We start from the raw sequence: 72,089 nt of genomic DNA, 5'->3' as shown, positions 1-72,089 counted from the left end.
GAATGACACAGAGAAGAAAGTGTTGCACTCCAAAACTTTCAAGGCTTGTATAAATTTCTTTTAGACAAATATTTCTACCCTCCCAATAACAATTGGCGATTACAACAGGTATGCGAAATATTGTCTTCAGGATACAATGAAAGCCCTGCAACGAAAACTGAATTCAAGGTTTGTACCCCTTGATTCAATCAAGAACACACAAAGAGATTTCTGATTTCTGATGATGCTTTTTGAAACAGAGAAAACAGATTGATTTTTCTTATATGTTAAACGAAACTGGGAGAAGCTATTTATAAAGGGTTTTGCACCTGTTGGGAATAGGTTTTTTATTCGCCAACAGGTTTCTATTCACGAAACGTCAGGTTCCTTCATCAACAGACATCAATGGTGTCTTTTGGATTCGAAATTTTCGAACAGGCTTTTATCGGCCAAATAAAACCTTCAGTTCAAAAAATTCTTCCGGGGGCGTTGCCCCCTTGAAACCCCCTTTGGTTAGCGGCGTTGAAAATATTCCAACATTCTCCCCCTATTTTCAAAAACCATAAAACAAAGTTAAAACTTTTAAATCAGAGTGACTGCATCACCGAAGTGACTGCCTACGTACCCGAGTGGGATCAAGCCAACGTAGTTCAAGCACAATTGAGACTAAGCATCATCGTTGAAATCAACACATAAATGATAGGTATTTTTTGGATTTGAACCTTCACTTAGTGTAAGAAACTCAAAGCCTTATCGAGGTTCTATGGTGAAACCAGTCTTGAACCAAGTACCCCTTATGATAAAACCGGAGTCTCCACACATATTGATTTCATAAAATCATGTGTTCTGTAGCCAAGCACGTTAATGGCCATGTGCTTATATCCTTGTTCATGAGTCTTCTTTAGAGAACGGTCTTCTTCTCTTAGGAAACGGCCTTATTTCCATACTCATATAGGTAAGTCTCGAAGGTGTTTCTGCGATACACCTTTTACTAATCATAGACTCATTAAGGATTTACATCCATCCTATTTTCTTGCAGAAACCAGCACTAATAAGAAATGGGAAGTTTTTATATTGTGCTCCATAATCTACTTCCATAACTTGTTGGTACCACATTGAACCTTGTTTATCCTTTTCAAAACATAGGTTGGGTTTCTGCTATGGGAGATCAAACTTCCTTCACAGACCTTAGTCCCATTTCTTTCCTTTTTATTGAAACCACTGAACTTGGTAGACTTTTCGTAAATGGGTCTGCCAAATTCCTCTTTGATTCAATAAAGTTAACCGTAACTACTCCCCTCTTGAGTAGTTTCCTAACCATGTAGTGTCTAAGACTTGCATGTCTAGACTTTCCATTATAAGTCTTATTAGAGACATTATAGATTGTAGCTTGATTATCACAATTAATCAAGACCGCCGGAGTTGGCTTCTTCCAAAAAGGAATTTCCATAAGTAGGTTTCTAAGCCAATCTGCCTCCTTACATGCATCAGTTAAAGCTATCAATTCTGACAACATTGTTGAATCAGAAATACAAGTCTGCTTCTTGGAACTCCAAGACACGCAGCACCCCCTAATGTAAAAATCCATCCAGAAGTTGACTTGGAATTTGATTCTACATTGTTCCAGTTAGCATCGCTGTACCCCTCTAGTGCAGCGGGATAGCCTTGGTAATGCAAACCAAAATTTATTGTTCCTTTCAAGTAAGCCATAACTCTTGAAACTGCTTTCCAGTGTTCATATCCTGGATTACTTGAGAAACGACATAATATTCCCACGGCTTGGGCTATGTCCGGTCTTGTGCAATGCATAGCGTACATAAGACTCCCAATAACACTAGAATACTCAAGTTGAGCATGAGTACGGCCGGTGTTCTTCATTAACTTGATAGTATGGTCTAAAGGAGTAGGTGCTGGATTGTCATCAAAGTGACCATATTTCTTGAGAAATTTCTCAATATAATGAGATTGAGTTAAAACCAACTCATCTCCCTTTCTTAGGATCTTAATTCCCAAGATTACATCAGCCTCTCCTAAATCCTTCATATCAAAGTTAGAACTAAGAAACTTCTTTGTTTCTTCCACAACAGATATGTCAGACCCAAAGATTAACATATCATCAACATACAAACAGAGAATCACACAACCAGAACTATCATGCTTACTATAGATACATTTGTCCGCATCATTCACCACAAAACCATATGACAAAACTACTTTATCAAACTTCTCATGCCATTGCATAGGGGCTTGCTTCAAACCATAGAGAGATTTCACTAACTTGCAAACTTTCTTCTCTTGGCCTGGTAATATGAAACCTTCAGGTTGTTCCATATATATCTCTTCTTCTAAATCCCCATTTAGAAAAGCAGTTTTGACATCCATTTGATGCACAACCAACTTATGAATAGAAGCAAGTGCAATCAAGCAACGAATGGATGAGATGCGGGCAACAGGAGCATATGTATCAAAGTAATCAATACCATGTCTTTGTTTATAACCCTTGGCAACTAGCCTTGCCTTAAACTTATCAACTTCACCATCAACTCTCAACTTTCTCTTGAATATCCATTTACTTCCTATTGCTTTAGCACCAGGAGGTAAATTTACTAATACCCAAGTCCCGTTAGTCAAAAGCGAATGCTTTTCATCATTGATGGCTTCTTTCCAGAAATTTGCATCTCTAGAACTCATGGCTTCAGCATAAGTTTTAGGGTCATCATCAGTATGCATAACATACTGGTTAACACTAAGAATTCTATTCTTATTTGCCTCTACAAGGTAATAAATAAAGTTTGGATCAGGCTTTTTCTCAATCCTTCCTCTCTTACTCCTTCTAGGTTCGATATCTTCAGTAGGCACTGAAATATCATTGTCATGAGTAGGAGAGGGATTTTCATCATTGTTATCAATCTCCATAGGTTCTAGATCAGGTAACAATGGATTCTCCATGGGTTGCATTTGAGAACTGTTCCTATTTAAGTTCTCAAAGAATTCCACATCTACAGATTCTATAATCTCAAAAGTGTCAAGGTTTATAAATATCATTGTCATCGACCACAGCCTGGGGGGCGATGCCCCCCAGGACCCCCCTTTGGTTAGCGGCGTTGAAAATATTCCAACAGTTCATTGCCTATTTCAATGGCAGGAAGCTCATTCAAGCCTGTATTCAGTCACAAAGTTCAGTGTAGTTCTCAGCTTCTCAAAGATGTCTCGATCCATTTCTGCCTTGTTCTTTCTCAACTGATCCTGACCTTGTTCTACGTTATGTAAGCTGATATTGATTTAGGTACCCATGTCTTGGGTGAGGGTGGCCCTTAGCATAAAACTGGTGGTGTCCTCCGTAAATGATGCTCCAGTGATTCTTTATTTTTGACACACTAGAGTGTTGTGTCTTTACACGATTCGAATCCGTCAATTCCAAGTTCGCCAAAGCATAAGGTTCCCAAAGAGCAAATTGAGATCCTTTTTCTCTTCTTTCTTATCACATGACTCCAAAATACCTACAAAATGTAAAACAAGCATAATATCCGAAAATACAAGAGAAAATAGCTAATAAAAGCATAAGAAAGTGATATTCAAATGATATATTTTAGGCACTTATCAATTACTAAAACATTAAACTAGAAAGTTTAAAAAGTTTTTCATCTATAAAAAAAAAATCCCCATTATTTATCCTGGCATTTTTAGGGGCCACTCAAAAGGATTTAGGGGCCAACAATAAAACAAAAAAGGTCACCCAAAGGGAAAAAGTAGCCAGCCCTTATCTCGCGTAATTCGTAATGGCGAAATTACCCTTATATATTCGGAGGATATGATAACATTGTTACCCTCCGAATGAAATCGGAATCCAAAATATTTCTCATACTTCCGATTGTAGTCGGTGCAGTATTTCTTGGTTCGTGTTTTGGATTCAGCGTTAATCGGGAGTTAAATATATTACAAAACCTACCGATTATAAGTTGCCGCAAATTCAAATTTTGAAAGCTACCATAATCGGTAGATATGCTAAATCCAATACCTACCAATTATTGGTTTCTCCACATTCAACTTTCGTCAAATTAGCCGTTGGAGTTTTTGGAAAAAACAAAAAGAGTCGTTGGACCCTAAACCTATATGAAGAAACTCATATCTATCACCCCAATTGCACCAAACTCTTTCCTCTCTTCAGTTTTAATTTTCATAACAAAAAACATGGATATTTCTTTTGCCGAAGAAGAAGATTGTGCTATTTATAGAGCGTGGGTTGTGGTAACTGCTCATGATTGTGTTCACAAGCTCCACAAATCGGAATCCGAAGAGCAGATATGGAACCGTATCTTAATGGTATTTGAGGCCTTAGATGGTAATCGAATTCGAAGATCATCCAATGACATTAAGATGAGAAAGAATGCGCTCGATAAGGAGATTGACAAACTTGAAGATGAGGAACGGTTTGTTAGGAACGCTTTTCCTTGGTGGACGTATGAAAAACGAGTAAGTACCTCTGTAACTCCAACTCACATTAAAAAAAGTTAGTACTAACTTGTTACTCATTCGTAATTTCAGAGAAATCTTGCGGATCGCCGGTATGTGGACCTCTATGGGAAACGATTTGAACATGAAGGATGCTACAAAATCAAGAGGGACAATTTCTATGGTCACTGGAAGTTATGATCTGTTTTAATATTTTTATGGTCAATTAGGAGTATGGATTTAGGTGCTTTTGACGAAATTGTAAGGTTAAGGCCGTTTGAACTTTATGTAATGGATGTAATCGGAGTATTATTAATAAAAAAACTAGCCGATTATACGAAATCGGTAGATTATTTTGTTAAACAACCTACCGATTGTAATATTTGGTTATGTTATGAGTCAACTTTCTTTCCGATTATGGTGTTGTTTGGTTCCAGGAAACAATTTTTTTTGTACTTGTGATATTCGGAGGATAATTTTTTTGTAAAGTTCCGAATGTACGATGGCCCAAAAATCAGAATTTGGAAAAACTTATACTTTTCAAATTTTGTCTTTGAAATAATCGGAAGTTAAATTAGTTACCAAAACTTCCGAATATGGGCTGTCTAACCTTCAATATTGGCCCTTGGAACCACTTGGAGCCATGGCGTGGTTTGTTTTGAACTTGTGATATTCGGAGGATAGGTTTTTTGTAAAGTTCCGAATGTACGATGGCCCAAAAATCAGAATTTGGAAAAACTTATACTTTTCAAATTTTGTCTTTGAAATAATCGGAAGTTAAATTAGTTACCAAAACTTCCGAATATGGGTTGTCTAACCTTCAATATTGGCCCTTGGAACCACCTGGAGCCATGGCGTGGTTTGTTTTGAACTTGTGATATTCGGAGGATAGGTTTTTTGTAAAGTTCCGAATGTACGATGGCCCAAAAATCAGAATTTGGAAAAACTTATACTTTTCAAATTTTGTCTTTGAAATATTCGGAAGTTAAATTAGTTACCAAAACTTCTGAATATGGGCTGTCTAACATTCAATATTGGCCCTTGGAACCACCTGGAGCCATGGCGTGGTTTGTTTTGAACTTGTGATATTCGGAGGATAGGTTTTTTGTAAAGTTCCGAATGTACGATGGCCCAAAAATCAGAATTTGGAAAAACTTATACTTTTCAAATTTTGTCTTTGAAATATTCGGAAGTTAAATTAGTTACCCAAACTTCCGAATATGGGCTGTCTAACCTTCAATATTGGCCCTTGGAACCACCTGGAGCCATGGCATGGTTTGTTTTGAACTTGTGATATTCGGAGGATAGGTTTTTTGTAAAGTTCCGAATGTACGATGGCCCAAAAATCAGAATTTGGAAAAACTTATACTTTTCAAATTTTGTCTTTGAAATATTCGGAAGTTAAATTAGTTACCAAAACTTCCGAATATGGGATGTCTAACCTTCAATATTGGCCCTTGGATCCACCTGGAGCCATGGCATGGTTTGTTTTGAACTTGTGATATTCGAAGGATAGGTTTTTTGTAAAGTTCCGAATGTACGATGGCCCAAAAATCAGAATTTGGAAAAACTTATACTTTTCAAATTTTGTCTTTGAAATATTCGGAAGTTAAATTAGTTACCAAAACTTCCGAATATGGGTTGTCTAACCTTCAATATTGGCCCTTGGAACCACCTGGAGCCATGGCGTGGTTTGTTTTGAACTTGTGATATTCATAGGATATTTTTTTGTAAAGTTCCGAATACGATGGCCCAAAAATCAGAATTTGGAAAAACTTATACTTTTCAAATTTTGTCTTTGAAATATCGGAAGTTAAATTAGTTACCAAAACTTCCGAATATGGGCTGTCTAACCTTCAATATTGGCCCTTGGAACCACCTGGAGCCATGGCGTGGTTTGTTTTGAACTTGTGATATTCGGAGGATATTTTTTTGTAAAGTTCCGAATGTACGATGGCCCAAAAATCAGAATTTGGAAAAACTTATACTTTTCAAATTTTGTCTTTGAAATAATCGGAAGTTAAATTAGTTACCAAAACTTCCGAATATGGGCTGTCTAACCTTCAATATTGGCCCTTTGAACCACCTGGAGCCATGGCGTGGTTTGTTTTGAACTTGTGATATTCGGAGGATAATTTTTTTGTAAAGTTCCGAATGTACGATGGCCCAAAAATCAGAATTTGGAAAAACTTATACTTTTCAAATTTTGTCTTTGAATTAATCAGAAGTTAAATTAGTTACCAAAACTTCCGAATATGGGCTGTCTAACCTTCAATATTGGCCCTTTGAACCACCTGGAGCCATGGCGTGGTTTGTTTTGAACTTGTGATATTCGGAGGATAATTTTTTTGTAAAGTTCCGAATGTACGATGGCCCAAAAATCAGAATTTGGAAAAACTTATACTTTTCAAATTTTGTCTTTGAAATAATCGGAAGTTAAATTAGTTACCAAAACTTCCGAATATGGGCTGTCTAACCTTCAATATTGGCCCTTTGAACCACCTGGAGCCATGGCGTGGTTTGTTTTGAACTTGTGATATTCGGAGGATAATTTTTTTGTAAAGTTCCGAATGTACAATGGCCCAAAAATCAGAATTTGGAAAAACTTATACTTTTCAAATTTTGTCTTTGAAATAATTGGAAGTTAAATTAGTTACCAAAACTTCCGAATATACCACACAAATCATTGTCATTTGAACTTGTCTAACTTAGTTACCCAAACAAATTTCCGAATGTACAACAAAAATCATTGTCATTTATCTGCTCTTCTTTACTTTACGACCGTGACTACCTCCCAGTCCTGCACGACCACGGGTTTGAGCACCTTCAGTTGGAGCAGCTTCAGTTGGAGCAGCTTCAGCGCTCGATAAAGCTCGAGTTCTTTTACCCGTCTTTGATACTGCCACCTTGGGCTGATGCCTCTTCGTGACTTTCTCCCTAAACTGGGCAGCATAATCTTCGTTATCCATATTATCAACTAGATCTCTAGCCTCTTTGATCTTCTCAGCTGGCATGGGATCTCTGCTCTTCAGGCATGCAGTTAACATTTTGTAAACACGCTTGAACCTATTCACCTGTTTTTTATACGTAATGACATAACATCAAACGGTAATTACCTAAGATTTATAGGAATAATATAAAATGAACAAAAATATAAGAACACGCACCAGTCTATCATAACCAGCTGGTTTGTCTTTGATGATACAATTATAACTTGAACCCGCCGCAGTAGTGTTGGATTTGATTTCACGGATAACCAAAGGATGTGATACCTTGTTATACCAACTCATATAGTCTGGAGAATTTTCATCACCTCGGGTGGTTCGTCTACCAGTGTCGATAATGAAGTCATTCCTCTTATCCCAGTTATCAAGAACAGTAGGTGGGCCTGTGTGAACAATCGTGAGATTATCACCACTAGAAGAGCACAACTCCAACTCCAATTTGTAGTAATCCCCCATTTTCTCCACAGGTTGCTGTTGTATATACCCGTGTTGTCGCATCACCCTAGAGGGGTTATACATCACATATCCTGTGGGGTGCCACAACGGTCCAAAATAAAGGGACAAGTCTGACCGAACATTTATATGCCCACTGGATCGATCTTCCTTGTATGGATCAAAGCATACGTCCGAGGCTTTCAATTGGTCCAAAATATCCCTCATGCGAATCAACTGCTTCTCTTTTGTCCTAGAACGGTTGTCTTCAAATATATACTTTGTTCCTCTAGGAGTACCTTTGCACCACCCCGGGTTCTCTCCGGCCAACTTCAGGATAGGGAAGTGGTCATAGATCCATGCCTATGTACATAAGAAACCAAGTTTTAGTAAATAGATTGTGTATATTCGGTAGTAATTTCCAAACTTTATTTCTGATTATATATAATCGGAAATAAAACTGAATACCTATCCGTCGAATACCAAACATTCGGAAATATAGATGGATCATATCCTACCGAATATGAGTCATTTGGAGTTCAGTAACCTATAGTTTTTCTGGCCTGTATATTCGGTAGTAATTTCCAAACTTTATTTCCGATTATATATAATCGGAAATACAACTAAGTACCTAGCCACCGAATAACAAACATTCGGAAAATAAGATGGATCAATTCCTACCGAATATGCGTCCTTTGGAGTTCAGTAACCTCTAGTTTTTCTGGCCTGTATATTCGGTAGTAATATCAAAAATATATTTCCGATTATATATAATCGTAAATAAAACTAAGTACCTAGCCACCGAATAACAAACATTCGGAAAATAAGATGGATCAATTCCTACCGAATATGCGTTCTTTGGAGTTATGAATATGCGTCCTTTGGAGTTATGAATATGCGTCCTTCGGAGTTATGAATATGCATCATATGTATTGTCTACCGAATAACTATAGAGTGAGTTATAGAGTTAAAGAAAAAACCTGCAATAGAGCCACGTTCCCGGTAACTTGGAAGGTTCCTAGCCTCGACGCCTTTCTCAACTCTTCCATCAAGAATGCTAGGCATGCCGTGCCCCAAGAATAGTCACCGACTTCATGGAGAGGATCCACAAGTTGTATAAGGTTGGCGTCGATCCGGTTGCCAGAAGTATTGGGGAATATGACACATCCCAATACACAGAGGAGATATCCAGTGGCAGCGTGGTTCACTTGCTCATCAGTTAACGTTCCGTTCTTTTCCTTCTCCAAGGTGCCTCGAAACATATTCATCAAAGCTGTAATGTTGATCTGTCTTGTTCTATAACTGGCATGCCTCCTAAACTCTGCTGTTGTTGTCTCTTCATCCCAACCTAAGCACTTATTAGTTAGAGAATAAAGTTGTGCCCAACTTAACTGCTTTGTGTAGTTAAACTTCACAGCTGTGCCTTGGTAGGGAAGGTTAAGAATCTGCACAACATCATCCGGGGTGATCGTCATCTCCCCAAACGTCATATGGAAAGTATCGGTCTCAGGATACATTCTCTCCACGAACGCCGATATGGCCACACGATCATGTTCCAACAATGAATTCTCGGCGGCATTAGCTAACCCCGAGTTGGCAACAATTGTCTTGAACCTTTCACATTCACCGGATAAAGGCCACGCAAGCATTTTTGTTGGTGCGGCGGTAGGTTTGAGTAGACGGACCGCATCTTGATGATCCTATTAAAGTACATAAAAAAATCCTTAATACAAGTATTACGATATAACACATAGACAATACATTAATAAAAAATAGTAATTTTATTACCTCGGTTTCATATATTTCTCTGGCCCATGAGTCTTTGTATCCAAATAGCAATTTTCCTCCATCCGCTGGTAGTCCAAGGATTGTGCCTGCTGGAATACCCTTCTTCTTCAAGTGCTGAGGGACAAGATGTGATGTTTTCTTAGCAATATCCTTCCTTACAACATCTTTTCCTTTTTTGGCTTTTTGGGTACCACTTGGTTGTCCTTCTTCTTCTACTCTTGCCACTTGATAAACTGGTTCAACACTTGGTCCTGCACTTTGTTGAGCGGCTTGTTCAACACTTGGTCGCACCCCTTGTTCACTGCCTTGTTGTTCAACAGTTGGTTGCACTCCTTGTTGACTGCTTTGTTCTTGTTCGCTTTGTTGAGCACCTGAATTATCTTTGGCACTCCTTTCCCTCCTAGCACTAGCTGTCACTTTCTTCCTCCCTTCTCGACTTTGTCTAAACAACAAAGAAAGGAACAATATTTACAAACTATACAATCGGAAGAAAAAGTATGGAAATATAACCCGAATGTACACATTCGAACGTAAGAAGACACATATTGTTCCCGAATACAAAACAATCGGAAGATAACTAAACATATTTGCAACCGAATATACATCAATTGGAGTTCAGAAGCTGTAAATTTTTCATCCTACACAATCGGAAGACAAAGTGCACATCTATAACCCGAATGTACAAATTCGGAAGTAAGAAGACACATATTTTTTTCGAATGAAAAACAATCGGAATATAACTAAACATGTTTACAACCGAATATTCATCAACTGGAGTTCAGAAACTCTAAAATTTTATCCTGCACAATCGGAGGTATAAAACATTATATTGTCTTCCGAATAAATACTGGCCCCAAAATGGGATTTTTCCTATATCAGAAATTTTGAGATTTTTTCAATATATACATTCGGTAGTGAGTGTTCTTCCGAATACTTTGTGTCTACTTAAATATATTCGGTAGCCAAAAAATTCATTGAACTACCGATTATTAGCAGTTTTGTATCCAGGAAGATATGGCCACCAATATTCGGCAGATAATCATCAAATCTTTCTCCCGAATACTGTCGATGTTCTTGAAAAATGAAGAACACGACTACATTCGGAAGTAAATGAGCATGCATATCGTCCGAATCTGGATAAATAACCGAAAACCCTAGAATTTTTTTTTCTCGATTCGACGAATTAAAGCGAAATAAACCCCAAAAATGATAGATTCTTACCTAATTGGGGCCATTTGAAGTTGACGAAGTGTTTGAGTCTCGGAATCGCCACCACCGACTACATTGTCGGGTACTTGTTCTTCGCGTTCTTCTTCATTTGCAGCAAGAATTTCTTTATTTCTTGCTAAAATTCCAATGTTTGGATCGATACCTCGAGCAACATTTTTGGTTCTAGGTCTATGGGTTTCATTTCTCTTATCCATTGTTTTATAATCGAATCGACGATGTTTTGATTTTACGATTCGCGGCGATGTTTCGGTTGAACGAGGAAATTTTTTTTTTTCTTCTACAATCGGAAGATAATATGAAACTGGAAGAAGAAGAGTTGGAATGAGTAGAATTGTTTTTGATTTGGTTTTTATACAGTTTTACCAGAAGGGCATTTATGTAACTTCAATATCATATAGGGTACCCCTTAACTATAGTCTTTGGCTGGGTATAAATTGATGGCTCCTAAATCCTTTGGGGTGGCCCCTAAAAACGCCAGGTTATTTATAGGGTGTTTTTTTTTTCCTTTGCTAGAAAAATACTAGAAAGGAAAACAACTAAGCTAAAGAAATATTGCTCTCCTTATCACAGATAGCAACAATACAAGAAGGGGGAAGAAGATAACCACCATTCACTTATGGTGTTTAAAAGAAAAATTAGCTAGAGAATGAGCAGCTTCATTAGCATCTCCGGATAAAACTAAAAACACACATCTGAATCTCGACTTTAAGGCTTTAATATGGAGAATAGTAGATATGAGTCTATAAGGGGTAGGTGTCACCTCATTAAGCATATTTTTCACTTTTTAGGTATCACTTTAAATTATAAAAATGTTCCAATATTTCTTTTTAGCCAACTCCAGAGCAAGGATGAGAAATCCTGCAGTGAATCATGTTAAAACTAGTAGAAGTAACTGCAAAAACGGGGTACAACAACCACACCCAACAATTTGATTAGCAATCTGTATGGACAAACTCCAATATACTTTCTAGTGAATCAACTAGACAGTCAGACTCAATTTAGATAAAAAGTATATCAAAGAGTTTATATCTCAATCTCTCGATTTGATCTTTACTCAAGCAAATAGAAATCTGCGAGTCTTTATAAAAGAGAGATAACTTGGATGGTACCAAAGACCAATATCCAAGTGTCAATCAATTTAAATCAACAACCAAAAGGTCGGATATTCTAATTGATTGAACAACGCACAACCTGTGATATTTCAATTATATAACAAAATATAATGCGGAAAAGAAATAACACAGACACCATAATTTCGTTAACGAGGAAACCGCAAATGCAGAAAACCCCGGGACCTAGTCCAGATTGAACACACACTGTATTAAGCTGCTACAGACACTAGCCTACTCCAAATTAACTTCGGTCTGGACTGTAGTTGAACCCCAATCAATCTCACACTGATCCAAGGTACAGTTGTGCTCCTACGCCTCTGATCCCAGCAGGATGCTACATACTTGATTCCCTTAGATGATCTCACCCACAACTAAGAGTTCCTACGACCCAAAGTCGAAGACTTTAATAAAAAAATCTGTATCACACATAAAAGTCTATGGTAATAGATAAATTTGTCTCCCACGAATATACCTACGAGTTTTATTCCGTCTTTTGATATATCAAGGTGAACAGGAACCAATCAATAAACCGGTCTTATATTCCCGAAGAATAGCCTAGTATTATTGATCGCCTCATAATAATCTTAATCGATGCAGCGAAAAAACATATTTTGGAATCACAAATGATGAGACAAAGTGTTTGTGATTACTTTTCTATCTTGCCTATCGGAGATATAAATCTCGAGCCAATTATTACAATCGTACTCGTAACGATAGAAGATGCAAGATCAGATCACACAACTACAAGAAAAGTAATATCGGTCTGGCTTCACAATCCCAATGAAGTCTTTAAGTCCTTAACCTGGTTTAGAAGAAGAAACCAAAGGTTAAAGGATAATCGACTCTAGCTATGCAACTAGTATCACACGTAAGGTGTGGGGATTAGGTTTCCCAGTTGCTAGAGTTCTCCCTTATATAGTTTTCAAATCAGGGTTTGCAATCAATGTTAGCTTGGTAACAAAGCATTCAATATTCACCGTTAGATGAAAACCAGATTAGATTCAAGCTAATATTTCTCAACCGTTGGATCGAAAACTTAGCTTGTTACACACAAATGAAATGTCCAATTTGGGGTTTACGAACTGTTCCCAAACATTAACATTTGTTGGTTCAACAATAGTTAACCAAATGGTTAGCCATATGATCACTTTCATATCAACCATATTCTTCTTCACCATAACTAGTTCAAATGACTCAAATGAACTAGTTAGAGAGTTATTCAATTGCTTAGATCTTATGTAACTACACAAGACACATTCGAAGCAAAAACGGTTTGATTCACTCGAATCAGTTCATGAACTTTATAGCCTCGGTTTGCAAAAGCATACCTTAGTTTAAATAAACATGAGTTCAAGAACAACCGGTTTTAGATATAACCTGCTCAAGTTCGTGGACTGGGTTCGCGGACTTAAGCTCATGGAAAGAGTTCACAAACTCCAGCAGAAATTCTCGGGTCGAGAACTTCCGCCAGTTCGCGGACTGAGTTCGCGGACTTGGCTCACGCCACTTCCATTTTTCTTGATCAACAAAGTTCGCAAACTTTGGTTCAAGGAATAAGGACTTATACATATATTTGTTTCCACAACAATGCTTATATCCTACCAATGGTTATGTAATCTAAACACTCATTTCAATCATTGAAACATTCTCAGAGGACGGATATAGCCGTTATTCACAGAGCAATTTTCAAAGTGATTGAAACATAACATGACTTTCGTCACTAGGTAAATATGAATTAGGCTAAAGCGAAAGCTTACCAACACATATTTCGAGAAATAGATAGGCGAGATAAACTCGGCTCGAAATAGCAAATGTGCATAATGAAAGTCTATATATCAAAACGATTTTTGTCTCAAGAGTAGAAGATAGAATAGATAGACTTTTGAGTGACAGATAAGTTCAAGTCTCCACATACCTTTTAGTCGATGAAGATCCACCAGTTCCTTGAGTAGTCCTTCGTCTTGTATGATGATTTCCATGGAGTTCTTGAGCTCAACTACACTTTCTATCCTAGTCCGAGACCTTTAGCTATGTAGGCTAGAAATCAAGACCTATAGTTTTGATCACTAACATTGACAAACATGCTTGAGATAGCAACGCATGCGAGTTCGACCGAGCAATGCTCTAACAGTAACCTCAACATTAATATGCTCATGCCAGAAAAGAGCAACACCACCCTTATTACCAACACTAGGAACATAAATAAAATTCTTGTAGCCTAGAGTTTAAACATTCTTTCAACTTTATTAACATAAAATTTATTTCGTGTGAAAAAGTAATTGAGGGATTACAAGCCCTGAGGAAAGCTTTTAAATAACAGACTGTCGATGTATTCCCAACCTTCGATAGTTTCAAGAGAAAAGTAACATTGCACTTGTTGCTGATTTTGTGCAACCAGCTGTTTCAAGGTAAAACAATGTACTACAAAAGTACTTAGATTCAAGAAATCAAAATCGTACAGTACAAGCCTATACCAAAAAAATGGTCGTTCACGTTCTACTTCGGTCACAGAAAAAGGAGACGGCGTTGGTTTCAAAGGAGGGAAGCAGAGAAAATATTGAGAGACTATTGTGGGCTTTGGTCATTACATAAACTGTGTGATTTTGAGATGCTATTGAACTCTTACTTTCTCATGTACATACATTGATTTGGTTAGTACGCAAACTGTGCATTTTTAAGATGTTCAGGGATACTTTTTTTAACTAAGTACACAAACTGAATTTCCTAGTTTGCGAACTTTGTAACTTTAAGAGGTTCGTGAACTCCGAGACGACTATTTTGTTCACGAACTGATTTTTTTAGGGTAATCGAACTCCAATATTGCTTGATGATTTATGGACGACTTAACCATTATTTTTTGGATAGGCATTTATACACATGGCTTATATTGATAAGTACGCGGGTGCACATTCTTCTTTGTAACTCAAGGAAAACTTCTCACATGCTTACTTTAAGAGCATCGCTCGATCAAACTCACAAGTTTTGGCATCTCAATCTTGCTGTCAAATTTAGTTTATCAAACTATATCTTGATTTATTAGTATATTAAAGCCAGTTTCGCACTAAGAATAAATCATGGTAGTTGAGTACCAAAATTTGATCGACGATATATCATTTGGTGTTTCTCTCCAAGAACCGAATTTGATTGATTGTGAACTAAGATTGATTATCTTTGATAGCCCTCATATCTTAGTTGATTTAAACCGATACAAAGGAGTTTACATTAATTAAACGGAAGAACCTTTGTATCTGAACTTATTTATGATTAACTTGTTGATCTGGGATATTTATAGAGCGCTTACTGTAGCAGATTAGTCCTTTACTGTTCCAGAATACGATACAAGGTTGGTCACTCATTGAGAAAGATTGTGATTCCATAGTTTCTTTAGATATGATGCGAAACTGGTATCCAGTTTTCTTCGAGTCTAATTAGAAGTGATAGTTAAGCTAGTGGTATATTTATACTGTTGTTGTCTATTAACTTCTCTGTTTTTACTTTTCTTTGTGCGTTAGTCGGTATTTGGTACTTAGGTTTTGTCAAAAATTATCCTTTGGTCTAACATTTGTCCAGCTTTGCGTTTAGTACTTGGAATTAGCGTTGACCTTTGTTGACTAGGTTAAACATAGACTTCTGTTAATAATTTAATTTAAACTTGGTGGTGGTATTCGGCCAATTGAACTGGGTACTATATGGAGGTGGTTAGTATCTAAGGTTGCTGCTTCAGTTGTAAGTAAAGACATGTCAACTTATTTAAGTGATTTCCAATTTGGTGTTGGAGTGTCATGTGGTGGGGAGTCTATTTTACACTATGTTAATCGCATATTAGATGAGAAACGTAATCTGAATACCATGTCTATGCTTTTAGTTAACTTCAGAAATGCTTTTAATATAGTTGATAGATCATCCATGTTACGAGCAGTGAGAAATAAATGCCCCGGTATTTCTAGATGGGTTGAGTTTTGTTATGCTTACCCTGCAAGATTGTATTATGGTTCCTCTACATTGTCTTCGGCGCAAGGTATACAACAAGGAGATCCTTTGGGTCCTCTTCTTTTCTCTCTGACTTTACATCCCATTGCGCTGAAAATTTCTCGGCAGTGCAAACTTGACTTGCAGGCCTGGTATTTGGATGATGGTACCATCATAGGTGATACACTGAAGGTTTCTCAGAATTTTCATATCATCAAGACCGAAGGAGCTGTTATTGGGCTGTCTTAACATTCAGAAAACCGAACTCTTTTGGCCTTCTATTGATGTAAGGAGTACGCAGGTTGGTATTTTTCCCACTGACATAGGTAGACCATCTGTGGGTGTTAAACTTCTTGGTGGTCATGTGAGTTTGGATGTTTCTTTTTGCAGTCAGCTTGTTCTTGACAGAGTGCATAAGTCAACGCAGTTAATGGATGCAGTCCATAGGTTGAATGATTCACACGGAGTGAGTTGTTGCTGCTTCGCAACTGCGCATGTGTTTCTAAACTGTATTTTACTTTGCGCACTACCGCTCCTTGTTATGTGAAAAATGCTCAGGTTGTGTTTGATAAATACCTTTCAAATTTTATGAGAAAATTGGTGACTGGTGATGGTCCAGGATATGGCTTGTTACAACATAGGGTTGCTTCCTTACCCTTTAGGGATGGTGGTTTAGGCATCTATTCCATGCTCGATACCATGGAGTATTGTTACTTGGCATCTTGTTCTCAGACTTTGCAACTACAGGAGACGATCCTACAAGGTGCGTGCATTCCAGTTAAAGGCTTAGCATATCAAAATGCTTTTGACAATTTCTTTCAGGTTAGTGGTATTTTTTCGTCTCAGCTTTACAATCTTGTTACTTCCCCCCACCCAATGCATACTTTGGCAGCTCAATATTTTGCAGTTGTGACTAAGGACATGCCCTCTCGCTTTGGTATGTCAAGAAGAGACTTAGCACTTTGGCAGTGTAACAAAACTAAACATGCACAAGATTTTCTTCTTTTTATTCATGGATGGTTTAGGACAGAAAATTTGGCCACGTCAGTTAAGTGTTTTGCTTATCTACAGACTTGGCATCCCCTTGTTTGCTTCCAACAGTTCTTGCTTCTGCTGTAATAGAGACATGGATGTTTACGGTGATCACGCGCTTCATTGTGCTAGTGAGGTTGGTATTAAGTTTCGACATGATATTGTTAGAGATACTTTTGTGGATATTTGTTATCGTGGTAGTGTACCTTCTAAAGTTGAAACAACGTTGGGGTTCCTTTCTCATGATGGTGGTGATGCTAGACCGGAAGATATCTTGGTTTACAATTGGGAAGAGGGTCGTGATACTTGTTTTGATGTGACCGGGGTTTCTCCTTTTGCGGGAGGTGGTGTGCAAGCTTTTACACCGGGACTTATCTTTGCTAAAGCTATCGAGCGCAAGCGGGTTAAATATCTTGATGTATGTAGTGTTAATGGTTATAGTTTTGGTACCCTAGATTTTACTACTTTGGGTGAACTTGGTATTGAAACTATCGAGTTTTTGAAAATGTTGAAAAACTATATAGCTAGGCATGATGCAAATGTAAAAGTTGGTAATTTTGTTTTTGTTAGAATGGGTTTAGCTATTCAAAAAGGTGTTGGAGCCCAACTTGTTGCTAGGCTTCCAACTAGTTTCTTGTAATTTTTTTTTCTTTTTCTCTTGTAAATAATTTTCAGTTATTCTTAATATATATATATATATTATACAAATTTGTTATAATAGCCTCCCCTTTTTTAAATTTACATAACCCCCTTCACTTTCAAATGACCAAATTAACCAGTGAATGGATCAACAATCCCACTACTACAACCACATTCAGGCGCAACCGGTGAAGGCACGAAAGACATGTATTCGACCAATTTTAAGTTCATCAAAGAACTCAATGAAAAATCAACGATCAATTTACAACACTCTTTACTACTAACCACTTTTACAAACACTTGATATGCGTGAATCTGTTAATGGAGAAATAACTCTACTGTTGATTTCTAATATCTTATATTTTCTTTCCTGCATTTCATTTCACATTTGGGATAAACCCATTCTCAAAAAACTATATAAATACTTAAGAATTTCTTCTCAAATCAATGGCAACAAACATCTTCTTCCTACGGTAATAAGTTCCGTTATTCACCTAGTTTCTCTCTTTAAAACTCTTACCTAGACATTTAGAAATTCAAATCAAGCTATAACCCAACTCATGCAACTCAACTTCCGTTTCTAACCCATATTTCGTCCATCCAACAGATTCTCAATCACCCATGAATCTACTCCATTTATCCCCGTTAATCGTAGCATTAACTCAACTTCTTCACTTTTTTCGGTTTGGAAACTTTGTCTGAATACAAACTCGAGCTAGAAATCCGTGTTCTTGCTAGACTACATATTCCGACCCATTCGAGAGTGACCCACAGATTCATGGTGGCTAACCGGCGGCAAGGAATAATAACAACAAACAAACTTCATTATACTCACTGCTTGCATTGACAGAGATATTTCTTGTTCTTTCTCAATTTTAAAATAGAAAATGAGGAAAATGAAGTGGTTTCAGTAGTAAGTCAGATTTGCGCCATGTTCTTCGTCATCTATCCGGGTATGCAGCAAAGACGGAAGAAGAAGAAGAGTATATAATTAGGGTTCATTAATGTTTGATCTGGACCGTAGGATAAATGGTGTTAGATAATTTCACGATTGAAACCACCAAGCGTTGGTATGTCAAGGTTGGTTGTCATATTTTAGTATCAAAACTCAATTAGAGTATCTTGATTTAAATTATTATAGTCAACTTCGTTTCGGTTAGATTAGAAAGTCTAGGAATGTTGAGACATACAAGTATTACTCCGAAGACCTGAAGAACGCGAACACGTATAGACTACAACGAAGACATCATCCTCCCACTTGAGGTTAGTAATACTGACTTGACTTATTTCCATTCACATTGTTTCTTTGAAGTCGTTTAAGATTAAAAACATAATATGCGAAGTTAAATATGATACTCTAGTATTAGACTTGGTCATATTATTATGACCAATGTGTCAAGGAAGTATATTGAATTACGAAGTATAACGTTTATCTTTTGAACTTCGTAAATGCAACATCGGCATAATTTATGTAACTTGTTACTTGATTGTGTATTGAATATAGGTATGATTTCATCCTAGGAAATTAACATTGGTTTAAGGAATTAGATATACGAACTGGTTTCGTAATCGAAAGGAAATATATATGTGGTTTGGTCTGGTTTTCTTTGAAGATCTATTGGATAACCAATTGGTACCTAATGAGAGAATTAAGGTAGAACTGATCTTAACTTACGTTAAGAGTCAAGGTAGCACCGATCCCCACCTATTATGGAATACATGGTACAACCGATCCTAGATTTTATTGGGAGTTAAGGTAGAATCGATCCTTACCTATAGTGGGAGTCAAGGTAGAACCGATCCTAGCTTTTGTTGGGAGTCAAAGTAGAATTGATCCTAGATTTTATTGGGATTCAAGGTAGAATCGGTCCCTACCTATATTCCAAGTCATGGTAGAACCTATCCCAAGAGCCAAACCGATTTCCAATATTCACATATACTTTAGGGTTTCTGTGAGTTTGAATTAGAGTTTGATGTCAGAGCATTGATCTGTCGAACTCACGGGTGTTGATATCTCAAGCTTATTGTCAAATTTAGTTGATCAAAACTATATCTTGTTTTCTAGTCTACATTTATTCAAGTCTCGGATTAGGATAAAAGTGTGTAGTTGAATACCAGACATCACTGCGTTCTACTGTTTGAAGGCGAAGATCAACCGAAGCTTTTGGAGAACTTCATTAGCAAAAGGTAAGTAAAGGCTGAACCACCTATTACTCAAGTTTTCACCATTCTATCTATGAGACAATGTCGCATGACTAAATTGGAATTTACATGCACAATAGAAATTTTGGATCAATTTTATCTTGTTAATTATTCTCGAAATAGGTTGACTAAGCTTAAGAACATTTGTTCATAATTGATGAATTTGGTTAAGAATAATTTATTTTTATGATCTAAATCGTGATTCAAGTTAATTATTTGAAAATAGCCTGGAACAGTGATATGTGTCATTGATGTTATTCAGGAATGTTTCAAATTGATTATTAGAGAGATATAGAACTATTGTAAATCTGGATACAGAATACACATACCAGCTTACATATTGACACAAATGTTATAGGTCCGGAGTCCTATGGACTCTTAAACTCGTTTTGTCTTAAGGGTATACAAACCCGGTACATGTACCATGACAAAATAACTCAGGAACTGGAAGTAAGTACACGTACTTACCATGTCGAATATTTTCAGATGCATCATAATTATTTCGATGAGATAATTAACGACTCTCTAAAAAACACATGTAGACATACTTGATCATATCATAACCTATGGTTGTGATTCAAGATTAAAGTCTTAAGTGTTATATGAAAATGGTTATGCTTATAGTTCGTTTGGCTAGTTTTGACTAACTTTTCATGAAGAAGTCATTGTATACGGTTCGGTTAAGGTTCATCCTAACCAGAGTGTATATTCTGTTTTGTTAATCTGAAGTCGAGTTTTCATCTAACGGTGAATACTGATTGCTTGATTCCAAAGCTACCTTCGCTTAAATCTAAATCAACCTTGATTTTGAAAGTATATATAAGGAGAACCTCAATCAACTAGAATCTTCGAATCCCCAACAATATTCTTGTGTCATAGTTGTAAACTAGAGTCGTCACCTCCTTTAAACCTTTTTACGTTTAGCGACTAAAAAGACTTTGCTTAAGGATTCGTGAAGCTAGGTCGGACTATATTTATCTTGATAGTTCGTGTACACATACCAAGTATGCAAACCCAAAAATTTCTATTGACTCGTGAACTCAGGATGGTACACATACCTAGTCTGCATACCGAAAAAGTTATATGGACTCTTAAAATTGTTTTGTCTTAAGGGTATACAAACCCGGTACATGTACCATGACAAAATAACTTAGGAACTGGAAGAAAGTACACGTACTTACCCTGTCGAATACTTTCAGATGCATCAGAATAATTTCGATGCGATAATCGGCATTTGAACGACTCTTTAAAAAACACATCTAGACATACTTGATCACATTATAACCTATGGTTGTGACTCAAGATTAAAGTCTTAAGTGTTCTATTAAAATGGTTAAGCGTATAGCTCGTCTGGATAGTTTTGGCTAACCTTTCATGAACAATTCATTGTATACGGTTCGGTTACGGTTCATCCTAACCAGAGTGTATATTCTGTTATGTTAATCTCAAGTCGAGTTTTCACCTAACGGTGAATATTTATTGCTTGATTCCAAAGCTACCTTAGCTTAAATCTAAAGCGACCTTGATCTTGAAAGTATATATAAGGAGAACTTCAATCAACTGGGATCTTTGAATCCCCGACACTATTCTTGTGTGTCCTAGTTGTAAACTAGAGTCGTCCCATCCTTTAAACCTTTTTACGTTTAGCGACTAAAAAGACTTCGCTTACAGATTCGTGAAGCTAGGTCGGACTATCTTTATCTTGATAGATCGTGTACACATACCAAATATGCAAACCTAAAAGGTTTTGTTGACTCGTGAACTCAGGATAGTACACATACCTAGTATGCATATCGAAAAAGTTATGTGGACTCCTAAACTCGTTTTGTCTTAAGGGTATACAAACTCGGTACATGTACCATGACAAAATAACTCAGGAATTGGAAGTAAGTACACGTACTTACCCTGTAGAATACTTTCAGATACATTAGAATTATTTCGATGAGATAATTAACGACTCGCTAAAAAACACATCTAGACATACTTGACATTATAACCTGTGGTTGTAACTAAAGATTAAAGTCTTAAGTGTTATATGAAAATGCTTAAGCTTATAGTTCGTCTGGCTAATTTCGGCTAACCTTTCATGAACAATTAATTGTATACGGTTCGGTTACGGTAGAGTACATATTATGTTATGTTAATCTCAAGTCGAGTTTTCATTTAACAAGGAATAGTGATTGCTTGATTCCAAATCTACCTTAGCTTAAATCTAAAGCAACCTTGATCTTGAAAGTATATATAAGGAGAACCTCAATCAACTGGGATATTTGAAACCCCGACACTATTCTTGTGTGTCCTAGTTGTAAACTAGAGTCGTCCTCTCCTTTAAAACTTTTTAGGTTTAGCGACTAAAAAGACTTTGCTTAGGGATTCGTGAAGCTAGGTCGGACTATCTTTATCTTGATAGTTCGACTACACATACCAAGTATGCAAACCCAAAAAGTCTTGTTGACTCGTGAACTCAGAATGGTACACATACCTAGTATGCATACCGAAAAAGTTTTGTGGACTCTTAAACTCGTTTTGTCTTAAGGGTATACAAACCCAGTACATGTACCATGACAAAATAATTCAGGAACTGAAAGTAAGTACACGTACTTACCCTGTTGAATATTTTCAGATGCATTAGAATTATTTCGATGAGATAATTAATGACTCTCTAAAAAACACATCTAGATATACTTGATCACATTATAACCTATGGTTGTGACTCAAGATTAAAGTCTTAGGTTTTATATGAAAATGGTTAAGCTTATGGTTCGTCTCGCTAGTTTAGGCTAATCTTTCATGAACAAGTCATTATATACGGTTCGACTATGGTTCATCCTAACCAGAGTGTATATTCTGTTATGTTAATCTCAAGTCGAGTTTTCATCTAACAGTGAATACTGATTGCTTGATTCCAAAGCTACCTTAGCTTAAATCTAAAGCAACCTTGATCTTGAAAGTATATATAAGGAGAACCTCAATCAACTAGGATCTTCGAATCCCTGGCACTATTGTTGTGTGTCCTAGTTGTAAACTAGAGTCGTCCTCTCCTTTAAAACTTTTTAGGTTTAGCGACTAAAAAGATTTTGCTTAGGGATTCGTGAAGGTAGGTCGGACTATCTTTATCTTTATAGTTCGTGTACACATACCAAGTATGCAAACCCAAAAAGTTCTGTTGACTTGTGAACTCAGGATGGTACACATGCCTAGTATGCATACCGAAAAAGCTCCGTGGACTCTTAAACTCGTTTTGACTTAAAGGTATACAAACCCGGTACATGTACCATGACAAAATAACTCAGGAACTGGAAGTAAGTACACATACTTACCCTGTCGAATACTTTCAGATGCATCAGAATTATTTCGATGAGATAATCGGCATTTGAACGACTCTTCAAAAAACACATCTAGACATACTTGATCACATTATAACCTATGGTTGTGACTCAAGATTAAAGTCTTAAGTGTTATATTAAAATGGTTAAGCTTATAGCTCGTCTGGCTAGTTTCGGCTAACCTTTCATGAACAAGTTATTGTATATGGTTCGGTTACGGTTCATCCTAACCAGAGTATATATTCTGTTATGTTAATCTCAAGTCGAGTTTTCATCTAACGCTGAATATTGATTGCTTGATTCCAAAGCTATCTTAGCTTAAATCTAAAGCAACCTTGATCTTGAAAGTATATATAAGGAGAACTTCAATCAACTGGGATCTTTGAATCCCCGACACTGTTCTTGTGTGTCCTAGTTATAAACTAGAGTCTTCACCTCCTTTAAACCTTTTTACGTTTAGCGACTAAAAAGACTTCGCTTAGGGATTCGTGAAGTTAGGTCGGACTATCTTTATCTTGATAGTTCGTGTACACATACCAAGTATGCAAACCCAAAAAGTTTTGTTGACTCGTGAACTCAGGATGGTACACATACCTAGTATGCATACCGGAAAAGTTATGTGGACTCCTAAACTCGTTTTGTCTTAAGGGTATACAAACCCGGTACATGTACCATGACAAAATAACTCAGGAATTGGAAGTAAGTACACATACTTACCTTGTCTAATATTTTCAGATGCATCAGAATTATTTCGATGAGATAATCGACATTTGAACGACTCTTTAAAAAACACATCCAGACATACTTGATTACATTATAACCTATGGTTGTGACTCAAGATTAAAGTCTTAAGTGTTATATGAAAATGGTTAAGCTTATAGTTCGTTTGGCTAGTTTCGGCTAACCTTTCATGAACAAGTCATTGTATACGGTTCGGTCATGGTTTATCCTAACCAGAGTGTATATTATGTTATGTTAATCTCAAGTCGAGTTTTCATCTAACATGAATATTGGTTGCTTGATTCCAAAGCTACCTTATCTTAAATCTAAAGCAACTTTGATCTTGTAAGTCTATATAAGGAGAACCTCAATCAACTGGGATCCTTGAATCCCCGACATTAATCTTGTGTGTCCTCGTTGTAAACTAGAGTCGTCCTCTCCTTTAAACCTTTTTAGGTTTAGCGACTAAAAAGAATTCTCTTAGGGATTCTTGAAGTTAGGTCGAAATATCTTTATCTTGATAGTTCGTGTATCCTGATCTTGCTATTGATGGTTGAGTCTCACTCCGATCAGGTGAGATAGATAGAAATCACAAAGTTTATTCGTCTTAGACTTTGTGATCGGATTAGGAATTACTTGTGAGGTGAATAATAATCTAGGATGCTATTAGGGAGTCGTAAGTACCATATTTTGAGGTTTGCTAGAATTTGTCTAGTGCAGACGATTTCCTATCTCACCTTGATCTTTGATCAAAACAGAGTCACATATATGCTTATCTGTGGGAGGCAGATTGGTTTAAAATCTTCAGTTGAGTTCAAAACAAAATAAACTCTTAAGTTGTAAAGGACGTCTGCTAAGGGAATCAATTGCACATAGTTTTGCGAGATTCAAGAGGCGTAAGGAGCGTGACTGTAACTGATTTATTGTGACGGTGGATTCGATCTCAACTACATTCCAGTCCGAAGTTTTGATAGTAGTCTAGAGTCTGTAGCGGCTTAATACAATTTGGTTTCCAAATCTGGACAAGGTCCCATTTTTTTTTTTTGCATTTGCAGTTTCCTCGTTAACAAAATTTCTGGTGTCCGTGTTATTTCTTTTTCCGCATTATATTGGTTATCTTTATAATTACAATATAACAGGTTATACGTAAATCAATTAAAGTAGATACGTCCATCGTAATTGTTAGATGCGACTTGATTGACCTTGGATATTGATCTTTGGAATCGTCCAAGAACTCTCGTGGTATAATCATGTTCACAGACTTATCTCCGTTTACATATTGATTGTGAGAGAAAGAGATATAAACTCTTCATATAATTCCTGATTGAGATTCATTAAGTTACCTAAGAAAAAGTTGATGGTGTATTTTGGTACCCCCGCATTTTCATTTGCTAGATATAATAGTTCAAGACGTTGACATAATTTGAACATGTGCATAATTCTTATCATTGATTGTTCATAGATATTCTTTGATACCCAAGGTGACCCCAAACCGAAATATTGGAGAATCTTTTAATTAAGTTTTCGAATTTATCTGTTTTAATTTTCCAGCAATTAAAACATATCTCTAGAAAAACTATATTAGTCAAGTGCTACACTAATATTAGATATTTTCTAAGAGAGATTCCTGAATTACATGTTAGATATTAATTGGAAATATGAAAACCAAAATCAGGTAGTACTTCATTGCATATCTCGAGAATCTTTCGGTTTTGGAATTTCATTGTTGTCCAAACATCCTTGGTCTATAAAATGAAGTTTGTTCTTCTTGCAAACTTTCCTTAGCCAGGAAAACTTTATCTTTGTTGTTTCTGGTGGAGCCGACTAATAGTATTACTTGTAATACTATTCTGAAGAGGAGAATAACCTAATTAGGCGAAATATCTTACGTCCGCTCGTTTAAAGACTTCTATGGATCAAGAAGCTCTAGAAAGTACCGTTGGTGGGAAACTAAATAATTGCATTGTTATTTTAGTTTTCGGTTATTGATTTGATAGACTAACAGTTGTTGAACCTTTGATTGCACCTAGTTTGATTATTCTTGAGAACATTCTATTCTGATATAAGGTCACTCAAACTAGATCAAAGGATCGACGGAATCTTCATAACTGTTTTTAGATCTGAAGACAACTTGTGATCATCCATTGTTAACAAACTCCATTCTATGCGTGATCGATCATAAGTGGAATCAAGTTTTGTGTGCAGGTACAATTGAAGATAATTGAAGATTTGAAGACAAGAAGATTTTTCTTATTTGTTTCGTATCCTGTGATATGTGTGCAAATTCTTGATCGGCTGGGATCCGACTAAGATCTTATTTATCTTTGATAGATTTGGTTAACTAGTCATGTAGATCTGGCAACCATCATTTGGTGGTATTCTTCAATATCCGAATCTGATAGCTTGTGAATCTAGATCTGATTATTTCAGATTAATCTAAACCCGATAAACGAGTTTATTTGTTAAATCAAAAGGAGTTGAGTACTGAAGACTTTACATCGGTAAAACAACTCAAGATAGTGGTTTCTATCTTGGGATTCACGTGCGTTGTCCAGGAGGTTATAGGCGCAGAAATACTGAGGGAACTAAGTAACTAGGGGTAGATTACTTGGTCTCAACTATACAAGTTGGATTTATTCTTTGTATAGCGGCTTAATTATGAGAGTATACAAAACTGGACTAGGATTTTTCTTGCATTTGCGGTTTCCCCGTTAACAAAATCTTGTTGTGTGATTTACTTTTACTTTCCGCAATTATAATTGTTTTATTATAATTAAAAGTACGTACCCTAGTAAGTTAATCCAAGGCACTTGATATTAATCCTATAGTAAATCGCTTTTATACCATAACTAGTATCAAGTGTTTACCTTGTTGTTGTATTGTCTCGACTTTATCCATAGACGATCACACAAGGTATCAGATTTATAGGTTGATATCGAAAAGATTATGGTGAACTTGGGAACCCTCATCATTTCAAATGGTTTCGTCGAATCCGTTGGATTATAGGCCCACCTTGGAGGTACATTTGTAATCTCAATATAATTTTTTCACTAAAAGTTAAAGTTTGGTCAAAAATAGTCGATGCCACTTCCAGGTACCAAACACAAAGCTGGACAAATATTAGACCAAAAATTAACTTTGGACAAAGCATAAGTATCAAACACAAAATAACCCTTTCTTTGCTCTGCACTTATTATGTGGGCGTACACTAAGTTCTTCGTTTCTTTTTCACTTTCTTTTCTTGTTTGGACAGGGTGGTATAAACTTTTTATACTTTTTATACCGTCTCTTTTCGATGAATCAATTTTTATTTTACCGATAAAAAAAATTGCTAACATAAAGAATAAGTTTAATTGAACATAGCATAAAGAATAAGTTTCACAGAATACCATTGTGCTATTTATTATAATTATATTCACAACAACTTTGCCAACTACCGTCAAATAAACCTTTTTCTTTTTGATCAGCAAAGATAATGATACTAATCAAGAAGGAAAACCTTACAAAAGCTGCAGAGCCCTGAAGGTACAAGAGGGTAAATGATCCAAATAAACCTGAACATATGAAAATGAATGAAATAATAAAACCTACTGCTGCTAATAACATGCCGCTCCCATGTCATTTTTGGGCTCATAGGAAGTCCAATCGAAATGGGAAATGATACATGCACCGAAGTTTCCCACTTCGATTTGTACCGAGAGGGGATAGACCGTAGAGATCCAGCGTTATTTGCATCAAGATTGGTAAGGGTCAGAAGTGGGGGCCACCGTTTGTATCAATCGGTGCATTCTTCGGTGCATTCTCGGGAGTGTATCAATCATTTTCGAATCGAAATTCACTTCTCGCAGTAAAAAGAAATTGCACATTCTTTTCGTATATAGTTATTTACAGTACTAGAGAACAACAAGAAGAAACCTTATCGAAGAGCCTCCTCTGGCTTCGTTGCTGTGTGGCTCTACTTCTCCGCCCAGAACTGACAACCCCATCTCTAATCCTCACGAGAGATATACAAACAGAGAACACCAAACAGATAGATAGATAGATAGGAGAAACACAGAAGAAGAAGAATAAACCCTAAACCCCCTCTTCTTCAATGGATAATCCTGTTTCTCTATCTACTACTCAATTAAACCCCCCTTCTGAAGAAGAAGATGTAAAGGAAGAATCTTTATCACAATTGAAAAATACATCATCAGGTATATCTTCTTCTTCTTCTGTTGCTGCTTTACCAATTAGAGCTCCTTTATCATTTGATTCTGATGTTGATAATAATCAAACTCCTATTAAAATCAATGGTACCAATACTAGTCTTAAAGTAGCAAATATTGGTTTTGTTGATAGTGATAGTGATATTGTTCTTTCTTCTTCTGATGATGAAGAAGAAGGTTTTCTGAGTGGAGAAGATGAATTTGGAATTACTTCTTCTGATAGAAATTTTCTTGCAGACCCAGATGAAAAAACCCTAGATATGTTATTGGGTACAGAAAAGATTGTTCCTTTTGTAGCCCCACAGCCTGTTTTTGTTGCTTCTCCTTCTTCTTCGTTGATTGATGACAAGGTATTTGTTCCACCTAAAGCTTTGTTATCTGGTGATGACGATGAGGATGATGAGGGTTTTGTTAGTGGTTTAGATGAGGATGAAGGGTTATCCGATGTTTCTAATGTAGTGACTTCTGTTAAAATTCCTTCGGTTGAGTCATCGATGATACCAAAAGCATTGGTTTCTGGTGAAGACGATGTTGTTCCCGATATTGTTGATAAGGTTGATTCTGAGGTTTCTAGTATTGCTATGGTTCCAAGTGTCATTGAGAAGACTAAGGTTGCTGAAGAGAATATCTCACCCGAGGAAGTGGTTTCGAGTTCTGTGGAAATGATTGTTCCTGTTGTCACTGAGGCGGCTCCTATAGAGTCCTCAGTGGTTATGACAGAAGATACGTTGCTCAAAGACACTAAATCCGACGAAGTTGATGTTTCTCCACCCGAGGAGGAAGTGAAGGAATCTAAAGATGTGGTGGCAGTGGAGAAGAAAATCGATGTTCCGGAATTGGTTACCGAAACTAAAGATTCTCTAGAAGTGAGAGAAAATGGGGTTTCTGACGTACCGGCTCAAGAAAGTGTAGGAGCAGATAGTGGGGATAACCAAAGCGGTGTTGAAGAGTTAGTAAAGTCTGTCTTTCCTGTAGAAGTTCAAGATATAAATGCGTCAAATGCTGAGGATTCTAATGTTGAAACGAAACAGCCGATTCTGGTGGAGTTGGAAAAGACTGTTGATGAAGTTGTGGAAAATGAGAAAGTTTCTGAGCCTAAAATTGTCGAGATTTTGGTTGACAAAGATGTTAGTTTGGGTAGTCAACCCGAAAAAGCAGCAGTGGTTGTTGAAGAACTTGTTGAACCAAAGTTGGTCGAAGATACTGCTGGTGCAATTGCTGATGCTCCAAGTGGTCTAGAAAGTGGTATGTTTGAGCTGTTTTTCTTTTTTGTAACAAATTTTATTGTTGAAACTTTAGAATTATATAGTGATGAATTAAAACTGATGCAGGAGAGAAGGAGAAAGATGATGATGCCGAAAAGATTGCTGAAGGCGTCCATGGAAGCACTTCTATCGTTCCAGAGGAACTTAAGCCTGAGACGGAAGCTGGTTCACTAGCCAAGCCAGAGGAACGTGTAGTCGATAAAGGTGCTGATGGAGTTGAATCTAAAGCCAGTGTCCTAGTAAATGGCTTGACTGAGACTCAGATTGTGGACTCTATCGTTGCACCTGTCGAATCCGGTTCAGTTTCAGAGTTGAAGCATTTAGATAATGGTATTGGATCTGAGCCCAAAATTGTTGAGATTTTGGTTGACAAAGATGTTATGTCGGGTATTCAATCTGAACCAGCACCAGTGTTTGTTGAAAAACCTGTTGAACCGAAGTTGGTTGAAGATATTATCGTTGCAATTGCTGATGCTCAGAGTAGTCTAGAAAAAGGTAGTGTACAACAAAACTTTCAGTCACAAATAATTCTATTGCTGAACTCTAGAACAATAAAGTGACAAATGAAAAACTGATGCAGGGGAAAAGGAAAAAGATGATGACAACGAAAAGAGTGTCAGAGGCATCAATGAAATTGTTCCCAAGGTTCCAGAGGAACTTAAGCCCGAGGCTGAAACTGTTTCAGGAGCCAAGCTTGATGAGCTTGTGGTTGATGAAGCTGTTGAACCTATATCTGGAAATGGAGTAAATACTTTGACCGAGACTCAGATTGTGGACTCTATTCCTGTCCCCGTGGAATCCAGCTCAGCTACAGAAGGGAAACATCTTAATAATGGTGTTGAATCCGAAGCAGCAGCAGTGGTTGTTGAAGAACCTGTTGCAATTGCCGATGCCCAAAGTAGTCTAGAAACAGGTAATGTAGAACAAGATCTTCAGTTTGTAACAGATTTATTTGAAACTTTAGAACGATGCAGTGACAACTTAAAACTGATGCAGGAGAAAACGAGAAAGATGATGACGACGAGAAAAGTGCTGGAGGCATCGATGGAAGTGTTTCTAGGGTTCCAGAAGAACATAAGTCTGAGCCTGAAGCTGGTGCAAGAGCCAAGCCGGACGAACATGTGCTCGATGACTCTAAAGCCGACATTGGAGTAAATGGCTTGACTGAGACTCAGTCTGGGGATACTGTCACTGTACCTGCGCAATCTAAAGATAGAGCTGTTGAATTGGAAAATGCGATTTCAGGTGATACCGAAGCAACTGAATCTGCAGTACCAAAATCAGTTTTAGCATTAGATGGCAAGCAAGAAAGTGAAGATGAAGTAGAACCTGAACCAAATTTCACTGAAGAAGATGAAGATTCTGCTTCAGATGAGGGAAACAAAGGTATAATGTTTGATGGTTCTGAAACTGCTGAACAGATCATGAAGGAGTTGGAGAGAGCATCAGGTTCTCACTCAGGTGGGGATAATTCTCAAGACTCTTTTCAAAGAATTGACGGACAGGTTGTTATGGATTCAGATGAAGAGGTGGATACTGACGAGGACGGAGATGGGAAGGAGCTGTTTGATTCTGCTGCGTTGGCTGCTCTTCTCAAAGCAGCTACTGGTGCGGGATCAGATGGAGGGAATGTCACAATCACTGCACCAGATGGTTCTCGGCTATTCTCCATTGAACGTCCGGCTGGATTAGGTTCTTCTATGAGGTCTCTGAAACCTGCTCCCAGGGCAACTCGTCCAAATCTTTTCTCCCCCTCAGATCTCACAGCTGGAGGAGAACCAGAGAATGAATTAAGTGAGGAAGAAAAGAAGAAGCTGGAGAAGATACAGCAAATAAGAGTGAAGTTCTTGAGGCTTGTTCAGAGATTAGGGCAATCTCCTGAAGAATCCATAGCTGCTCAGGTTCTATACCGCCTGCTCCTTGCTGCAGGGAGGCAAACCAGTCAATCGTTTAGCCTTGATGCTGCTAGGAGGACTGCAGCAGAGCTTGAAGCTGAGGGCAAGGATGATCTAGATTTCTCATTGAACATCCTGGTTCTCGGGAAAACAGGGGTGGGTAAAAGTGCAACTATAAATTCCATATTTGGTGAAAAGAAGTCTCATATTGATCCATTTGAACCTGGTACTACTGAAGTTAAAGAGATTGTTGGAAAAGTAGATGGAGTTACAATTCGGGTCTATGACACACCAGGTCTAAGATCTTCCGTTATGGAACAAGCTTTCAATCAGAAGGTCTTAGCTTCTGTAAAGAAGTTGACCAAGAAAAACCCTCTGGATATTCTCCTCTATGTTGATCGATTGGATACCCAAACCAGAGATCTTAATGATATGCCATTATTGAGGTCAATTACTGCTACACTCGGGTCGGCTATATGGAGGAGTGCCATTGTTACCCTAACCCATGCTGCTTCTGCGCCACCAGATGGACCAAGTGGACATCCCTTAAGTTACGACACATATGTTGGCCAGCGATCCCATATTGTTCAGCAGTCAGTTGGTCAAGCTGTTGGAGATCTACGTATGATGAATCCAAGCTTGATGAATCCTGTATCTCTAGTTGAAAATCACCCTTCATGTAGAACAAACAGAGAAGGCCAGCAAGTTCTTCCGAATGGGCAAACATGGAAACCTCAGTTATTACTTTTGTGTTACTCTATGAAGATTTTATCAGAGGCAAGTTCCTTATCCAAACCGCAAGACCCATTCGATCACCGTAAACTCTTTGGCTTCCGTGTGCGTGCTCCACCTCTGCCGTACTTGCTGTCCACAATGTTGCAGTCTCGAGCTCACCCCAAACTTGCATCCGACCAAGGTATTGACAATGGTGATTCTGATATTGAGTTGGGAGATATGTCAGACTCTGACCAAGAAGAGGAAGAGGACGAGTATGACCAGCTTCCACCATTTAAGCCTTTGAGAAAATCTCAGATTGCCAAGCTCAGTAAGGAGCAGAGGAAAGCATACTTTGATGAGTATGATTATCGGGTGAAGCTACTTCAAAAGAAACAATTGAGAGAGGAGCTTAAAAGAATGCGGGAAATGAAGAAGGGAAAGGATACTCCTGTAGCAGGAGGAGGTTTTATGGGAGAAGATGCCGATCAAGAGAACGATGGTCCAGCAGCAGTGCCGGTTGCATTACCTGATATGGTTTTGCCACCTTCCTTTGATGGAGACAATCCCGCTTACAGATACCGATTTTTGGAGCCAACATCACAACTTTTGGCAAGGCCTGTTTTAGACAATCACGGATGGGATCATGATTGTGGATATGATGGAGTCAGCCTCGAACAAAGTCATGCAATTATGAGTAAGTTCCCTGGAGTGGTTGCTGTTCAAATCACAAAGGACAAAAAAGAGTTCAACATCCATTTGGATTCATCAGTTGCTGCCAAGTACGGGGAAAGTGGATCAACCCTAGCAGGATTTGACATCCAAACTATAGGGAAGCAGCTTGGCTACATTGTCAGGGGGGAAACCAAGTTCAAAAACTTTAAGAAGAATAAAACAGCTGCTGGGGTAGCCATAACATTTTTAGGTGAGACTGTGACAACGGGGCTCAAAGTTGAGGATCAGATTGCTATTGGAAAACGCCTTAGTTTGGTGGGAAGCACAGGAACTGTTCGGTCACAAGGTGAAGCAGCATATGGAGCAAATTTGGAAGTCCGCCTTAAGGAGAAGGACTTTCCAATTGGGCAAGACCAGTCAACTTTGGGTCTCTCCCTGATGAAGTGGAGAGGTGATCTTGCAGTTGGAGGTAACTTCCAGTCCCAAATTTCTGTTGGGCGGAGTTCAAAGGTGTCTGTACGTGTTGGTTTGAACAACAAGCTCAGTGGGCAAATCACAGTTAGAACAAGCAGCTCGGAACAGCTTCAGCTCGCTCTTGTGGGCCTACTTCCTATTGCAGTTTCTATCTACAGAACCATCTTTCCTGGTGCTGCTGGTGATACCTACTCAGCTTACTGATCTTATTCTCCCAGTTATATTATGACTGAAATTTTATCCATGGTTTAGGCAGAGTCGATATTCTTTTTCCTGTTATTTTCGAGAATGTGTTCTATTTTGCATTAGATTGAGAAATCCTGCAGTTATTTTTTGCGAAGAAGAAATTGTTGCAAAATGTGAGAGGAGATGGTATCATGACAGTCTCAATAATGTTTTTGATGTTCAGTTGCATTTGAATCAATTAATGAAGTTGTTTATTAAAGTCTTTCTTTGAGTCCTATTTTTTCTAAATTGGTCACCAAGTTTCTAATTCTCACCGGGGTTGTTGCATAAGTGCAAGACTTGCTATTTTTCGTACTTTACTAGATACCCTCTGTCTTTCTTGCTCTCTCAAGCCACTGCAGATTAGTAAGTTCTCTATTTTGGCGGCAAGAGGAGAAGGAGATTCTGCAACAGTAATAGAAGGAGAGCGTTCTTCAAATTCTGAATCTTCAAATCCAGACATCAACAAGTAAGAATGATTGTGTTAATACAGATTTATCTGTTGTTTTCTATATGCAGATAGATTAATGTCATGAAACACTCGTATTGAAAATTTCATAATTTCTGTCAGGTCGTTAATGACCCTAGACGAGAAGTACAAGATAGCAAGGAGCAAATGGGAGGAATGCACTCAAGAGCATGAGTTGTGGAATCTCCTTAAAATTCAGTCTGAATATGTTATGATGGTTTTGGGCATCCGGAAGGATGCACATTGCACAAGTAAGTTTTGTATTCATATCTCCTACGACAATGATGCTAAGTATATTTTTGTTTGTGCCTGATTCATTGTTGCCTAGGTGTTATGAAGGTGATAAATGTGAATATAACATACTGGGGATGCTGAGTATGGATATATTTTGCTAATAGATGGTGACTTGTCTAAATTTAGAGTGGTCGGTGAATATTTTATCGAAATTTGGAAGGCTATTAGGTGAATAGTTTCCGAAATAGCTCGTCTGAATGGTGTCACAGTAATGACAGGGGTGTAGTGTCTGTTTGAATGTTTTCCTTCGATGACTCTGTTTTATTATTTGCTATGACATTTTCGCAACTTGGTGTAGATATGGTCAATTAATGGATCAGAATGATCAGGAGGAGTTGGCTGATTCCCGAATTATGTAGCCTTGAATGGTGCTGATATCTTTTTCCTTGAGTTATTCTGTTACTTCTTGGATCAAAGAACTACTGATTTAAAGTCCTTATACTTTTATCTCTTAAACCTGTCCTATTGGATAGGATTGTTGATAGTTTAGTAGGTAAACATCAGAAATATAATCTACCATTCTTGTACATATTCAAAGGACAAGCTAATTGTTGCGAGCCCACAGGGAGCATGATTGGTGAAAAGGACTTTTAAAACCTTGGAACAAAGTTTAACAGGATGTTAACATTCCACATGTTTCTCAATCAACCCTTGTTTTTTCTGTTGTTTTTGACTGGCTGACATCTGTCAGATGGGTTTGGATCAGCATATTGCAATGATAAAAAGCTAGAGAACGAGCCTATTATCTTGTCACACTGTATACCTCTTACTAGTACTGCTTCATGTTTTGACCTGAGTTATCTTAATCTCTGTATCACTACATCTGGATATCTATCTTTTTGCTTCTTCAGCAGTCAAAGGAGTTGTTGGCTCTGCATCTCTTTGTTTATAAGCTTTAGGTGGAGTTTGACTCATTCTGTTGGACCTCCAAAAGCTTCGAAATTTCCGACTTTGAAAAAAGGGGAATTGTACCCTGCTGACTTATAACCAGTTTGGTATATTAAAAACATAGTTAAATTTGAGTTTTGTTTTTATATGAAGTTAGTCTTAGTGTAGAAGCTTCTTATTTTGAAGTTGCAATCTAGAGTTATCTTCTACAGGAAACTAGGAGTTACAGAACTCAGTACAGTGTTAATGTCATGTTTTTAATTTTCTAATGTAGCCAATAAATTGGCATGATGTAAGTGCTGTAGATAAGAAATCAGACTAAAAGTTAGAAGAGTTGCTCAATATCTTACCTGACCTTTTTTTTTCCGCTGTGTCAACCGGGTAAATAAAGTTGTGAAGCATGAGGTTTGGCTTGTAAAGCCTTTTCATGTAAGTTCAAGAAACACACCCGGAGGGATGGATGCTGTTCAAGCTTCCTGGTTCAATTGTTTTCACACTGTCTCTTGTTGTTTCACTTATGTTGTGGGAAGTGGGAACTGTTTAATTGACTTTGTGGACCTTAGATCGAGCTGCATTACTCTAATAGACATTCAGCTCATGACTTATACCGGAAAGCTTCTCTTTTGGGTGCCCCATATAAACAATGAAGTAAGCGGCTTCCTGATTTGGTTTCTTAACTTTTACTTGGATAAAATCCTTACGTTTTAAATGTCCGTGTCCTTTCTTTAGATTGATTATTCACTCTTTTGTAAGCCTTGAGCCAAAACATTGGCTAACAGTTGTTATCTGTAATGCTTTCCTTTTATTATGTGCAGCCTAATAGTGACGGCAGAGCAAAAGATCTACTGAGAAGGGTGAAGGTAGACTTTTTATATGCTTCAAAACGCTTTTCCTTGCATTGTTCTTTTTCAACAGGCCAGTTATTTGTTTCAAATCCTGTACTTAAAAAATCAAGGTTTAACACTGTCTCTTTGACTAAACTAACGGGGTTCCGATAGTGATTCCATTTCATCTTTTCAGTACGTTTCTGAGACACGAACTGAACAAATTTGTTTTCTTTTTCTGCAGAGCTACAATGTCACAATGTGATGTTCAGGAAGAGCCCTTTTCTCGTTTCCTATGGGTTTATCATTCAAACGTACTAATCTTTCAATGTGGATGGTGTGATCAAACATTTTAAAGTTTGAAAATAATTTGTTCTACTGTTTTAATGACGATTTTGTAATCTGAATTTTGGGTGGAATCAAGAGAAGTGATTTAAGTAGCTCAGTACAATTTTATTATCAGCTGGGTCAGATCGACAGGAAATTCCGATCCTCGAATTTGTCATGTGACCCCAAAATTTAAGGCCAAAGTTTGTTTGATATTCTCCAGCCAAACAGTGAACTTCACAATTGGCATCTCTTTCTATGTCTGGTAGTTCTCACAATTTTTTTTGCTCGATTTGTGTTTTTGTTTCTTATTTGCTAGCTGTTGGTGTTTCTTTTGCTTTTACTATTCTGTTTATCTTTTTATCTCCAGTCCTGATTAAAGCGTAGCAGTTGCTAATATTATAAGCATGGAATTATATTCAATCCAATGCCTGCAACTACTTTTCAATCATTTCAGGAAAGGCTACAAAGGACAATGAGGTACATGCACATGAATGTTAATCTAGCTTAAAAAAAAAATCAAATTTACGTACTTCTTTCACAGGGTGTTTGTTTTTGCCGACTCAGCGTCTGGATCCGATCGACGACCGTTTGTTTTTTTATTTTGAGTCAGATCTGATTCGCGACATGCCTTTGACCTAACCCCTGACGCGGACCTGTTCGAGTCAGGTAATAAAATGCCCTCGACTCACGGGAACAAGCCACTGACTCATATTTTTGAGTCAGTTGAATCAGATCTGACTCAAAGAACAAACATCTTGAGTCAGGTGATTTCAGTCGGATCCGCAAAGAGAAACATGATGTCAGTCTTAATATCTTATGATAATCATCTTGCATCAATGGAAAATTGTGGTTATAAAACTATAAAAGGTCTGCTAATTAGATTATATACGTACCCCTTGCAAAAGAAAGAAAAAGAAAAGAACAAAAATAGAACTCAACTTTGGAAGTACTGTCATATCAAATGCACAGTAGCCTATACACTATATAGCTAGTAGCTAGATCAAAGAAAGAAGTACTACTCGACTGTACGCAGCTAGATAGATACCAAAGTATATATATAACCAAGAAATCATTGTCGATGATGAATTGGCCTGTCGATGTTACTGTTTTGGATACAGAGTTGCAGAAGGCGCAATGGAGCAAGCCTTGCACCTACAAGTTACCGGAAGCTATGACTACAGGTGTTGGTACTTCTCAAAATAACGATAGCGTGAAGAAATCCGCAGCTTACCTTCCTCACACAGTCTCCTTCGGGCCTTACCATCACGGCAAGAATGACCATTTGAAGATGGATCCTCATAAGCACCGTGTCCTAGGCCATTTCCTGCGAAGATTCAATGTAACACTCCAAACACTTACCGACTCGCTCGTCACCACCAGCGGCATACGGCAACAGCTGGATCGTGTCGAAGTATTGCCTGTACTACAACGGCTAATGGATTCTTATGAGTCCCTAGGCGACAAGTGGCTCCATGACCATGATGGCTTCTTGAAGCTGATGATATTTGATGGGTGTTTCATGCTTGAGATTTTGCAGTGGTTGTTGGTGTCTGACGGTGATAAAGCAGTACCGGCATCCTCGGCTTTTCTCGGCTCGGTTGATGAATGCTACTATGCTGACAATGACCCTATCTTCAGCCGTCACGGAAAGCTATATTTCTTGTCTTACATAAGGAGAGACATGCTGATGCTTGAAAACCAACTCCCCATGCTGCTTCTTAAGACCCTGCTTGGTGCTGTTCTCCCCGCCAAAACCCAGGTTGCATGATCACAAATCACTTTTTCCCCTAATCAATTAATATGCATGGCATTCTCGTCTGATTATTTTAGCGCTCGCTATATATATATATATATATATATATATATATATATATAGGAAAAATGATACTTTCATTTTTTCGGTTTGACCTATTTTTAAGCAACTGAAAAAATATATATATCACTTTTCCTGAAACAGAGGTAGTACCAAATTAGAGCTTATTTTGAAAATATACGTGAACTGTGCAGGAGGATATCGAAGAGCATTTGAACATGATTATATTGAACTTCTGTAAAGGTCATTCAAATCATAATCCGCAAAAAATGGGTCCAAGTTTGCACGCACTGGACCTCTACAGGAAGAGCCTTTTGACGATATGTATGCATGAAAACCAACCAGTAGGTGCCTCCTCTATCACCAAAAATGTAAATTCCGGTGATCATGCAAAGGCGAAACGTCCCATGATGTCATGTACTACTAGAAGTGGGGAGGACATCGTAAGGTCAGCAATGAATCTTCATGAGTCCCGAATCAAGTTCAAGAAAAGTACTGAAACTTGCAACCTGACTGACATATGGTTCAAAGGTCACACGCTGAGACTCCCGGTAGTGGTCATCGACGACACCACAGAATCAACGTTACTCAACATGATGGCGTTCGAGCGTTTCCACGCAGGAGCAGGGAACGAGATCACGTCATACGTGTTTTTCATGGACACTATCATTGATTCCCCGGACGATGTTAAAATCCTGAGGTCTAGCGGGGTGTTGCAAAGTGCGATCGGAAGCGACAAGGCAGTGGCGAAGCTGTTTAATGAATTGACGAAAGATGTGACGCCCGACCCAGAGAGCTGGCTAGTGAAAGTAGTGCAGACACAGCTGGATGAATACTGCAGGAATAAGTGGCATGAGTGGCGTGCGAACCTCAGCCACACCTACTTCCAGAACCCATGGGCTCTCGTCTCCCTGTTGGCTGCAGTCTTACTGTTGGCTCTCACCATATCTCAGACCTTCTATTCTATTTATGGTTATTACAAGCCTAAGTGAAACTAAGACTGGGTCTAACGGTCCTCCAGGATTCAAGCTGAATCCTGGAACCACATCAGCAAAACGCTTTGCCTAGCCGCAGTGGTAACTCAGGATTCGGCACTGGAACGCCTTTAGAATTGGCGCGGCACGCCATTAGAAATGGTGTATCATTGAAATAAGAGCACGCGCCATTAGGAATGGCGTATTGACTTCGTTGACCAGTCCGCACGCCATTTGTAATGGCGTGTCAGGGTTAAATCCCGAAACATGCAGCGACTCTTCTTCTCTTCTCCTCTTCTCTTCTTCTCTTCTGTATGTCTAGTTCTTTCAACAAAAAATAAGAAACGGGTTAAGAAGATTCAATGGTGTGTCGTAACAAATTGGTGGGTGTTTAGATATAATCTCAATAGGGTTTGTTCCAGCCGGTAAGGGGAAGCTTTGGGTGGTATTTTTGTTGATTTTCATCAACAAATCAAAACTAGGTAACAAATTTTAATTTTGATTGATTTTCTTTATTTGTTGTTCATGATAGTTACTCATAATCGTGGGATTGAATTGCTTATGTTGTCATGGAATAGTAGCACAAAGTTTTAATTGATTTGAAAATTATTCATTTTCGAATATGCTACAGCACGCCTTTTGTAATGGCGTATAACACTTTTTGGGTGCGCCATTTCTAATGGCGTGCCTGGATTGCACCCAGATTAGATCCAAGCAATCGCTTGGATCAATTGGGAATCAGGCTAACAGTGACACATTAGACCACGCTTTTTCCTCCAAATCCTGGATCTTGGAGTACCATTAGACTAAGCCTAATAGATGATGCTACAGAATAATCAGATTATTATAGTTTGGATTGTTTTTCTTTACTAGCTAGTGCTTGTTTACCATTCAGATGTACCAATGTGTATTCTATGATCAAATCTTTTATGAAGTGCATTGAAATTTGAAATCAAGAAAAATGATGCAAGTGGCTCAGAACAATTTGTAAAATATAGACAACAGGGTGTTTGTTTTTTGCTGACTTGGTACGAGAAGTCAGACCGTTTGTTTTTTTAGTTTGAATCAGATTTGATTCGCGACCTATTTGAATCAGGGAAGAAAATTTCCCAGACTCATGGAACCAGGCCACTGACTCAAATATTTTTGAGTCGGATCTGCCTCAAACTAAAAAACAAACATACCGAGTCAGAGATGAATCTGGTGATTTCAATCAGATCCAAAATGAAAAAACATGATGTACAGCCCATTCTTTTTCCTACTATTACATTGGGAAAGAATTCACATGACAAGTTGGGTATTTGGAGATCATCAAACTAGTAAAGAATATTACAAATTCACAAATTTGAGGCAACATAGAAGAGGGCAGTTCATACATGACAGTTTTTTTCTTCCTTTTCACAAATTGGCTTACTGCAAAGGGTACATTATTAGCAGCTGGGCATTTACAATTCAGATCGACGGGGAAATTTTGTTGATCATCCTTTTTTTCTTCCAGAAAAGGATGTTTTTTCCATCAGAAGCTCTCAATGTGGAAAAGAACACCCTGTATCTCACCTCAACACATTGATCCAAATGATTCTTGGTTTTGTGCTTTTTTGAAGTTGTTGAAGAATAATTTTTACAGAAGGCCACACAAGCGAGGTCGTGAACAGAACTGCCTTCCATTGGCTTTCACGACTGCCGTAGCACCAGCTGCCAACCCGGCCCAGATTATTGTAGTCACACAATGTTGAACATTTCTCCCCACTACAATACAAACCAGGAATTCAGATTTGGCAATCATAATCAGTCAGCTGTAACTGATAAGGAAAAGCAGAAAACAATAAGAGTGGGAAACCTGACCTTGGTTAAACGTGAGTGATGTCACTGTAATGCCCCCAATTAGTAGAGCTGACGCAACTGGGAGATACTGCGGTTTTCAAGAGAATGATGAAAATCATGAAGAATTCACAGCACAGTAACACCATTTCCAAAACAAATGTAAAATAAGGAGTTCCACCAGCCCCATAAATTTCCCAAAACTAGCATGAATTATGGGTCAAGGTCAAGGTCAAGTCAAGACCCCCAAACTACAAGTGGGGTTTTTGCTTAGCTCTTGCAGGCACTCTACCACACCTGAAGTGCCCCTATGACCATACAAGTCAACGAACAAAACTAAAAGCTGTCCATGGTAAAATTTGCAGGTAAATAAGAAAGTAGTATCTGGTGAATTGGGATGCCTGGAGTGATAATCTAAGCTATTCCAGTTGACAGGATAATCTACTAACCTTACGGATTTACAATATTCACGTGATATGATGATATAACATACTGCAGGTCTACAGATTTTAGTAGTGAAACCGTTCAAACTTATTGAAAAGTAGATCTTGTATTGCTTACCGAAAATGATTCAAAACCATTCAGTTGGAATGGTGAAGGACTATTCTTTATGACAGTATAGCGGCCACTGATTAGATCCATAGCATCCTGCAAGACATGGAATTCCCGAAAAGTTTAAGCACAAAAAGATGTAGACTTGTAGTCTTCTGTCCCTACTAATTGTACACCGGGATTCATGTTGCCAGGTCTAGGTATAGAAAGGAGGTTAAATGTGTATATCTACTTTCCTATTGGTAGGAAGAGATAATAGGATCATGCCTGCTTGATGCCGTCGTGAAAATTATTCAAATAATAACGTGAAAGCGCACTCATTCCATCCTTGATCAGTCCCACCAGAGTCTGTTTTCCAAACCTGCAGAAGTCAATCGTAATTACTAATTAGTAATTACAAATATAGCATGAGTTGACATATAGTAAAAAAAAAAAGAATGTTCAATGGGATACAGGTCGATAAATAGCTTGTCATTACAAGCTACCTGACAAGATCACGTTTCAGTGCATTAGTTCCACAGTACTCCAGGCTTATCTCATCCCCTTGCTCAACCCATACTATCACACATGAGAAAGAGGTCAGCACTGCAGTTGCTCTTCCAACTTGTAATAAAAGGTATTATAAAAAACTTGAATTTGCCAAAAGTTCCTTACATATCTTAAACATTTCATATATTTCATCAGACGTGGATATGCACTCAGAGAAAGAAAGTGCTCCCATCCGGTGGAGTTGTAAATTTAAGGATTTTCTCGCTAGGAAACTCTGTCAAAGAAAGGAAGACATGTATATATTAATAGACAATGCTTTGTTAAAGAAGATGCACCATAGGCCAAATCTATATTGGGTAAAGAAAGGGGCAAAGAGCCCTCCCATTTTTCCTTCTCGCTAAGTGGTATTAAATTAGCATTAATGGTGAAGCAAGTAACAATCAACTCTGTCCTTCGAATATTTCATGTTTCCACTACTCAAGTCATGCACCCATGATCCGTAATAGCAGTTACAAAATTCATATTAGAAACTGCCCCACTTGATAATTTAAATCACAGTGGACGTGAGCCGTAAGGCACAGTAACAAACATGCACTACATAGACTAAGGATGTCTGCAAACCTGAGTGACGTTCGTTCTGTCGATGCAATCGATACAGTTAGCTCTAGCAACTCCATTCTGCTCTGCTATTATTTGTCCTTCAGAGTCGACGAGAAAATATCTGCTCAGCTGGAACAGTAACAAATTAAAAAGTATTACTGAATAACCAGGAAATAAGCATCCTAGAACAAAGGTTTTGACATGTAATATCATCCAATTTTTTTTTTACCCTTGCTTTTCAATGTCCTCGGAGATTTGATCATACAGAAGTTCAATGTTATCCAGATTTGAGTTCCCACAATGGTGGTGGAAATCAAAAGACACATATCTGAAAAGCAGAGAAATATACTAAGTTAGAAGCACAGTAAACTTCATGGACAACATATCATTTACTTCAGAGTTCAGATTTAAAGAGTAAGGTGGTGATTAATTTCTCAATGCAAGATAAATCTTTGTGAAGCTGTATCACAGCGTAATTATTTCATCAGCAAATGCCGCACTTAAATTGAGAAGAGCGAAAAGAGAATCACCTGATATGTGGAAGTTTTTGCATTTCACTAGCAAATGCCGCACTTAGTTGACCTTCATCACCACGCTATGGTAATAAGTCAAATGATGGGAAAAAAATAGGTAAATAAAACATATGAAAAATATAAAAAAAGATACTGGGTTCTTAAAACTGAAGCACAACTTTGATTCACACACAAAAATAAATTATATGAACAGCCGACACCATTGAATAAATCACTCAAAATAAATATAGAATTCAAAGGCAGTGAAGAGAAGCTCAGCGATGAAATATCTTACTTTATCAGTCAAGTCCAGCACCACTACATCTCCGTATCTTTGCTTAAGGTCGTTAAAGTGGCGTTCCACTGCTTTTGGCTGGAAAGATGTATGTTTAAGCATTAGAGCTTATCAATAAAAAAATCAAATGAAATATCTGATTCAAATGATTACTTACTGTTTCTTCATGACTAATAATTTTAATTCGTGGTTTGTAGCTCAAATCAACAATTTGCTCCCAAAGAAGTGGTATCGAACCTCGTACCTGAGAAACAGATACCAGACTAAGATCACTTTCAAAGAAATGTATTGGATTTGCCTATGAAACAACACAGCAGGTCTGATTCTTATGATGTCATAAGGTTCCATTGGTTTCTCTTGGACAACTGCAAGTTTCCATCTTTGAAAACAGAAAAGGGATGGAAACTTGATAAGAGATTTCTAGCTATTCTTACAATTACAGCAGCAACTGAATCCCTAACGAGTGCAATGTGGAACATAAAAATAACTGAATCGTGTAGTAAGGATTTGTTAGTGCAGAACGACATAGCTATACCTGCAAAATTGATGACGTAAAACCTCCAAACTCCAATAATTGCTCAGTCTCGATAAAGTTAGCAGTATCACCTTCAAAGTTGGCTCCTCTTCTCCACATTCTTGTTCCTAGTGAAATTATCATTACAGCATTAGAAGCAATAACGTCATGAAAACAACTGTTTCAAGTAATAGATGCATTTTGTAATACCTAGACGACGTGTGCACCTCCTAGAGATTAAGGTAATTCTGGCAGGAGAGTCTTTCAGCGTGAACTGTGATGTCTGAAAACCTATTCCTCAGTTAAGAGAGAACAAAATAAATGATTTGTATCTTTTATGTCTCGGCTAGCTTCACAAGTTTGACCAGAGCATGAAAAGAAGTAAAAGAATTCCAAAGTAAAAGAAAATGGAAATTCGGGAAAGAAATGTCCGGACTCCGGGAGAGCATAAAAATCACAAGTTTTAGGATACTGCCTTGTACCAAAGGAATGACGAATGTATCAAGCTGCAATCAAATGTAAGTAAATGTGCTTTAGAAATGATAAAAACAACCCAGTGGACTATTGTCAGATATTATATATAAAATGTCATACTAAAGAATAGAATATACGAACCTTACACTCGATAAGATCTTCCAACAAACTTCTGTTCCAAACAAAGCGAGGGTCAGCCTGAAAGGAAACAATAATACTAAACCTCAAGCGTTAACCGAAAATTCATCTAGATTAATCTCATTAGACGGAAAGCACACCTGCTTCCAAAGGGGTTTCCTTATCCTCTCTTTGGCCAACTTGTATGTTCTTTGTAAGCTGCCCAAGATACAACAGATGGACATCAGTTTGGTATACAACCAGACAGACACTTAAGTTCACAAGTCACTTTACAATGCGGCATTACACAAGGACTTACTTCAAAGTTAAATCTGTTTCATATGAATAATACAACCCGGGAGTTGATTCGACCGTTCTTAACAAACTCATAAAGTAAGCCTCATCCTTTTTCTGCACAAACATTTATCCAGATGACTTTCAAGACAACTTTTACAACTAAAATTTAATCTTTCAATTTCTCAAAGAACTTACTTCTTGATAGGATGAATAACTTAAACTCCCATTGCAAGCCATAAACTTCATAGACATTACTCGGAAAATCGTGAACCCGAGATACGTTCCAACCTCCTTTCTTGAAGTTATTACAAGTAAATAAGTACCTAACACCATCCCAAAACAAAAAAAACTCAAATTCTTCAACAACAAATTCATAACAAAGCTATCATTTTTACAGCAACCCAGCATCGAAAAAGTTACCTGCAAGCAGTCTAATCGTTCCAACAACTCCATAAATTGTAGAAACTTTGGTAGGATTTGCATCACAAGTATCCCCTGAATAACCATTAACAGACATTTTCACTAAGGTGGGCACTTCAATAATTGTTCTATCCTTCAAAAAATCCTAAGCATTTAATCAAATAAATAGTGAATAAAAATGGGCTAACCGGGTTGAATGATTCCATCAGAGCGATCGACAGAGAAGGTTTGTTGCTGTTGAGATGAATTATCAACAGATCTAATCAAATATTTGTCTGGAAATTCTTGCAATTCCATTTGATCACAAAGCTTGAATCTTTCTTCTTGTTTTGCTGCCATAATGACTTGATTTTCATTCATAATGTTGAAATTTGTATGCTTGAAAAAGAATATCAGCTTCTGGCTGTCTTTCTGAACAACTGCTAGTCAGCCTGCAAATTTTCTTAAGAATAATGGTCTTCTCCCACAATAAACTGATAATAATAAAGTTAAGAATATTAGTATTTTAATACAAAAAGAAAAAATGTTATAGAATTATTAGATAGATTTCGTTGATTAACTAATTTTACAGATGAAGAAGAAGATAAACACAAGGTAGCTGATGATGCTGATCTGTGTCATTATTACTAGGTGAAATATCTAAATTTGACATAGGAAAAACAGAATTAGGAAAAAAAAAAGAAATGCACCAGCCGGGAATCGAACCCGGGTCTGTACCGTGGCAGGGTACTATTCTACCACTAGACCACTGGTGCTTACGGATGATTCTCCTCCCATTACCCATCCTCCCAACGTTCAAAGTTAATTCATGTTCGTTTTTCCTCTACCACGAGGCAACAACACTATCTTCTTCTATCTAGTGATGGGCTCCACTTTTATTGGTGTTTGTTTATTCCACTACCTCTATTAACATAGATCCAAATCATTACCAAAATAAAGGATTTTAAATAGCATGCGGTTCGTGATATCTTTGGTACCTAACATCTTTCTTATATTGAAATGTCAAGTCCATCCTCATACTAATACTCCCTCCGATTCCTAATTAATAGACTGATTTTGTTTTTAGAGAAAATTAAGGAAATTAAGAGAACTATCATTGAAAGTGGTCCTCATGACATTTGTCAATAAAGAAGTGAAGTGAAATGATCCCCATGACACTTGTCACCAAAAGAAGTAAAGTGAAATGGTCCACATGACACTTGTCATCAAAAGAAGTTAAGAGAAAAGTGGTCCCAGAAAACTAAAGTAACATTTGACTTTCCCAATTAGGAAACCAGACTATTTTTTTGAAACGTCTATTTATAGAAACCAGCCTATTATTTAGGAACGGAGGGAGTATAAGTTTTCTAAATTTTGTCCACGATCAGAAATGTTTCCCCCCAGCTTTTTCGTTTTCAGCGTCTTCCCTAAAAATTTCTTTCAGTCTCCGATAAGAGTAGCAGAGAGCTTTCATTGATCTCTCTTATGTACGTAAGATATTTGTTTATTTTCTATTCTTCACTTCGTTCCGGTAAATTATCTTCATCATTTTAATTTTATGAATTAGTTAAGAATTTGGTTCAATAATTTGTGTTTGTTTATGTCTTTCAACTTTGAATTTAGGTTTGGTTTTGATGTTTTCCTTTTGCTATCTAGTCGTGAATAACAGTACAATACTACGATGTTTAAATGTCAGTATACAAAATTTCGGAACGGGAAATGTTTGACAAAATACCCAAGAAATTATTCATGAAATTTGGGAATGAATGGAATTTGTGTATTTTATAAAGGTGAAATGGGAAATAAAAATTACTGATTACACTAAAATCTAAATATAGAGTTATTTTATAGTGGTAAAACAAACATAAATTTAAGCTATATCGTGATTTTTACATAGAGATAGAAGTAAACCTAGCTCTATATAGAACACTCTACCTATGTAGAGGAAAAAACAAAGATGTTGTAAGTATTCAATTAGGATTTTTCAAATTCTATTAGTAGCATTCAATTCGCTTATAATAACACATAAACAGAGTTACACTCTTGTTACATTTATTTTATGTGTTGTCTGTTTCTAATTGGCTATTGTATTAGCCTCCACTATCTACTCCTTAATTGGTCAAGACGTGTATGTTTATTATCATGCACCCTGTCTGTGCACGTTAGTCTAGTTGTAATAACAACTCATTAACCTAGTGCTTGTTAGGTTATCTTCTTTGTCTAAGTTTTTGAGTCTGTCAAACCGTTTGTGATTTCTCTCCTCACTATTAATGGATTCATTTTATACTACGATATATGATTAAGAAAATCTTTTCTCAGGTTTATCGATCCTTCTATCATTTCCGCTGTAATTTTCAATTCTAATTGACGAAGATGGTACCATCCTAATGTGGCTTCATCCAACAATTTCAGAATCTGTAATTTTTTATTCCGCTGGATCTAATAGTTCGCATCATCTATGGATCAACATTGAAAACCTCTTTGCCAGAGCTTCATCAAATTCAACTTCGCACAAAATATGTAGCACTCAAACAACAATCTTTTAAGTGAAGAAGAAGTTGTCACTGTTAGAATCGACATATCTTAACCGTAGCTACACATAGAGCTTTTGCTGCTCAAACAAATTCTTTCAGATCATATATATGGTAGAGGTAATTATAGTAGAACTTTTACTTACAACCAAACTTATGGAAAACCAGTTGGTAGAAATAGTACTTTTCTTATTTGGTAGAGGATCTCTTAAATATTAATGCAGGGTAGAGGATCTAGTTTTGTTTATCGTCCTTCTTATCCATCTGCAACAAGACCACCTTCAGGCTTGCAATATTCATTTTCTACATATATTCCCTGTCATGATATGTGGGAAAATTGGTCACGGTGCCCCACAACAAGTTGAATTTCGCTTATCATAACTTTTATACCCCTCATCACCTAAGTGCAATGCTTGCTTTAATTTGCAAATAGAATGAGAGAAAATTCCTGGTACGCTGATACTGGTACCAACAACCATATTACTTCAAGTGACTCTGAGTTGCAAGGTGTATCACTTTATAAAGGTCAAGAAAACATACAGGTTGCTAATGGTGAAGGTATGCACATCACTCATAATGGTTTTATTTAAAATCCATACCAAATCATGCATTTAGTCCCAATAGTATTCTACTAGTACCTCAAGCCTCTAATAATTTTTTATATGTTCATAAGGCTACCACTGACAACAATTGTTCCATCACTTTTAATACATACGGTTTTTTTGTGAAAGACTGATCCAGCGGGAATATAATGTTACAAGGGCCTCATCGTAATGGACTTTATCCATTACGTTTCATCCACAGTTCATCTAATAATGCTCTCTTTGGTGTCACAACAAATATCTCTACTGAAGGTTGGCACAAGATGCTTTCTTGTCCCTCTTTTCAAACCATGAAGCATGTTTGTAACTCTTAAAGTGCTTAGTACTCTTTTCTTTTATAGTGTATTAATTATGTAGAAGCCACAAATTATTTTTTTTCCAGGTCATTGTAGCTCCAAGCCTTTAGAATTAATTCATCTTGATCAATGGGGTCCAACTCGTGTTATATCCATTTCTGGATCCAAGTATTATGTTAATATAGTGGATGATTATTCAAAATTTTGTTGGTTTTATCCTTTATATGAAAATGTGATTTCAAGAAGATATTATTTTAATTTAAAGCACAAGTGTAATGAACTACAATATAAAATTGTTGTTATTAGAACTGATGGTGGTAAATTTATGAACAAGGAATTTGCTTCTTTCTTATCACAAGATGGCATCACTCATGAGATTTCATGTTCATACTCACCTTAGCAGAACGATGTGGCAGAATCCAAACACAGACACTTAGTTGACATCGATAAAACTTATCTTATGCAGTCAGGTCTCTCAGCTAGTGTCTGGGTAGAAGATTTTACTACTACCAATTGTACAACCAATATGGGGATGCCTTTGTTTTCCTTGGCTTAGGTCCTATACAGCTCGTAAACTTGCTAATACAGTCACTCACATCTTGACCAAGGAGGTTATTTTCGATCTTAAACTCATTATAACATCGAATTTTCGTTAATGAAAAGGTTCCTTGTTTATCAAAAAATAAAATAAGAAATACAATAGAATAAAATAAAGTATTCTCACTTTTTCAATTTGACTTATTTTTAGGCTAAAATGAAAAAGTGATACAATATCTCTTTCCGGAGGTAGTAAAAAAAATAATAATCACTTAAACAAATACTAGCACTAAAATGCCACCTACGTTGTCATCTTGGCTCCGGATCACACGTCCCTTATTTCCATGTACCCTCCTGTCCCAACCAATGGAGCACGCCACCTGTTTTGCTCTAAAACTCGGAAATTAATAGATAATATGATAATACTTGTTTTTCTCTAAAACTCGGCAATTAATATGATAAACTACACATGTCTTCGTGGTTTTCATCCGCCATGACAAATTGACAATGTTCACATTATGATGCAGTAAATACCCCCAATTAATTAACACAAAATCCCAAGCCAAACAATTATAGTTTCAATGGTACTTTTGCTCTTGATCCTAAATTGAAAGTAACATTATCAGTTGTACTTTTTCTCCAGAGTTTATAATTCTACAATGGAGTTATACGCGATTGTAATATCAGATTTTAATTCTGCGAGTAGTAATCTGTGGATGGTGATTTTAGTTCTGGATAAGAAAATTCTAACCCCTCTATTTCAGTTTAGAGTAGTGTTTCTCAATTATAACCCTCTTTGTCTTTTTTCATTAATCAAAACAGATTTAAATCTTTATCATATATCCACTAATTTTCTTTCACTTGTTTTCCCCTTCTTTTTATCGTTCTTGAACTTAAATTGATCTTCCACGGAATTATTTATTTTTAGAATAGACAACTACCAACAGCATCAACCCGAGTTGTGGATCTCAGCAAGATTTTTAATTTTTCATTTGTTGTTTTCTCAAAAATATTGAAATTTGTTGATTTATAGTTATTTTTTGAAAATCAAAACAAAAATCGAGATTTTTTTTTAAAGTTAAACTTACAGTTAGGAATACAAGATATACGGTTGGGAGCTCATGTTTTCCCAACTGTAGGCAAATTCCAGGAAACTTGCGGCTAAGCTTTCCCAACCGTAAAAAAAGTTTGGGTAACCTACAATTAGGTTTTCCAACCATAAAATAACTTACGGTTAGGTTTTCCAACCGTGTTGTTTTTTTTTTTTTTTTTGAAAATTTAACATATGGTTAGGGAACCTGACCGTAAACGTTATATACTGTTGAGAGTTCATATTTTCCCAACCGTATTCAATTATGAAATTGATTTCTAAATCCCTAATTTAATCAAATATAACCTATTCATGCAATTAAAAGCATCCAAAAAGGATGGCTTTTCTATTCCTACCTAATTGAAGTCATTATTCATTGCGGGTCGACAATTAATCGTTATTAGAGAAGAAAGACTTGAAAGAAGAGGAGAAGAAGCGATGGAGGAGAAGAAGACAGGTAGGAAAGGAAGAGACGTGTTTTTTTTCTTCTTTCGCACAGTTTAGGTTTAGTATTTTGTTTTAATTACAATTAAGTTTTTTTAAGAATATAATAATGAAAATAATTATATAGCAGGCAAGCGAGCAACAAGCTGCGCCGCAAGCTCTTTTTTGAATTGCGAAATCTATCCTTTTAAAAACAAACTCTCTTGAACCGGGGGTCATGACATTGTTGTGCATGACTTTCTAGGCCCTCTTGAGAAGTCCAACCGCCTCTGGAGCCAAATAACCAAATGTATCAAAAGAAAAGGGGACACACGCTTTCTCATGCTTCAATATCTTACATGAGACAACCCTTAATGCTGCTTTCCCAACCGTAAAGGTGTCATGTCCAATACCTACTGTTGATGGTGGTTTTTAGCTTAGGGTTAAAATTGTAAAACCTTGTATCTGATGTGACGTCACTCTGTAAGGAAACGGATCCATGAGTGTTAACCTCTCCATTGAAATATTTATTGAGCCGTTCAATATATGAAATTTATCCAGACTGGCGCATGTATTAACCATCCCAGATGTTCTGTAAATTTCGGCGCCCTGCCTATATTACTTATTAATATAAGATTCACTGAGTACTTTTCATGTGCTATGTTCCCCGGCAGAACCCTTAATATCGGTATGGCATGACGGATTTGTGTTCACTCGCAGCAGAGTAGCACGGATTTCCAAGTACCAAAGTTAAGGCCATTGCACAAAACGCTCAGACAGAAAGCACACTGCACTCTGTAAATAAGGAATTTTATGGCAGCACACAAAATCCAATTAATTTTGTGATAACTCACAAAAAACTCATGAACCTGACTAATTTGCAAAGTTAGGGTTTTGCGCCATATATTAGACCCCGTTGGTCGAAATTATGCTTAAGCAACTAAGCAATTGATCCACCGCGGATTAACAGGTGCAGAGTCCTGCCCAAAATCAGAAAACAAAGAGTAGCGGAGCCGCGAAGAAGGAGCAACAATGACAGGAAGCGTGGCCATACCACAGGACAGCCGGCGCCAGTTGGCCACGCCCCATGTTACCTAACCGGCCCTACTCCTTTGTCGGCCAATCAGGTCTCCTTAAACCTGCCACACTCCCGCGAGTTGTGGCTGGGCCCATACTTGCCGACCCTATTCCCCATCGACCAATCAGGTCGCATTAAACCTGCCACGCGCACCAAAAGGGTAGACACGCCCATGCTTGGCCGGCTACCTACTTTCATTGACCAATCAGGTTGCTTTAAACCTTCCACAACCTTAAAAGAGGTGGAAATTGTGCCAAGAGGTCGCCATACTAAGTTGGTTTCCCAAAACCATGCCAACATACTAACGGCATGCCAAACATGCCAAAAACAAACATGGAGCACATGCCAAACGACATTCCAAAAGCATGCCAATCGCACACACCAAACAGGCATGCCAAGTGCACATGCCAAACGCGCCACTTACCGCGATAGCATGCCAAAACTTGCCAACCAACTCTCCGTGCGTGACCAGCTTCACAACGGACTTCAATTTGGCTAGGCTGAACCCTAGGCGCGGCCATTCTCTAGTGGCGGTGGATGAAACCCTAATTTCTAATCGTGGCCCAAAACTATGTCACCTCGGGCTTGCAACATGCCACAAGCCGTACAGATTTAGGAAACCCTAAAAAAGGTGCCACACCATGACCACTCGTGGAAATATTTGTTCCTGTGGCCGTTTCTACATGGTGGCCTGCTTATGGCTCCTCTGGCATGACTTTGGCATCATTTGTATAAAATGCCATGCCGCGGCCACCTATCGCATGCTACATGCCATATATGCTAATTAGGGTTTCGACATGCCAAACAATGTTCCACGGAACATGGGGATCAATGTGGCCATTAAAACTGATGTTGACACACCACGTTTGAGTCTAACACCAACGTGCCAAAATTTTAGTGTCCATGGCTACGCCAAGCGCCATTTACACCATCGTGCCGCTGGCATGCACAAACTATGCCAGCCACTCCACCACGCCACTGGCATGCACGAACTATGCCAGCCATGCCGCAATGCCACTGGCGTGCGCTAAAGGCGCCACTGTACCATTATTAGGCGCCAACAGAAGGTAGCCATAATCGACGGCTACCCTTCCTCATGAGATGCAATCTCAGCCATCCAAATTCGCCACCGAACTGACAGACTTGTGGCAAGTTTTAGGCAACCAACCGCTTAAATCTCGTGACCATGGCTACGCCAGGCGCCACTTATACCACCGTGCCACTGGCATGCACGAGATATACCAGTCATGCCGCAGTGCCACTGTCATACACCAAAACGCCACTGTGCCATTACCAGGCGCCAACAGAAGGTAGCCATAATCAACGGCTACCCTTCCTCATGAGATGCAATCTCAGCTATCCAAGTTTTCAACCGAACTGACGGACTTGTGGCAAGTTTTAGGCGACCAGACAAGACGTGCCTATTAGCATCACATGTTATTTTCCTGCGCCAAGACTCTTGACTTTGACTTGCCGCATGTAGCAAAATTCTATATGTTTTCCACAAAAACACTCGAGACATCAAACATGTCACAAAATGGGGGATACTCATCAAGGTATTGGTCTGGCAGTTTACAGCGTGCGGCGTGCAATACGCCGGTTATAAGAAAGTGTCATGAAGCGGGACAATTAGTGGCGGCAAGAAGTAACGGGTGTAAACGGATCCACTTACTTCATCATGGAAGCATGGGTTTCTGACTGTTATACGTTACTCCACTCTTCCATCACCCAATCGTTCCCACTTCCTACGATACCAGGGTACGTTTCAATATGACTTGTATAAATAGGCTTCACCTATTTCCACCAAACAACAAGTTTTTGGTCGGCAGCAACATAGTATCCAAAAATCACCAATAACTAATAGCTCTTCACTCTGCAAGCCAGTTCCACTTTCTGATACAAGTCATAAAACAAGCCACATCTTCAGAATTCACCACTATGGTCTCAACACTCTCTTCGCTTCCCTCCCTAAGACCAACCCTTCTCCTTCACTTTGTGACCGAAGCAATCCTGGAACGACCATTTCTTGGTTTAGGCCAGGATTGTACAGATTGATCTCTCGAATCAAAAGTACTCCCGTGCAGTGCATTGTTTAGGGTTTAGATTCTTTTCTCATCCACACACCCGAATTTACCAAAACTGGTAGAAACAGTTTTCACCCACAAACAATTGGCGACCACAGTGGGAGAATTAATCCCTCGGTTGCAATATCAATTTTCAATTTACTATTTCATTTTTCAATCCCGATCTCAAGATGGTGGAACTTAGGTCCGGATCAGCAACAAACCCTAAAAACACTAGCGTTGAAATTATCCTCGGTGTTAACATTCCTTCCAGTGGCATTAACACGCCAACTGTCAACACCAGCGGCGCGAAAAATGTTCCTTCGGGTGTTCAACCTCCGATTACCAGAGCCAGATCCGCTGTCGCGCCCTCAATGTTTCTTCAAGTGTGACACCTCCAACCGTCGCCAGAGCCGCTGATACTCTACCATCAGGACGAAAGACTGGAGGAGCTAGAGGAAGCCGATCCATATTACCATTGCTGATTTGATGGAAATAAAATAAGTTTTTGCTAAGGCTCAGACGGACATGACCACAACTCAAAAGGAGCGAAACAATGAACATCCGAATGATTAATCAAGGGATTCAGAATTCAGGCGTTAGATTGTCATAAACCAAATGTGACCGAACATCAATTGGTGGAGTTGTGCATTAATGCTTTCTGGGGACTCTGTTCACAAAACCATTTAATCTATGATGGAGCATGTGTGTGAGCTTTTTTTTATTTCTCCAAGGTGCAGCGCCGAGATATATTTTCAAGCTCTCATCCGTGTTGCGTTGGAGCTTCTAACTTTGCTCCAAGAGCCGCTTCAACTTTTCGCTTCCAGAACCGCTCCGCTTCAACGTTTCGCTCCGGAAGCCGTTCTGCTTCCACGTTTCACTCCAGGAACCGCTTCAACGTTCTCCCCAGATCCACTTCCATGTTTCACTCCAGGAGACGCTTCAACATTCTCCCCAGAAGCCGCTCCGCTTCAACGTTTCGCTCCAGGAGACGCTTCAACGTCTCACCTCCAGAAGCCGCTCCTCTTCAACGTTTCGCTCCAGAAGCCGCTCCGCTTCCACGTTTCACTCCAGGATCCGCTTCAACGTTCTCCCCAGAAGCTGCTCCGCTTGAACGTTTCACTCCAGGAGCCGTTTCAACGTCTCACCTCCAGAAGCCGCTCCTCTTCAAAGTTTCGCTCCAGAAGCTGCTCCGTTTCCACGTCTCACTCCAGGAGATGCTTCAACGTTCTCCCCAGAAGCCTCTCCGCTTCAACATTTCGCTCCAGAAGACGCTTCACTGTCTCACCTCCAGAAGCCGCTACTCTTCAACGTTTCGCTCCAGAAGCCTCTTCAACGTTCTCTCCAGAAGCCGCCACTCCTTCCTACCAAGGTTCGTTTCGGTAGCCACCACTCCTCCCTGTCAAGGATTGTGATCGCAGCCAGCCAAATCTCTTCTGATCACAACTGCTTCCAAGAACCGCTGCTGCTCGTTTGAGCTTCAACATAGCAGCAACCACTACAAAAAATATTTCGTCCATGTAATGCTCCAAGCATCCCATCCAGGAAAGTACGATAAACTTGTATCAAATCACAGAGGCGTGGATTCAAGGTGGTACAATCAAAGTAAGCTACGCTTGGGGACTGAAGCCTCCTTCAGGTTTAGAAGTTTAAACGCAGTCACCGCCTTACCAGCGAATGCAATGGGAGCACATCTTCCACGAGGAAATAAGCTCAGGATAATTACACATGGGGAATTTAGTCACGCTGCTTACTCACGGGAGAGCCTGATACACCTAAAGCCCAGTCATGCGTGAAGGACATGCCTAGCGGAGACAAATCTAAGTAACTATCCTTAAACTAATGTTTTATATCTATTAGGCATATCGAATAATTTTTAAATCTCTTAGTGTTGAGACGTGTAAATTCCTCAACACTCACTACTGTGTTGATAGGCATGCTTCCTCAACATATCCTTTCCTCTTAGTGTTGAGACGTGTAAATTCCTCAACACTCACTACTGTGTTGCTAGGCATGCTTCCTCAACACATCCTTTCCTCTTAGTGTTGAGACGTGTAAATTCCTTAACACTCACTACTGTGTTGCCAGGCATGCTGCCTCAACACACCCTCCTCTTGGTGTTGAGACGTGAAAATTCCTCAACACCACTATTGTTGGCAGGCATACTTCCTCAACAAGTTTTCCTCTTAGTGTTGAGACGTGCAAATTCCTCAACACTTACCACAGTGTTGCCAGGCATGCTGCCTCAACACATCCTTTCTCTTAGTGTTGAGATGTGCAAATTCCTCAACACTCACCACTGTGTTTCCAGGCATGCTGCCCCAACACATCCTTTCTCTTAGTGTTGAGACGTGAAAATTCCTTAACACTCACTACTGTGTTGCCAGGCATGCTGCCTTAACATACCCTCCTCTTGGTGCTGAGATGTGAAAATTCCTCAACACCACTATTTTGTTGTCAGGCATACTGCCTCAACACGTTTTCCTCTTAGTGTTGAGACGTGCAAATTCCTCAACACTCACCACTGTGTTGCCAGGCATGCTGCCTCAACACATCCTTTCTCTTAGTGTTGAGACGTGCAAATTCCTCAACACTCACTATTGTGTTTCCAGGCATACTTCCTCAACACATTTTTCCCTTAGTGTTGAGACGTGGAAATTTCTGAAAAAGCGGGGATCTAACAACACAACCCATTATTTCGCTTAGCAATCTGTATGGACTAACTCTGAAACACTTACTAGAGAATCAATTAGACAGTCAGACTCAATCTAGATAAAAGTATCTCAAGGAGTTAATATCTCTCTCTTGATTTGATTTTTAATCAAGCTAAAAACAATAGCGAGTCTTTATCAAATACAAGGAATAACTTGGACGGTACCAAAGACCAATGTCCAAGGATCAATCAATATCAATCAACATCCTTAGGTTGGATTTCCAATTGATGATCACGAACGCACATCCTGTATTATTTCAATTATATAAAATATAATGCGGAAAAGAAATAACACAAACACCAGAAATTTTGTTAACGAGGGAACCGCAAATGCAGAAAAACCCCGGGACCTAGTCCAGATTGAATACACACTGTATTAAGACGCTACAGACACTAGCCTACTCCAAGATAACTTCGGACTGGACTATAGTTGAACCCCAATCAGTCTCCCACCGATCCAAGGTACAGTTGTACTCCTACGCCTCTAATACCAGCAAGATACTACACACTTGATACCCTTAGCTGATCTCACCCACAACCAAGAGTTGCTGCAACCCAAAATCACAGACTTGATAATAAACATATCTATCTCACACAGAAAAGTCTATCAAAGGATAAATCTGTCTCCCACAGATAAACCCTAGGTTTTGTTCCGTCTTTTGATATAAAATCAAGGTGAACAGGAACCAATTGATAATTCGGTCTTATATTCCCGAAGAACATCCCAGATTAATCAGTCACCTCTCTACAATCCTTCCTGACTACACAAGCGGATTGTCGAGAAATCACAAACAGTGAGACGAAGATGTTTGTGACTTCTTTATCTTGCCTATCGGAGAACTCTCACGATCTCAAGTCAATCAATCGATCGTACTCGTACGATAGAATATGCAAGATCAGATCACACAACTATGATAAAGTAGTATCGGTCTGGCTTCACAATCCCAATGAAGTCGTTAACCTGATTTTAGAGAAGAAAATCAAAGGTTAATGGAGATCGACTCTAGCGGGCGCACTAGTAGCACTCAAACGTGTGGGAATTAGTTTTGCACAATGCTAGATGTCTCCTTTATATAACCTTCAAATCAGGGTTTTGCCTTAGTTACAAAGCAATCCATACTCACCGTTAGATGAAAACCTGATTTAACTTCAAGCTAATATTTCTCAACCGTTAGATCGAAAACTTAGCTTGTCACACACACTTGGGTAGACGTTTACTGGGTTTGTGAAAAACATGCCCAAACGTGTACGTGTATGTTGGTTCAACATAGTAACCCAAAAGGTTAACCATATGAGCATTTCATATTAACCTTGTTCTTCTTCACCATAACTAGTTCAATTGACTCAAATGAACTAGTTAAAGAGTTGTTCAATTTCTATGAGATCTTATGTAACTACACAAGACACAATTGAAACAAAGATGATTCGATTCGATTGAATCGGCTCATGAACTTTATAGCCACGGTTTTCACAAAGCATTCCTTAGTAATTTAATGTTTCATGTTCAAAGCACATATTTAGATCATAACCTCTTAAGTTCACAAACAAGTTCGGGGACTTAAGTTAATCGGTTGAGTTTTCCAAACTCAGCAGAAATTCTCGGAAACAAAACTTCCACCAGTTCGCGGACTTAGCACACAAACGAGTTTTGGAAAATCCAGCAGAAATTCTCGGTCGAGAACTTCCGATATTTCGCGGACTTGGCAAGCCAATTTCACAATCCTCCCGATTTCTCTTGATCAACAAAGTTCGAAAACTTCGGTTCAAGGAATACATGGTTATGTAATCAATCATTGAGACATTCTCAGAGGACGCTATGTAGCCGTTATTCACAGATCGATTCACGTCAGAGCAATTATCAAAGTGATTGAAACTTTTCATGACTTTCGTCACTAGGTGAAGAGAAACTTGATCAAAGCGAAACGCTTTACCAACACACGATTTCAAGATAAAAGATAAGCAATGAATTCTCAGCTCGAAATGTCAAATGTGTATGATCTAGTCTATATAGCATACGACTTTTGTATCATAAGAAGTAGGAGATAGAATAGATAGACTTTTGAGTGATAGATAAGTTCAAGTCTCCACATACCTTTTTGTTGATGAAGTTCCACGGTTCCTTGTATAGATCTTAGTCGTTGTATGATGAATCGCCATGAAGTCCTTGAGCTCAACTAAACTTTTCTATCCTAGTCCGAGACTTAGCTATGTAGGCTAGAAATCAAGACTCATAGTTTTGATCACTAACATTGACAAACATGCTTGAGGTAGCAACGCATGCGAGGTCGACTGAGCTATGCTCTAACAATCTCCCCCTTTGTCATGTTTAGTGACAAAACTATTAATACATATGGAATTCAAAAAAGATAAACTTTAGTGGATCCTATTCCATAGTCTAATCTTCAACGTTCCCTGAAATATTCGTCCTTCTAAGTACCCCAATGATCCCAAAGGTTGTAAGTTTAGCATCACCGTTGTTGAAGATTCGTAGATATAACAATGAGAGAAATCGAGATTCTCAATCATTATTATATAGTGTCATAATATTATTATGTAATATCAAAGTCCAATTGTATCACGACTTTAACAATAACACTACGGTGATATGTATCACTCCCCCTTAGTCAATACTCCATCTCGATCATGGAAACCACTCCCCCTTACACAATGATCCGAAAACCATATGTATTTGTAGTGTGAACTACATTATTTCTCCCCCTTTTTGTCAATAAAATTGGCAAAGGTACAAGAACGGGATCATAATAAAAATTTCCACAAGAGACATTTCATAGACTAAAAGAAAAATACATACCAACTTAATTTAGATGCAATCATAAAGCCGAAGCTAAATGCATTCATCAAGGAGTTTTAAGATACAAGATAACCCCTATAAAATTCCACAACCGCACACCCCGCAAGATATTACTATTAAGCACAAGTTCTAAAGAACCCCCATTCGATGTCATTCCCGAAAGAACAACAAGAGCGACCTTAATTTCGAAAGTAAAGAAGGATTTTTTAATTGGACACCAAAAACCATGGAAATGATTTTCTATATCCAAAACTCAATCAAATTAACCACAAGTAAGCCCATGATTAATTTAATTGGAATACGCAACCAAATCAAACCACAAAAGTGATCAATTTATTTGATTGTGCTCAACATAAGAAAACTCGCGAAGCTACGACTAAGATAACCACACAGAGATGACTACCTTAATCGTTCAAATACTCAATATAAGGAAAACCTTACGGAATATACGACTACATCAACCAATAGAACATGATTAGTATAGCCGTTCATATACTCAACACAAGAACTTGTGGAATATATGACAAACTCAACTAGATTAATTACAAGAGAACCTATAATTAATCTAATTGGAATACACAACCAAACTAATCACCGAAGCAATCAATTTAATTGTCAAAAGATTTTGCTCGACAAAAGAAGACTTTCCGAGTAAATAACTAAATAACCAATCAAGATGATTAATTTAGTTTTAAGAATGCTCAACATATAACATCTCATGGAACAACCAACAAGGCCAATATTAATCGACATAGTTGTAAGGTGTTCAACATAAGATACACAATGGAGCCTTCACGGTAAAACATAACAAAATGGATCAATGAAGATCAATACCGTGGATAACATACAAGGATCTATACTATTTTCCATCACTATTTGCATAACGACATAATAGACTTTATCCTTGTCAAACAAAAGATTTCATCCTATTTTCCATCAAATAAATGACTGCATAGGCATAACTTTTGTAATTGTCAAAAGTCCATTCGTCCTTTCATCAATATGAATATCAATTTATGAATGACTTTACTTTTGACACAATATGGGACCTTCAAGTTCACGTACGCAAACAGTACACATCCCATAAAAATATTGCAATATCACAAAATCATAAAGATTAATACTGCAATAACATCACTGATAGACACATTTTTGTGTCTACTTTGTCCTCAATGTCTGTATTGTTGGAACTCTATTTTTGTACTAATATTGTGTTTTTATGTATTTTTAGGAACGACTCAAAAAGTTGATTTTGGCACCCGGAGGACAAGTGTTATTCGGACCTCGCTTTTGGATAAGGGGTAACCTAATTACTAAGGGACACCCTCAGGTCACCCCCAAGGCATCTGCTATTCGCACCCAGTTCAGGATAGAGGGCATATCATCTTCAACATTCAAATTCGTGTTTTGGCGGGAAAACCATTTTCACTCCTGACAGATTTTCAATCAGCAAAATGAAGGTGTTCTAGTGCGATTCAATCGCTGAAAATTGGTGAGAAGTTGTGATTTAACATGGAAAAGCTGTTGTGAGTGTTCTCTTAGATCAAATTTGGCTAGAATTGGCTAGCCAATTCACGGGCTCAAAACAGGTAAAACACATGCAAAAGAGTTTCTCTACGACTTCTGGAAGATTTTGTGTGTGTTCTGCTCGTGTTTCATACATCGAGCAACCTGTTGGAGCATGTGTAAAATAATTGGAGCGTGCTGGACCAGAGAAAACGCGTGAAAAGCTAAAACAGGAAAGAAAATATCCGAAAATATTTTCTTTCACTGCCGAGGATTTGTGGAGTTATGAGGAGATTCGATGCATGCTTCAGGTTTAAATAGAGTCCTTGGAGGTCAGAGAAAGGGTGTCGAGAGTTTGGGGTCGATTGGGAGACCACAGGGAGGTTGCAGAGGCGAAGAGAAGAACTGCAGGAAAGTTTCCTGCTGCTGTTGAAGAAGAAGGAGAAGGCGAAGAACAGACGCCCCATGACCGTCGTTCTTCAACAGTGTCAACATCAGCATCTAAGTATCGTTATTTTACAGCAGTAAACTTCTATCGTTGATTTCTGGACGCCTTTTGTGGGTTGTAGATTCACTGTTTTATACTTTTTCACTCTTTAATCAAATTTTGAGCATCAATTATGTATTTTGAGAACATGATTAATATGACGAGTTAAACCCCAAGCATTGGGACGACGGAGGAGGCCGTGTTTCATCCATGTAGTAATTTAAATTAATTCTTTATTTACTTTTTGCACCAATTTTAATTGAATTAAGATTTTAATTAATTATTTGTGATTTTATTTGATGGAGCATGCTTAGTCTTAGGGATTCTTGATGCGCCATGCTCATAAAATACAAGTAATATTTTATAGAATCTACTTTGTCAAAGAATAGAGTTAATATTTGTTTTGTTTTGAACTATAATCGCCTAGAATTAAATTCTGAACCACTTGAAAATGAAAAATGGTCGAATCTTTAGTCCCAGTTTCTCGCACCAGTGTTAATATTTTTATTGTATATATTTATCTTTTTTATTAAGTTTAAAAAATTATCCTTCACAAGTCCAAGAGTTTGAACCTCATTACTATAACCCACGAAAAATCATTAATCAATCACCCTCCAAATATTTTTAGAATTTAAAACCAATAAACCTAAAAAAATAAACATAAGAAGATGAAAAAGTTGGATATAACTATGTTTAATCACAATAATGGCTATTCCAAACTCTAGTAATCCTTCTTAAAAACAAGAATAAATTCTCATAAGAAGTTTCCTAGGTATCAAGACAAACTCGTATTGCACATATAAGATGATTTTTCCTTAGAGGGTAGAATCAATCTTTTCCGCCCGGATTTACACCAAGAATAGCTACCAAAGGCGTATAAAAATATTTTCACCAAGAGGAACATACAAAGTCACGAACGACCATGCACCATAGTTCACAAAGGATGATTGTAAACATTCAATAATCCCATAACAATGCGTACTAATTTCCATTCTTGAACTTCCTTCTTTGTGATTCACCAACAACATTCTAGTAAAATCTACAAATTAGCTTAGAAGATTATTACTCCAAGAATCCAAGTGCCCAAGTCCAAGAGAAGTGGAACAAGTGCGACGAAATGGAGCAAAACACTCAAAAAAAAAGAGACAGGACAAATACCAATCTTAACTCATCCAAAATCAATAATTCTCATGTCCATCTTGAAGAGAATTGAAAGAGTAAGAGAATGAAAAAACAATGAGTTCATTCCGAGTTCGGACGAAGAAGTTACGGCCAAGACAAGTTTACCGAATATCGACGTCAAGTATGCATACGGGTTTGCAAACGAATTTTCATGACAAAAAAAGTTTGCAGACTGGTTTTGCGAACTTAAACCCCTGGACTTTGATTTTAAATGATGGTATGCATCCCTGGAATGTGTACCATGAAGTCCAAACATCCCGAACAACTATTTTCAAACCTAAACATATAAGAACCTTAAACACGGATCAAGTTAGGTAGAAATGAACGATAAGCAAGATTATTATAAGTATTCTAAGAAAATAAAATTAAAAATATTGCTCAAGTTTATAGACATACCTTTTTATATGAATCCAGTCGAATTCTACCGCCTTACCGAACATAATCTGTGTGCCCCAATTCTTGTGCTTCCCTTACCGTATACAAAGCAGCGCATTCCTTGGTGAGGATGCACTTCCAACACAATCAAGTTGCGTTGAGGTGAACAAAGTCTTGCTCACCATAAGTGACCTTTGAATTATCATGAAAGAGATCACTTTTAGAACCTTTCACATCCAATTCCATTTTTCCAAAAAACTTGTTAAGTTCCAACATCATGGATACTGCCTTTTCCATAGTCATGGAGTTTTCTGGAAGATCATTCCTTTTCACACTCAAAACATCATTTTCTTTCTTCGGTAGCCACTTCTGAGTGCGTTTAGGAACAGTCGGAACCTTCTTCCCATCACTCTCTTCTAGAATTCTTGGAAGAGAATTGGATTGACTATTCTTTTGCAAGTTAGTCTTTCTCCAATTGGGAGAATCGGATCTTGTCTTCGTCTTTACGAAGTTATCCTTTTGATAACCATTACGATTATGAAAAGGATTCGTATGACGTTTATAGGAAAATCTAGGTCTATCATAGTACTGATTCTTTGCCTAAAGGTTGGACAATTACAACCTGTAACGTTAAGAGGATCAGTCTTAACGTATGATCTTAGTTTCACAACTTCTTGTGATGCCCAAACAAGAACATCATGAAGTTTCTCATTCCTTATACGGAAACGACATCTCCTTTCCAGGTGACCTTTATTTCCGCAATAGTGGTAAACATAAGGAATGTTCTTAACTCGATCGGTGTGTGCTAACTTTGGAGGTTGATAAAATTTTCTCTTTTGAACCTTAACTGCCGAAGAAGGTATTTCACTTTTTCCATCAGTGGAAACCTTTTGTTGAGAAGAATCACTAGCCTTGACAAATTTTACCTCTTTGCTAGTACTTGGAGCATCTATTCCCTTATAGCCCAATCCTCGTGTATCACGATGATTTTTACTTGCTCCTAGCATAGTGGTTAATTTGCTTGAACTAGTATTGAACTTTTTCAAGTCATCTTCCAACATCTTGATTTTATCAAGAGCAACAGCTAAATCAGCCTCAAGGCGTTTTTCTCGAGTGAGATAACCGCTTTCTCTGTCGTCAAAACTTGTTTGCTGGAAGTTAAACCTTGCTTCAGATTCTGCAAGTTTCTCTTCCAACAAAAAGTACTTTTGATAAATATTATCACATTCAAGTGACTTCATACGTAGGTTTTCCTCATAATCCTTGAGGACGATTCGGTAGAACGATTCGAAAAATAAACACCTGCGTAACATCTTCTCAATTTCTTGTTTTCTCGACAGAGAGGAGTCAAAAGAGGTGTGACATAAGAAGTTGTAATCTTCTTCATATTCCACGAATCCAAAAACTTAACATACTCTGAGACTTCCTCATCAACATCTCTATCAATATCTGAATCATCTTCATCAAAAAGTTCATCCAACTGTTCTTCTAGGAGAGTTTCCCAATCAACAGTTTTTACATCAATAGAATGTTTGGATATTGACTTAGATGTGACAGTTCTCTCAGTTGAATTCAAGCTTTTAGAATCATCTGGTAATTTCTGAACTGGTACGTTATTAGAAATAGACTCGTTCATAATCAGATCGCTACAAACACAGACTTATAAGGTCCTTAACGTGGTTGCCAGCTCTGATACCAATTGAAAAAGAGGGGGTCTAACTCCACCACCCAATATTTCACTTAGCAATTTGTATGGACTAACTCCGAAACACTTACTAGAGAATCAACTAGACAGTCAGACTCAATCTAGATAAAAGTATCTCAAGGAGTTAATATCTCTCTCTTGATTTGATTTTTACTTAAGCTAAAAACAATAGCAAGTCTTTGTCAAATACAAGGAATAACTTGGACGGTACCAAAGACCAATGTCCAAGGATCAATCAATATCAATCAACAACCAAAGGTTGGATTTCCAATTGATGATCACGAACGCACAACCTGTATTATTTCAATTATATAAACTATAATGTGGAAAAGAAATAACACAGACACCAGAAATTTTGTTAACGAGGAAACCGCAAATGCAGAAAAACCCCGGGACCTAGTCCAGATTGAATACACATTGTATTAAGCCGCTACAGACACTAGTCTACTCCAAGCTAACTTCGGACTGGACTATAGTTGAACCCCAATCAGTCTCCCACCGATCCAAGATACAGTTGTACTCCTACGCCTCTGATCCCAACATGATACTATACACTTGATTCCCTTAGCTGATCTCACCCACAACCAAGAGCTGCTGCAAACCAAAATCACAGACTTGATAATAAACAGATCTGTCTCACATAGAAAAGTCTATCAAAGGATAAATCTGTCTCCCACAGATAAACCCTAGGTTTTGTTCCGTATTTTGATATAAAATCAAGGTGAACATGAACCAATTGATAATCCGGTTTTATATTCCCGAAGAACAGCCTAGATTAATCAATCACCTCTCTACAATCCTTCCTGACTACACAAGCGGATTGTCGAGAAATCACAAACAGTGAGACGAAGATGTTTGTGACTTCTTTATCTTGCATATCGGATAACTCTCATGATCTTAAGTCAATCAATCGATTGTACTCGTACGATAGAAGATGCAAGATCAGATCACACAACTACGATAAAGTAGTATCGATCTGGCTTCACAATCCCAATGAAGTCTTTAAGTCGTTAACCTGATTTTAGAGAAGAAAATCAAAGGTTAATGGAGATCGACTCTAGCGGGCGCACTAGTAGCACACAGACGTGTGGGAATTAGTTTTGCACAATGCTATATGTCTCCTTTATATAGCCTTCAAATCAGGGTTTTGCCTTAGTTACAAAGCAATCCATATTCACCGTTAGATGAAAACCTGATTTAGATTTAAGTTAATATTTCTCAACCGTTAGATCGAAAACTTAGCTTGTCACACACACTTGGATAGACGTTTACTGGGTTTGTGAAAACCATGCCCAAACGTGTACGTGTATGTTGGTTCAACATAGTAACCCAAAAGGTTAACCATATGAGCGTTTCATATTAACCTTGTTCTTCTTCACCATAACTAGTTAAATTGACTCAAATGAACTAGTTAAAGAGTTGTTCAATTGCTATGAGATCTTATGTAACTACACAAGACAAAATTGAAACAAAGATGATTTGATTCGATTGAGTCGGCTCATGAACTTTATAGCCACGGTTTGCATAAAGCATTTCTTAGTAATTTAATGTTTTATGTTCAGAGCACATCTTTAAACCATAACCTCTTAAGTTCACAAACAAGTTCGCGGACTTAAGTTAATCGGTTGAGTTTTCCAAACTCAGTAGAAATTCTCGGAAAGAGAACTTCCGCCAGTTCGCGAACTGGGTTCGTGGACTGAGTTCGCGTACTTAACACACAAACGAGTTTTGAAAAATCCAGCAGAAATTCTCGATCGAGAACTTCCGACAGTTCGCGGACTGAGTCTACGGACTGGGTTCGCGAACTTGGCAAGCCAATTCCACAATCCTCCCGATTTCTCTTGATCAACAAAGTTCGAAAACTTCGGTTCAAGGAATACATGGTTATGTAATCTAAACTCTCATTTAAATTACTGAGACATTCTTAGAGGACGCTACGTAGCCGTTATTCACAGACCGATTCATGTCAGAGGAATTCTAAAAGTGATTGAAACTTTTCATGACTTTGTCACTAGGTGAAGATAAACTTGATCAAAGCGAAACACTTTACCAACACACAATTTCGAGATAAAAGATAAGCAATGAATGCGCAGCTCGAAATGTCAAATGTGTATGATCTAGTCTATATAGCATATGACTTTTGTCTCATAAGAAGTAGGAGATAAAATAGATAGACTTTTGAGTGATGGATAAGTTCAAGTCTCCAATACCTTTTTGTTGATGAAGTTCCACAGTTCCTTGTATAGATCTTCGTCGTTGTATGATGAATCGCCATGAAGTCCTTGAGCTCAACTACACTTTTCTATCCTAACCCGAGACTTAGCTATGTAGGCTAGAAATCAAGACTGATAGTTTTGATCACTAACATTGACAAACATGCTTGAGATAGCAACGCATGCGAGGTTGACCGAGCTATGCTCTAACAATTTCCTCAACACTCACCACTGTGCTACCAGGAAAACTGCCTCAACACATATTTTCCCTTAGTGTTGAGACGCGGAAATTTCCTCAACACTGACCACTGTGTTGCCAGGCAAACTTACTCAACAAATCCATGTTTCCAGGTGAACTGCCTCAACACATATTTTCCCTTAGTGTTAAGACGTGGAAATTTCCTCAACACTCACCACTGCGTTGCCAGGCAAACTGCCTCAACACATATTTTCCCTTAGTCTTGAGACGTGGAAATTTCCTCAACACTGACCGCTGTGTTTCCAGGCAAACTGCCTCAACACATCTGTGTTGCAAGGTGTTTATACGTGAGGTTTTACGGTTTTACCCCTTGTCATAAAACCACCATCAACATTAAGTCCCCTACTTAGCTTGGATCAGGGGCCTTGTTGCGAGGTAAGCATAAGATGGTGACAAACGAGGATAGAACTGAGACAGTATGTCGTGAAAGAGGGCCGAGGAGATTTTTCTGAATTTTTTCGAGATGTAAGTGGAATATGCAATCTTTGCATCCGATAGCTTTGCACAAATCCCAATATGACTAGGTGTCTTTGGGACCAGGCTTTGGAACGCGAGGCGAAGCTGCTAGCATAGACTGGTCACGAATGGGGCTAGTCAGCACAAATGCGCTTAGAATGGGCGTGGGCCGTTTGGCAGAGCATGACGTTGGAAAATCATGGTGTCGGAAGACTGCTCGACAAGGCATGGCATTGGCGCAGGAAGGAAAGTGCGGGTTGCTTTGGCAAGGCACGACGTGGCATAGGAGGAAAGCACGGGTTGCTTAGGCGCCGGCGCAAAAGGAAAGCGTGGATTGCTGGGGTCGCGGCAAGGCTTGCTCTTGTGGGCCCGATTTCCTTTCCTTATTCAAAAATCAGGAAGCGTTACACCCAAAAAGGGGATTACTTCTTTTCTCATGATGCGCCACCGGATTTATGTCCGGGTCTTAATGCTGGTAGGGACATGCAATAGTAACGCCAGTAGGTACATTCCCAGGATTTACGTTTCTTTTCTTTATTTCCTGTTTAGAATTCGAGAGAAACTTTTGCTGAGGCTAAACTTCCGAATGTAAAGTAAGCCCATCTTGTCTGCTTAAAATTTGATTCTCTCTTTTCCCCTTTTTCTTTTAGGGTTGGTGCGACATATATTGTTGGTGAAATTGTACCGTCTTCCTCTTCCCAGTGCAGAGGTGGGGATCGTTTGGCAAAGCATGACGTTGGCAAGGAAAGCGCGGACTGTTGGAAACGTGCAGGTTGAGCATAGCGTTGGCATGATGCTGGCGCGGGAAAGGCGAGGACTGCTTGGGCGTGGTAAGGATTTTCCTTGCGGTTCCAATTCTCTTTCTTCATTCACGACTTCAATAGGGAATCCTTTCCTTATCCAAAATCTTAAAAGTGCCATGTCTATGAAAAGGGGGCGTCACTCCTCCCTCCACGTCATGTTGCCGGTTTTGCTTTCCTCCCTCGGTGCAGGTGGTGAAACATTGGTAAGCGTGTTCCTAGTACATATCTTCACCTTCCTTACTCCTGCTTAGAGATTTTGACGGGATCTTGCTGAGGCTGAGTCTTCGGCTGTAATGTAGGTCCATCTTGTATTTTTCGGGAAGCAAGGAGAATCTTTGATCCTTGTGTTTGGCAGCCTAGCGTGGATTTTTCTCGTGATACCGCAGGTCAGGCTGCGGAGTGGTAGAGGTCGGTTGAGATAAAAGTTGTAGGCCTCGACCTGGAATGGTCGCGCGTCTTCTGGGCTAGGCTTTGGAACGCGTAGCGGAGCTGCTAGCATAGACTTCGCGTGAAGGGAAGCCGCTTGCATTGGGTCGGCTTGGGATTAGCCGTCAACATTGGTGGGATTGGACCTGGAGCCGTTAGCACTTGGTCGTCTTGGAACGGAGCTGCTTGCGTTGCTCGGATTGGAGTGTAGATAGCTTGATTTCCTTGGAAGGATGTCGACTGGCTTCGGTTCCGTGGGATGATGGAAACTTTGTCTGAATTAGGGTTTGGCATGCTGAAACCCTAATTAGCGCCCTTTAGTAGAATCGATGTATAATTCTCGTAAGAACTCGGATTTCGACGATACGCCCCTCCATTCTGAGCGGAAAATAATTTCATATCTCCTTACGCGAGAATATTTAGGTTTCGAGCTCGTTCGGAAGGAGAAAACAACCTGACAGTAAAATTCAGGAAGAATTCGAGAGGGATGTTGCGGGCCTGAGGTGGCATAGTAGCACCCAGTCATCCGTTTCATGGAGCAAGAAGGGACATTTATCTTGTCCAAACTCTAGAAACTCCGTCCGCATGAAAAGAGATATTGACCTTCTCCTGTTTTCTGTTGCTCGTCCGGATCCGCTCCTTCATCTGTAGTATCTCTCCAATGGATTCCAAAATTTACCGAACTTCGTCAGAATGTGACAGATGGATGAAATATGCGCTCGGAAATGACCAAGTTGGAGCTAATATTGGAGATTGTGGTTGTGTGTTCCTATCTTGTGTGGTCGTTGGGCTTTACAGTGTTTGTTTCCATGGTGAAGCTCTGGCCGGTATCAACAAACGGGCTACAACAGTTCTTGGCAGAAGATGTGATCAGAAGAGACTTGGAAGGAAGGAGTGGCGCTTAAAGCACAATCCTCAGCAAGGAAGAGAGGCGGCTACGACAAGATCCTTAGAAAGAAGGAGTGGCGGCCACGACACGATTCTTTGCAGGAAAGGGGCGTTGAAGTGGCTTCGGTTCTCGGAGGGGACGTTGAAACTTATAGAATAAAGACGCTGTAGTTTCGTCTTCGGATCCTAGAGCATCTTATGGAGAGAACGCTGAAGCAGAGCGGATGTTGGAGAAAATGTTTAAAGCGGAGCGGCTGCTGAAGCGAACATTGAAGCGGAGACGCTGGAGAGGCTGCGTCAATCAGTGTGTTGTAAGGCTGGGCTCCCTTCAAGCGGATAGTGGTTAGGAGTCCCCAGTCTCATCTATCAATCGTGCTCTCCAAGAGAGGCTGGGATTTGGGAACGATTTCTCTGGTTGGAAAAGGTTGTTTCCCTGATGCGGCGCGGTTGAGGGATGCAAATATGTCTTGACGTTGTGCCTTGGGGGAACATAGAATCTCACATAAATGTTTCATCATGGACTCACAATTTTGTGGGTGAAGTCCCCATAAATCATGCGTATCTTGACAGGAAGAGAGTCTTCGTGAACTCAGGGGGTTTGCTGATTTTTTTCTTCGATTTTAGAGAAGTTGTTCCTGATCTTTACGTGTAATAAAATCGGATTGATGATTCCCTACGGGGCGTTCAAGTGCAACGCTAGAAGGATGCAAGCTGCTAGTGCTGGGAAGATGCAAGCTGCTGTAAAGATGCAAGCTGCTATAAAGATGCAAGCTGCTGTAAAGATCCAAGCTACTGTAAAGATGCAAGATGGAAGTGCAAGTGTGACGCTGGAAGGACGCAAGTTATGGAAAAGATGCAAGCTGTCGGCGTTGGAAAGATGTAAGCTGCCGATATCGGAAGGACGCAGGCTGTCAGTGTGCTGGAAAAGATGCAAGCTGCTGGCCCTGGAAAGACGCAAGTTGTTAGCGCTGGATCTTGTTGGAACAAGTGCCGACTTGGCATGTACGTTGGCTTGGCACGACGCTGGCTTGGCGTGGGCGCTGGTTCCGGCGTGGGAGCTGTCTTGGCATGGCGCGGTAGCAATAAAGCGGGCCAGCATATTCCAGGTATGTACTCCAGCGTTTCTTGTGTTGGTGCAAACCTTATCCATAGGTATGCCTCCCATAAATCTGGAGAAATATTGTTCTTCTCTTCGAATATTACAGTAGTAGCGTCAGCTACCTCATAAATAGTGACTGGTAATCGTTATGATGCAAAGTAGGTACACATGGGCATGCAACTGATTCCACGAAGACTGGGCGTTAGGGTTTCTATGACATCCAAGGTTGCAGGACAAGGTGACCAAAGGTCCTTCTGCGGACGTGGGCAAACAACAAAAGGCGGAGGTTGGAAGGTTGTCCAAAGAGTTGGAGCTGAAACAGGCGGTCGTCCAAATGACGAAGGACGTCTTCTTCGAGAAGAGAAAACCACTGTTGAATGACTTCCTTTGGATGCACTTATGTCTTCTGAAATTCTTCTGTTTTTTTTTCGAAAGGAAAATGAAACACCTGGATTATGGTTTTGATTTTCTGGATTTATGGGTTGATAGACAAGTGTTACCTATGAGGGTTTTGGGTTATTATTCGGGATGAACCGTTTTAGGATGATGCCGTTTTTTTGGTTATGATTGTAAGTGATATGGACATCCCAGGGAAGATATGGAACCGTGAACGTTGTGTGTTGGTAGATGACATGGGATGAAACATAACATGGCTATTGGTTTTATCACTCCCGTGAAAACTTGAAATTGTAAACCATATATTCTGACTAGGCAAGACTTACTCGATTTCCCGGATCTCCTGATGAAAAAAGGATCCTCCGTGTGTAAGATCGAGTGTTGTAGGAAGAACCGTCGCGATTATGGAAAGTCCCCAGTCGTTTTGAGTCACTTGATGACTGGATCATTTGCTTTCGGTTTCTGTGAAGTCCTCGGCCGTCTCTTGCGGTTTGCGATTGGTAACCAGGTTATCTGGTAGTCGAGTTGTGGATCCCTGAACAGATCGCTCGCTTCTTCCGTCCTGATGTCTGGATCGAAGTATGAGATCGAGGATTGAAAACTGACATTGTAACCGAAAGATCAATCTCCCACTGTGGTCGCCAATTGTTTATAGGCAAAAACCATTTCTGCTGATTTTGTTAATTTCGGTGAGTGAATGAGAAACAAATCTAAACCCTAAACAAATGTACTGCACGGGAGTACTTTAGATTCGAGAGATCAATCTATACAAATCTGGCCTAAACCAAGAAATGGTCGTTCCAGATTTGCTTCGGTCACAAAGAGGAGGAGAAGGGCTGGTTTAGGGAGGGAAGCGAAGAGAGTGTTGAGACCAGAGCAGTTCTGGAAGAGTAATACTTGACTTGTATCAGAAGATGAAAGCTTTGAGAAAGCTAGCAAGAGTTTCCTTTCCGAGTGTTGTATTTATCCCTGACCAAAAACTTGTGTTTTGGTGGAAATAGGTAAAAACTATTTATACAAGTCCAAGTAAAACGTACTCTGGCCTCGTAAGAAAAGAAACAGATGAGTTAAATGGGAAGAGGTGGTAACACCTGGTATTATTGGAATTTGATGGAATTGATGTTCCATAATGAAAGAGCGTTTCA

At 38.5% G+C, this 72,089-nt stretch overlaps 3 protein-coding genes, 1 long non-coding RNA gene and 1 other non-coding gene across 7 annotated transcripts; 3 read left to right on the top strand and 2 right to left on the bottom strand.

Moving 5' to 3' along the window:
* The first annotated feature begins 27,796 nt into the window (after nucleotides 1–27,796).
* LOC113310305 (translocase of chloroplast 159, chloroplastic-like) lies at nucleotides 27,797–33,580 on the top strand. Of its 2 annotated transcripts, XM_026558926.1 has the most exons (5): nucleotides 27,797–28,082; nucleotides 28,332–29,339; nucleotides 29,426–29,854; nucleotides 29,940–30,272; nucleotides 30,356–33,580. In XM_026558926.1, exons 1-5 carry the CDS (start codon nucleotides 27,980–27,982, stop codon nucleotides 33,319–33,321), a joined length of 4,839 nt encoding a protein of 1,612 aa, XP_026414711.1. In that variant the 5' UTR covers nucleotides 27,797–27,979; the 3' UTR covers nucleotides 33,322–33,580. The 2 variants fall into 2 exon arrangements, with proteins under 2 accessions (XP_026414711.1, XP_026414710.1); XM_026558925.1 differs by having other exon boundaries at nucleotides 27,797–29,339.
* A 76-nt stretch (nucleotides 33,581–33,656) lies between these two features.
* LOC113310306 lies at nucleotides 33,657–36,339 on the top strand. Its single transcript, XR_003341067.1, has 3 exons — nucleotides 33,657–33,811; nucleotides 33,914–35,853; nucleotides 36,062–36,339. It is a non-coding gene; the product is annotated as an uncharacterized LOC113310306 (long non-coding RNA).
* An 889-nt stretch (nucleotides 36,340–37,228) lies between these two features.
* Nucleotides 37,229–39,011, top strand: LOC113313053 (UPF0481 protein At3g47200-like). The gene is made up of 2 exons (XM_026561778.1): nucleotides 37,229–37,906; nucleotides 38,155–39,011. Exons 1-2 carry the CDS (start codon nucleotides 37,229–37,231, stop codon nucleotides 38,950–38,952), a joined length of 1,476 nt encoding a protein of 491 aa, XP_026417563.1. The 3' UTR covers nucleotides 38,953–39,011.
* Nucleotides 39,012–40,169: 1,158 nt separating this feature from the next.
* LOC113313469 (phosphoinositide phosphatase SAC8-like) lies at nucleotides 40,170–45,636 on the bottom strand. Of its 2 annotated transcripts, XM_026562248.1 has the most exons (20): nucleotides 45,214–45,632; nucleotides 45,026–45,100; nucleotides 44,801–44,928; nucleotides 44,628–44,719; nucleotides 44,470–44,527; nucleotides 44,333–44,389; nucleotides 44,190–44,223; nucleotides 43,928–44,008; nucleotides 43,739–43,845; nucleotides 43,361–43,447; nucleotides 43,204–43,281; nucleotides 42,927–42,991; nucleotides 42,626–42,724; nucleotides 42,418–42,517; nucleotides 41,962–42,070; nucleotides 41,793–41,865; nucleotides 41,575–41,668; nucleotides 41,317–41,403; nucleotides 40,780–40,846; nucleotides 40,170–40,683 (listed from the first exon to the last, which is right to left on the bottom strand). In XM_026562248.1, the coding sequence occupies exons 1-20, from the start codon at nucleotides 45,383–45,385 to the stop codon at nucleotides 40,556–40,558; spliced, it is 1,791 nt and encodes a 596-aa protein (XP_026418033.1). In that variant the 5' UTR covers nucleotides 45,386–45,632; the 3' UTR covers nucleotides 40,170–40,555. The 2 variants fall into 2 exon arrangements, 1 of the variants encoding a protein (XP_026418033.1); XR_003341900.1 differs by lacking the exons at nucleotides 40,170–40,683; nucleotides 40,780–40,846; nucleotides 41,317–41,403; nucleotides 41,575–41,668; nucleotides 41,793–41,865 and having other exon boundaries at nucleotides 42,037–42,070; nucleotides 42,418–42,525; nucleotides 45,214–45,636.
* A 73-nt stretch (nucleotides 45,637–45,709) lies between these two features.
* TRNAG-GCC lies at nucleotides 45,710–45,780 on the bottom strand. Its single transcript has one exon. It is a non-coding gene; the product is annotated as a tRNA-Gly (tRNA).
* Between the last annotated feature and the right edge of the window lie 26,309 nt (nucleotides 45,781–72,089).

The sequence above is a fragment of the Papaver somniferum genome, chromosome 9, assembly GCF_003573695.1.
Source record: "Papaver somniferum cultivar HN1 chromosome 9, ASM357369v1, whole genome shotgun sequence".
In the NCBI taxonomy this organism is placed as follows: Eukaryota; Viridiplantae; Streptophyta; class Magnoliopsida; order Ranunculales; family Papaveraceae; genus Papaver; species Papaver somniferum.
This window is presented reverse-complemented; position numbering and strand designations above follow the sequence as displayed.

Excerpts from the sequence above, each read along its gene's own strand:
- LOC113310305 (XM_026558925.1), top strand. The coding sequence starts at position 27,980 with ATGGATAATCCTGTTTCTCTATCTACTACTCAATTAAACCCCCCTTCT. Across the intron at positions 29,340-29,425 it reads TCCAAGTGGTCTAGAAAGTG|GAGAGAAGGAGAAAGATGAT; the intron begins GTATGTTTGAGC and ends AAACTGATGCAG. Across the intron at positions 29,855-29,939 it reads TCAGAGTAGTCTAGAAAAAG|GGGAAAAGGAAAAAGATGAT; the intron begins GTAGTGTACAAC and ends AAACTGATGCAG.
- LOC113313053 (XM_026561778.1), top strand. The coding sequence starts at position 37,229 with ATGAATTGGCCTGTCGATGTTACTGTTTTGGATACAGAGTTGCAGAAG. Across the intron at positions 37,907-38,154 it reads TTCTCCCCGCCAAAACCCAG|GAGGATATCGAAGAGCATTT; the intron begins GTTGCATGATCA and ends TGAACTGTGCAG.
- LOC113313469 (XM_026562248.1), bottom strand. The coding sequence starts at position 45,385 with ATGAATGAAAATCAAGTCATTATGGCAGCAAAACAAGAAGAAAGATTC. Across the intron at positions 44,009-44,189 it reads CATTCCTTTGGTACAAGGCA|GTTTTCAGACATCACAGTTC; the intron begins GTATCCTAAAAC and ends ACTGAGGAATAG. Across the intron at positions 41,866-41,961 it reads ATATGAAATGTTTAAGATAT|TATGGGTTGAGCAAGGGGAT; the intron begins GTAAGGAACTTT and ends CATGTGTGATAG.